Below are 67,855 nucleotides of genomic sequence, written 5' to 3' on the forward strand. Positions count from 1 at the left end.
TGAGGAGTGGGAAGCTGTACAGAACTGAACACAGTGGCTGGCACATGGCAGGCTTTGGAGGTCTTTTCTCCTTCTTTCTCTTCTACTCCCAAGAGATGAAGGAGAGTAGGGAAAGTAGGAGGAAAGAGGGAGGAAGCAAACCTACTTACTTATGTACCTACTTGACTTGTATGTCTATTTCAGCCCCACACTTCTTGTTCCCAAGTTTCCCTCTATGTAGGAATTGCCTCCTTACCTCTGTTACCTCCCAGATGCAGATCTTAGCTGTTCCACTAGAACATGATTTTTGCCTTAAGTCTTCTGATATAATCAGGTATTGGAAGCTCTAACCACCTATACTAAATCCTCACAGTTCAGTACGTCCTCCGGCGCTTTGCAGGAGATAAACGTTTTAATGGATGTGAGAGAGAAAGAGACAGAGAGTGCATGAGAGGAGATGGGAGGAGAGGGAGCAGAATTTAGGAGGGGGAGGCTGTGGGGCTGCAGAGTCAGATCATGGCTCTTGAGTCTTTGGGACTCTCCGGAGTTGTCTTCCTGTTTCCTAAATGTTTTTGTTTTTGTTTTTTCTCTTGAGGAAGTGGAAATTCAGAGAGGGGAAGTGATTTGCTCAAGAAAGCAGCAACTTAAACCTAGATATCTCAATTCTTGGTCCTATTTCTTGCTTTCTGTCATAATGGGGGCTCTGGGCTTTACAATCCTAGGAGAACCAAAGCAGTTCTTAAAAAGAAGCTCTGCTGTTCAAAACAAAACAAAAGCCAAAACACTGGGACGAAATATCTCTAAAACCCATACTCTCTCAGGTCAAGGCCCGGCTTTTTCATAGCGCAGGTGAATGGGCGCTGGAGAAAGAATCCCTGCCTGCATGAAGCTTTCACCACGTTGAGCTGGGGGAGGGAACGTGACCCAAATGTCACAGGCTCTCGTTCTTCCTACTGAGATTTAGTAGGTTTTCTTAAGTAAATGCATTTGCTGTATGGCTTTAGAATAATTTCCAGAGACTTTATATGATTTTTTAATAATTTTCACCAGTTAGATGTTTGTGTTGCTTGGGGGGAGTCCATTAAGTTCCCCACACCACCAGTCACACAGTCACTTCTCTCATGGTGACTCTTTGCTCCCCTTATTTCAAGGATTTTTCATATGTATAGGTATAAAGTACATATACATAAAATATATGTGTATATATACATATATATACACATATGTATATATGTATATATACATATATACATGTATATATACATTACATAAAACATATAATAAATATATATATATTTTTTAAGACAATACACATCTATCAGAATGACCCAGATCTAGAAAACTGACAACACCAAAGGCTGGAGAGACTGTGGAGCAATGGCAACTCTTATTTTTTGCTGATGGGAATGCAAGATGTCACAGCCACTTTGGAAGACAGTTTTGCAATTTCTTACAAAACTAAACATGCTCTTACACTGAGTAACTGAAAATTTATGTCCACACAAAAACCTGCGCACAGTGGTTTATATCAGCTTTCTTCATAATTACATCTTGGAACCAACCAAATGTCCTTCAGTAGGTAAATGGATAAACACACCGTACATGAAGAAAATGGGATATCATTGGCATTAAAAAGAAATGAGCTATTAAGTCATGAAAAGACATGGAGGAAATTTAAATGCATATCACTAATTTAATTTAATTACTAATCTAATTACTAATGCAACCTGCAAAGGCTAAACACTGTATGATTCCAACTACATGACACTCTGAAAATGACAAAACTATGGAGACAATAAAAAGATCAGTGGTTACCAGGGACTGGGGAGGGGTAGGATGAATAGGCAGAGCACAGTGGATTTTTAGGGCAGTGAAGCTATTCCGTGTGATACTATAATGATGGCTACATGTCATTATACATTTGCCCAACCCCACAGAGTATATAACACCAGGAGTGAACCCCCATGTAAACTATGGACTTTCACTAATTGTGATGTGTCAATGTAAGTTCATCAGTTGTAACAACTGTACCCTCTGCTGGGAGATATTAATAGTGGGGGAGGCTATACATGTCTGGCGGCTGAGGGTATATGAAAAATCTCTGTACCTTTCCCTCAATTTTGCTGTGAACCCAAAACTTCTCTAAAAAGACAAAGTCTTAATTTTAAAAAGACAACACATATATGACAGACACTACTAATTACAAAGCTCGTATCCTTTCTCTCCATTCTTACTAACAGAACCCCAGTTTTACATGAGGTGGCAATATGTCCCAGCCTCCCTTGCAGTCAGAAGTGACAGAGCCACACAAGTTCTGAGCAATGAAATGTAAGTAGAAGTAAGCTGAGGAGGGTTACCAGACAGCTCTTTTAAGTGGTCATAATCAGCAGGCACTGCCCTTTGCCCTTTCACCTTCTTGCCTGAAACACAGGGGTCGTGCCTAGAGGTATAGCAGCTGTCTGTGAGCTTGCCGCCTGATGCAGGCCAGAATCTCAGGAAGGGGAACAGAGAGCTGGAAGGAGCCTGCGTCCTTAATAACATGGTACCAGCTCTGGACAGCCTGCCCCAGACTTCTTATTTAGTAAGAATAATAAAATCCCTTGTTTGCTTAAGTCACCGTTTCTCAGGTCTCTTTTACATGCAGTCAGTTGGCATTCCTAACTTAATATGTATCCGGTAAATGAATTCAATGAGGAGAAAAGTCAGTCTCTTTGTTTCCTTAACCACCAGACTCTAGGTCTCTTCCCTAGAGAAAAACCACCGTTAGCACCTTCTTTTAAATCTTTTCAGTTATTGTCTAAGCACACACAAGTATATGCAGGCATCATTGTGTGTGTGTCTATTTTTTTCAGTGCTCTTTTGATAATAATTTAAATCTACAATCCTAAACCTTAAGACTTGGAGGTGTGAAACATACAAAGGTCATTTTGTTGAGATTCTCAGAGAAGGTCAGAGAATGGGCCACACTTGTTGACCATCACTGTGTCCAAAGAGGTGTTTTGGATGAGAGTGTGTAGAACGTGTGATGGTGTAGGGGCTGAAGAGAAGGTCTGACCTACTGACTGACACCAAACCCCGCATTTCCACGGTCTCCAAGTAAATTAGTGAAGAGCCAGGACTAGCACTAAGTTTCCAGTTATCTAATTAACTGCTCAAATGTCACCCAAATATAATCATTAAGGACAGAGACTCTGAGCCGGAGGAAGTCCTCCTGGCTGTTTTGCTGCGGGGCAAAGCTGAAGAGAGGCCAAGTGTGGGGGGCCTGTTGGAAGCAGATAGTGGCTCGTAAACTCTTTAATTGGTCCTGTGTCTCGATTGACTTGAAATTCCATTTCCTCTCATGTTCCCTGTGCACAAGTCCTGTGAATATTGCCACCTCTCTGAGAGTCAGCCTACTTGGACTTTCCAGGACTTCATGCTCCAGAGCGGTGAACAGAGCCGTTCCCAGAACTTCTAGTGTCCTGACTCTCTTCCAGCAGACAGGGTTCTAGCATTGTTTGCCAGTCACTCTTCCGGTTTAAAGTCAGTAACTTCCTTGCTGTGAAGGGCCATGTTATGCCAGCACAAGCTTGAGCCCTCTGTAGTTTATACCTTTCTTTATAGATGCATGAAACTAAGAGCTAAATCTGATGCGTGGGAAATCCCCACTTGTCCTTGAGAACTGAAGAACCTTTAGTATCAGATACATTCGGTGAAGACGGAAATTGCCAGTCAAACCCAGCCAAGAACCAATAATTCAAACTGTAAAATAATTCACTCATAAGTCACCTAGCGCCAAATCCATGTTTGTTTCCCTCATCCAGTATACAACAAGATCAAAACAGGATGGAAAGTGCACCCTTTGCACTCATTCAGAGCGGGCTGTTTGAAAAGGTGTGGACAAACTTGATAACTAAGCACGATGGTTGGCTGGGAAAGGCGGGCAGCTTACAGAGAAGAGTTGATCATGTGTGATCAAGGCTCTTCCCTGCCTTTTCCCTGCTAAGAATGCCCTTTCCTCCAATTTTTGTTTGTTCATATCTACCTTTTAAGGAGTGGCTCAAATGTCTTCCATGAATCTCTCCTCGGGTCCTCTTCACTGTGATTGTTCCCTTCTCATAGCAGGTAAGCCTGCAGAACGCTGCTGCACAATGTTGTCAGGTTTTCTCTTCTCATCTCCTCTGTTAGACTGTTAGAGTTAACTCTTTAGAGGCAGGGATTGTATTTTATTAATACTTTTTTTAGAAAAATAAAAAATTTCCTGTTACATAATTTTACTTTCCTGTTAATAATTTATGCATATTCATTCTAGACAGCAGACAATACAGCAAAGCAAAATCAGGGAATACAAATCATTTGCATTTTGTTGTACAACATTCTAAGCTTTTAAAATTCCTACATTTAATAACAAAACAGCAGACTCAGAGATATAGAGAGTAAACTAGTGGATATCAATGGGGAGAGAGAAGGGGAGGGACAATATAGAGACGGGATTAAGAGGTACAAACTATTAGGTATGAAATAAACTAAAAGAATATACTGTACAACACAGGGAATATAGCCAATATTTTATAATAACTATAAATGGAGTATAGCCTGTAAAACTTGTGAATCAGTATATTGTACACCTGTAACTTATATAATATTGTAAATCAGCTACACTTGAATTAAAAAAATTCCTACATGGGCTTCCCTGGTGGCACAGTGGTTGAGAGTCCGCCTGCCGATGCAGGGGACACGGGTTCATGCCCCGGTCCGGGAAGATCCCACATGCCACGGAGCCGCTAGGCCCGTGAGCCATGGCCGCTGAGCCTGTGCGTCCGGAGCCTGTGCTCTGCTACAGGAGAGGCCACAACAGTGAGAGGCCCGCATACCGCAAAAAAAGAAAAAAGAAAAAAGAAAAAATTCCTACATTTAAAATTCTTACCTTTATAGGTGTATCAAAATTGGATTACCCTATAAAGTTTTTAAATCGTTTTTAAGTTACTCTATATCATTAACATCAGTAAATATGACGTTATTTTTTTAATGAAAATATGTTTTTTTCTGATTTTTTAAAAATGAGAATATGTTGTTTTTCTGATTAGAAAAATATGTGATACGATTTATAAAAATTGAAAGAATACAGAATGGCATACAGTATCAAGATTATCTTTTTTTTTAACATCTTTACTGGAGTATAATTGCTTTACATTGTTGTGTTAGTTGCTGCTGTATAACAAAGTGAATCGGCTATACGTATACATATGTCCCCATATCCCCTCCTCTTGAGTCTCCCTCCCACCCTCCCTATCCCACCCCTCTAGGTGGTCACAAAGCACCGAGCTCATCTCCCTGTGCTATGCGGCTGCTTCCCACTAGCTATCTACTTTACACTTGATACTGTATATATGTCAATGCCACTCTCACTTTGTCCCAGCTTACCCTTACCCCTCCCCATGTCCTCAAGTTCATTCTCTACGTCTCCATCTTTATTCCTGTCCTGACCCTAGGTCCATCAGAACCATTTTTTTTTGATTCTATATATGTGTGTTAGCATATGGTATTTGTTTTTCTCTTTCTGACTTCACTCTGTATGACAGACTCTAGGTCCATCCACCTCACTACAAATAACTCAATTTCATTTCTTTTTATGGCTGACTAATATTCCATTGTATATATGTGCCACACAAGATTATCTTTTAATCATACGACATAGACCACTATTTACATTCTCATATGTAGCCTTCTATATATTTGACTAGATTTTCTTCTGAGAGCAAGTGTGTGTATACGTATCACACTCATATATATTAAAACCTATTTAAATATGTTCATTCATACATACTTTTTTTTTTCTTTTTGGGTACGCAGGTCTCTCACGTTGCCTCCGCTGTTGCGGAGCACAGATTCTGGACGTGCAGGCCCAGCGGCCATGGCTCATGGGCCCAGCCGCTCCGCGGCATGTGGGATCCCCCTGGACCGGGGCATGAACCTGTGTCCCCTGCATCGGTAGGCGGACTCTCAACCACTGCTCACCAGGGAAGCCCCTACATACTTTTTTTTAAAACATGAACATCTTTCAGTGTCAAATTCTCATGTATCTACATCATCCCTTTCAATACCTGCATAATGTATGGATCTGCCACAAGTTAATAAATTTCCTATTATTGAACATTTACATTTTTTCCAAAGTATTTCCTTTTATTAACAAATTTATGGATCATTTTGTTATATGCACTTGTATATGTATACTTTTAAAGGTTTTGGTACAAATTGCCCTTCATGAAATGTGTTTATGTTTGAATTTTCCAAAATGTCTAAAGAGAGCCTTGCATATGGTGGACATAATAAATGTGAGGTGGATGAATGCATGGAATATAGAAAAATATTTTCCCCTCCCTCTAATCTTTCTTCTTGTCTTTCGAGACCTCTGTGGAAGATCTGCTGATTCTTCAGGCACCATGGGAAGGGCCCAGGTTAGAGGCAGTGCCTGTGTAAACTAACCACCTCAATTCTCTTAGCACTTTGGAGGCTGGGGAGATGGGCCCTGAGAGGGGGCGTCTGGCTCTGAGCCCGCCTGTGGGTGAGCAGCAGGGCTGGGGCCAGACAGAGCCGCCTGAAGCTATGGACTCCCAGCCCAGCCTATGCCTTCCCCACTTCACTCCCCTGGACAGCCCTTCACCTCTTCCCAAACCTTTAGATTCTGCATAAATCACATTTATAGTCAAGTAACTTACGTTATGTCAGGTGGTAAAAATAAAGTGAAACGCTGTACATACAAGTTACTCTAAGCATCCAGCACGTGAGTGAGCTTAAACATCTTTTTTTCCATTTATTGTTGTTATTATTTTTTTAACATCTTTACTGGAGTATAATTGCTTTACATTGTTGTGTTAGTTGCTGCTGTATAACAAAGTGAATCGGCTATACGTATACATATGTCCCCATATCCCCTCCCTCTTAAGCCTCCCTCCGACCCTCCCTATCCCACCCCTCTAGGTGGTCACAAAGCACCGAGCTCATCTCCCTGTGCTATGCAGCTGCTTCCCACTAGCTATCTATTTTACATTTGATACTGTATATATGCCACTGCCACTCTCTCACTTTGTCCCAGCTTACCTTCCCCCTCCCCATGTCCTCAAGCCCATTCTTTATGTCTGCATCTTTATTCCTGTCCTGCCTCTAGGTTCTTCAGACCTTTTTTTTAGATTCCATATATATGTGTTAGCATACGGCATTTGTTTTTCTCTTTCTGACTTACTTCACTCTGTAGGACAGACTCTAGGTCCATCCACCTCACTACAAATAACTCAATTTCATTTCTTTTTATGGCTGAGTAATATTCCATTGTATATATGTGCCACATCTTCTTTGTCCATTCATCTGACGATGGACACTTAGGTTGCTTCCATGTCCTGGCTATTGTAAATAGTGCTGCAGTGAACACTGTGGTACATGACTCTTTTTGAATTACAGGTTTTTTCAGGGTATATGCCCAGTAGTGGGATTGCTGAGTCATATGGTAATTCTATTTTTAGTTTTTTAAGGAACCTCCATACTGTTCTCCATAGTGGTTGTATCAATTTACATGCCCACCAACAGTGCAAGAGGGTTCCCTTTTCTCCACACCCTCTCCAGCATTTATTGTTTCTAGATTTTTTGATGATGGCCATTCTGACTGGTGTGAGGTGATACCTCACTGTAGTTTTGATTTGCATTTCTCTAATGATTAGTGATGTTGAGCATCCTTTCATGTGTTTGTTAGCAATCTGTATGTCTTCTTTGGAGAAATGTCTATTTAGGTCTTCTGCCCATTTTTGGATTGGGTTGTTTGGATTTTTGATATTAAGTTGCATGAGCTGCTTGTAAATTTTGGAGATTACTCCTTTGTCAGTTGCTTCATTTGCAAATATTTTCTCCCATTCTGAGGGTTGTCTTCTCGTCTTGTTTATGGTTTCCTTTGCTGTGCAAAAGCTTTTAAGTTTCACTAGGTCCCATTTGTTTATTTTTGTTTTTATTTCCTTTTCTCTAGGAGGTAGGTCCAAAAGGATCTTGCTGTGATTTATGTCATAGAGTGTTCTGCCTATGTTTTCCTCTAAGAGTATTATAGTGTCTGGCCTTACATTTAGGTCTTTAAGCCATTTTGAGTTTATTTTTATGTATGGTGTTAGGGAGTATTCTAATTTCATACTTTTACATGTAGCTGTCCAGTTTTCCCAGCATCACTTATTGAAGAAGCTGTCTTTTCTCCATTGTATATTCTTGCCTCCTTTATCAAAGATAAGGTGACCATATGTGCATGGGTTTATCGCTGGGCTCTCTATGCTGTTCCATTGATCTCTATTTCCTTTTTTGTGACAGTACCATACTGTCTTGATTACTGTAGCTTTGTAGTATAGTCTGAAGTCAGGGAGTCTAGTTCCTACAGCTCTGTTCTTCTTTCCCAAGATTGCTTTGGCTATTCGGGGTCTTTTGTGTTTCCATACAAATTGTGAAATTTTTTCTTCTATTCTGTAAAAAATGCCAGTGGTAGTTTGATAGGGATTGCATTGAATCTGTAGATGGCTTTGGGTAGTAGAGTCATTTTCACAATGTTGACTCTTCCAATCCAGGAACATGGTATATCTCTCCATCTGTTGGTATCATTTTTAACTTCTTTCATCAGTGTCTTATAGTTTTCTGCATACAGGTCTTTTGTCTCCTTAGGTAGGTTTATTCCTAGGTATTATATTCTTTTTGTTGCAGTGGTAAATGGGAGTGTTTCATTAATTCCACCTTCAGAGTTTTCATCATTAGTGTATAGGAATGCAAGAGATATCTGTGCATTAATTTTGTATCCTGCTACTTTACCAAAGTCATTAATTAGCTCTAATAGTTTTCTGGTAGCATCTTTAGGATTCTTTATGTATAGCGTCATGTCATCTGCAAACAGTGACAGGTTTACTTCTTCTTTTCCAATTTGGATTATTTCTTTTTTGTCTCTGATTGGTGTGGCTAAAACTTCCAAAACTATGTTGAATAATAGTGGTGAAAGTGGGCAACCTTGTCTTGTTCATGATCTTAGTGGAAATGGTTTCAGTTTTTCAACATTGAGAACAATGTTGGCTGTGGGTTTGTCATATATGGCCTTTATTATGTTGAGGTAAGTTCCCTCTATGCCTACTTTCTGAAGCGTTTTTATCATAAATAGGTTTTGGATTTTGTCAAAAGCTTTTTCTGCATCTACTGAGATTATCGTATGGTTTTTATCCTTCAATTTGTTAATGTGGAGTATCACATTGATTGATTTGCGTATACTGAAGAATCCTTGCATTTCTGGGATAAACCTCACTTGATCATGGTGTATGATCCTTTTAATGTGCTGCTGGATTCTGTTTGCTAGTATTTTGTTGAGGATTTTTGCATCTATATTCATCAGTGATATTGGCCTGTAGTTTTCTTTTTTTATGACATCTCTGTCTGTTTTGGTATCAGGGTGATGGTGACCTTGTAGAATGAGTTTGGGAGTGTTCCTCTCTCTGCTATATTTTGGAAGAGTTTGAGAAGGATAAGTTTAGCTCTTCCCTAAATGTTGGATAGAATTCGTCTGTGAATCCATCTGGTCCTGTGCGTTTGTTTTTTGGAAGATTTTTAATCACAGTTTCAATTTCAGTGCTTGTGATTGGTCTGTTTATATTTTCTATTTCTTCCTGGTTCAGTCTCAGAAGGTCGTGCCTTTCTAAGAATTTGTCCATATTAGCACTTGACATGAGGTGGAGAAGAAGGAGGATGAAATTAGGAGTCAAAGGTATAGATTTGAGTCTGGCTTCTGCTAAGACACAGAATCTATCTGGGCCTCCATTCTCTTCCTTATAACATGGCAGTTGTACTAAAATCTGCTCCTAGGAGCCTGGTAAGGATCAGGGGAGATGGTGAATATAAAAGCAAATGTTGTGATAATTGTACAAATATTTAACAATGTTAATAATATTTGCTGCTATTGATAAGATTGAAAAATATTTCCTTAATCTTGCATACCCGACTCTTGAGGCCTTTCTAAGATGGGTTTCTTAACTGAAAAAAAGGAAGGGACCAAAATGGCAGCAGATAGAGCAGAGTGTGGCAAGCAGGGAAGCCCGCATCCTAGTTCCAGGTGTTGGAGCTCACTGTTCTCTTTGGTGGAAGGAAGAAGTGGGACAAATGACCTTCAGTGCTCTACCAGTTCTGAGCCCAGGCCAGTTTATCCTGTGACCTTAGGCAAATCATTTCTCCAAAGGCCTCAGTTCTCCCATATGTAAAAGGCAGGTTTGGGCTGAATGAACTTTCTGGGCCACTTCCTTTCTGAGGACTTATGCAACTCCCCGGGGACCTGCCCTCTGTCCTTCTTGTTTCCTGGCAGGCAAACCCCGGGACCTGCCCTCCGTGCTCTTGTTTCCTGGCAGGCAAACCCCGGGACCTGCCCTCTGTGCTCTTGTTTCCTGGCAGGCAAACCCCGGGACCTGCCCTCTGTGCTCTTGTTCCCTGGCAGGCAAACCCCGGGACCTGCCCTCTGTGCTCTTGTTCCCTGGCATGCTCTTGGTGCCTGTGTTCTTGTGCACACCGCCAGCCTTCTGGCGGTGGCTTCTTCTCTTCTTTCTTTGGTTTTCCAGCCACACACTCACAGGTGGCTGAGTGACAGCTTGGCAGAGTGAACCAACCCTTCCGTCAAGAGGCGTCACGGATGCGCTGAGCAGGGCTGCCTTCTGATGTCCCTTCCTCATGCCCCAGGATCACGTCCTCAGCCTGTTTCAGGGCAGAGCTGGCCTCCCCCACCCTCTCCCACTGTCTTCGCGCTGGTGCTTCCCATAAACTCACGTGCAGTCTTTCCCTGAGAAGGCTACCTGCTCTCCTCTGCCTGGAATGGCTCTCTCTGGTCTTTTCCTGCCTCCCCCTCAATAAATAACTCTTTTTAATCTCCGCAATTGGTGGCCATCACTTGTTCTGCAGCTCTTACCAGCTCTTACGAGTTTCTGCTTTTAAAACAAGTTCAGCTTCTCCCTAAGCTGCTCCCTCTCTTCCTGAGGGCTTGGAGTCTCCAGTCCTGAGCAGTTCCCACCCCTCCGACAGACATTGCGTGAAATGAGCACTGACATGAACTGTGAGGGACTTTTACAAGTCTACTCTCCCCCAAGGTTTTGCTTTATTTGTTTGTTTGGGTGGGAGTGGAAAATTTGGATATAAACACATTAAAGTCGAGGCTTTTATATTAGTTCCGAAGGGGCCCTTCCTTCTGTCCAGCCCTGAGTTAACATCATTGTCACCAGTATCAGTAACAACAATCTCCTGAAGGCAAGACCCAGAGACACCCTGGTGTCACTGAACTGGAGGATTCATCAGAGACAGGGTAACATAGATAGGCCTCTGCTGTCCAGCAGATCCGGGTTCAGATCCTGCTTTGCTACTTGTTAGCTGTGTACCCTTGTCAAGTTCCTTAGCTTCTCTAACTAAGCCTCTGGTTTCTTATTTATAAAATGGAATTGTACTATCTCCCTGGGAGGATTGTTGCGAGGTTTAAAAGTCAACTGATGTGAAACACTTGGCACAAGGCCTGGTGTCAGGAAACGGTGGCCAGCCATGCAGACTCACACACTCCCCTCACGAGGAAACGTCACTAACAGAGTCAGATCGTGTATCGTTAGGTGCCTGATGCATGACACTGGACAAGTTCCAGAGGCTCACACGGAGAGAAGTCAATGCACCTTGTCATTTACAAAGAGCTTTTACGTGTATCATCACACGATTCCTCAGAACGCTCTGGAGGGTGAGCAGTGCTGGCATCATCATACCCATTTTTCAGAGGAGAAACCTTAGGCTCAGAGATGTTAAGTGATCTGCCCAAGGTCCATGTGATTATAAAGATATGTGCTCATGAAATGTGTCTGGGGCTTAAACCTAGGTTTGCTTGTTTCATCACAAACCCTTTTTCCACAACATACTGGAATGACCAGGAGGAGAGGAGACACTTGCTTTGGGCCTTGGAAGCGATGAGACCTTGATACAGTAGGAATAGGGAAGGTGTTCCAGGCAGGGGCATTTTATAAACAGGTATAGAGGCAGGGACAATCATGTGGGGTTCCAGGAAAAATGATTAGACATGCTTTGCTGAATAGGAGAGTTCGTGTAAGAGTGGTAGAAAAAAACAGAATTAAGCTGGACATTCGCTGAAGTGAATGCCAGACTAAGGAACTTGAGCTGTGATAGGCCATGGGGAGCCACTGGGAGCCATCGAAGCTTTCAGAAGAGGGGAGCACATGATCTCATCAGGAGGAGAGGCCTCTAAATCATGACTCACCAAGAATGGTTGGAGAGACGGACGTCTAACCTAGAGAAGAACAGACTTATTGGGAGAGATGGGGGTGTTTGCCAGACTTGGGGGAGAACACGATGGTTGTTGGGTGAAGAGGGGGATGGGGGACTCAGGTGGGATCAGCGAGGGATGGGGAGAAGCAGCGAGGATCAATGGGCAGAAGCTCTAAGGAGACAGATTCTCAGTTCAAAGGAGAAGAACTTTCTGGTCCTTTCAACGCACTTTAAACCCCAGTTCCTGAGAGCCCACGGTGTGCTCTGGGCACAGTGATGCACTGGGGATGGCGCAGTGATGGATCTGGAAAAAAGCTCCTGCCTTCACAGAACTCCTATGAAATGGGGGAAGATATGCCTTAAACAGAATCATCCCAGAAATGGATGTTACAGCCAGAGCTGTCTGGTTCGTGTATGGGCTGCTTTGAGACTGTGAGTTCCCTGTCACCAGAGTTTTCAAGAGAAATGTGTCAGGAAAGGGGATTCTTACACTGGGAAAAAGGCTGAGTAGATGACTTCTCATAAGGTTTTGTGTAGTGAAATCTTCAGCAACTCTAAATCCCTTAGTTAGAGGGAGAAAAAAAGGCAAATGATCAAATAGCGTCTCCTTTTTTTTTAAAGCCCATATTTGCATGTTCCATCCTAAGGGAGTCTGAGGTGCAGAAAGGGTGGCCAAGCAGGAATTTCATCATGCGTGTGGTTGGGTGACTCCACCTGTGAATTGAAAATCATTAGCTGAAATTGTGACACAGCATGCCAATTACAGCATTACCCCCGCCTGCAGGCTGGGGCTGTGGCTGCATCTGTGGCCGTGGTGCAATCCTCCAGCAGCTAATGTGAAGTCAGCTCAGAGCAAGGAGGCAAGGCCCCACTGCTGGGCAGTTAGCAGGCTGCAGGGAGCTGGGCCAGAGCGGCAGGCAGGGCGGAGGGACGTCGGCACCACCCTTCTATAGGGGAGTGTCATATCTACAATTTCAGAGTTCTGAACCTCACAACAGCACTGGGAGGTGTGTGCATAGGCTGATGAGGAAACTGAGGCTCAGAGAAGGAAAAGGATTCTGCCAAAGTCACACAGTGGGCAAGCCCCAGAGCCTGGTGTTTAGTTGGGCTCCTCTGAATCCAACTTGGGCATCTTTCTACCACACCACCCTGGGGTCAAGACTGATCAGCTACAGATCTTTCCAAGGGGAAACCAAGGGGCCGGTGGGCAGGCACCACTGTCCACACTGTGGGTCCCATCGCGAAATCTATGACACTCGTTACTGCGGGGTGCTGTACGGGCCATGAGCATACCAATAGCATCAGTGCTACCGTGTTATGCTGAGTGGTGCCAGACGTGATGCCGAGCACTTGTATTCATGCTCTCCTTTGATCCTCGTGGGGCTTGTATCTCAGCTTTACTGATGAGGGAACGGAGGCTCCAAGAGTTGAGGTGGTGGCACAGCCGAGTTTGGACCCCGGTCTGCGTGACTTCAGGATTCTTCAAGGGCAGCACTGCCTCCCTGTCCCCTTGTCAGTTTTTCCTGCCAGGTCACTGAAAGGGATGCCCAGGGTCCAATTCTTGGCTGCCAGGCCAACAACAGCAGTAGTAATAATAAGCAGCCCCTCCCCCCATTTCTTTATCCCTCGCTTGAGGGCTTGTGCAGCCCTTCACATCCGCTCATCCCCTTGGAATCACGCAGCTCTCGGGGTTTCTGGCAGGACTGACTCAGCATAATGAGGGCCTTGCCCAGAGTGCCAGCCAGTGCCACGGCAGGGGCCAGGATGCATGCCACACACCCAGCTGCTGCTGGGGCCAGCTCTCCCCGCCATTACCTCTCTACACTCTGCTCTCTTCCGAGTCATCTGCCAGAGCCAACAGTGGCCACAGTCCACGGGGCCATGGGTGCAGAGCCGCCAGAGGCCTGGGAAAGCCTGAGGTCCCACGTCACTTAGGCGGCCAACCTCCAGGTTAAGCAGATGGGCTCTGGAGTCGCTCACATATGGGTGTGAATCTCCTGGTCACACAGACTTGTGTTAACCCATTTCTCCCTCCCGTAAGATAGCAAAAGTAATGGTACCCATGCCATAAGACTGATCTGAAGACAAGAAAAGGTAATACATGTGAAGCGTTTAGACAGTGCCTGCCCAGGGTGGGCTCTACATTGATGGTAATTATTTCCACCTTTACACTGATTGTTTGATCCACTCATTCAAAAATATGTGTGCTCCTGCCGTGTGACAAGCCTATGCTCTGTTCTGAGAAGATGTGGATAACACACAGCCTGGACCTTCAGAGAGTGAGTGATGAGGACAGACCTAACCAGATTGCCCCAGTGCAGGGAGATGCATTTGGTAAGAGAGGCCCTAAGATGTACCAAGTGCTGTGGGAGCCCAGAGCACAGAGACACAATGTGGATGTCTCTTTCCCCGTCCGCCTGTCTATTCACTCTCACTTCTCTCAAGATCCAGCATTCCCACCTTCTCCCTAACGCCCTAACCGTGTCCTGGTGCTTCCCTCCCCCTCCAGCCTGGGGGAAGCCTTGGGAATCTCCACTCTGTCATGGACCCTTGGAGCACTATCACGTTTTAACAGTCCCTTGTCTGTCACAGGAAACCTTGGAACTTGTAAACAGCCACAATAGGATCTTTTGAAAAATATATCCCCTTAAAACAACAAACAAGCAAATAAAATACGTAGAATGAGAGTCTCCCTCTCCTTTATGTAACCAGTATAGAAGCTAGGCTCAGAGATGGTCCGTGACTTACCCTCCAGTGTTACGGAGAGTACATGGCAGAGCCAGAATGAAAGCATGCCACAGCTACAGGTTCAGGGGCTGTCCCCACTGCCTCATTAAAAAGAACAGTCCCCCCCGCCCCTCCCCACATCTGAATCAAACCGACATTTGATTCCAGGTGACAACTGGATTTAATCCATTATGGTGCACATCCGTGCACTTCCCACTCACATCACCTATTTGATTATTCCCCCACTTATCGAGTTGAGAAGGGTGGGCATGCCTCCACTCTAGTCAGAGGAGGCTTCCAAGGTTTCAAGGTTTAGTGATAGCCCAGGGCCCAGCCAGCATCGGAACTGAGTGCTTCTAACCCCAAATCAAATGCACTCTCTGGCACACTGCAACCTGAACAGTGAACCGTGATGAGCATCTCACGCCCCTCATGCAAGTGGAGACCATCAGCGTGTGCAGATGGTGAGAAAGGACTAGGCAATTTTCTGCTTGCATTCTGGGGAGACATTTCTTTGACCTCCCCAAGGGACTTCTCAGCATCAGCTCTGGACAAACTACTTCAAGAAAAGCATGACATAGGGCTTCCCTGGTGACGCAGCGGTTGAGAGTCCGCCTGCCGATGCAGGGGACACGGGTTCGTGCCCCGGTCCGGGAGGATCCCATATGCCACGGAGCGGCTGGGTCCATGAGCCATGGCCACTGAGCCTGCACATCTGGAGCCTGTGCTCCGCAACGGGAGAGGCCACAACAGTGAGAGGCCCGCGTACTGTAAAAAAACAAGAGAAAAACATGACATCATTTCCTAAACCCTACGATCCAGGAAGTTGCTCATCTTGAAAAAAAAATCATAAACTCAAACTCTGCATGTTTTTTCTTACCTCCCCTCTTCTCCCCAAGCTGGTCTTGCACAAGCAGCATGACCTTCCATTGGGTGACAAGTATGTGGTTAGTGAAACGCTTACAGGTACTACAGGAAGGACCTGTAATGAGGTGGGTGCCTCACCCACCTCATTAGGACTCTCACTGGGGTGTGTAGGAGAAGCTTCTATAAATGGTAAGGTGATCCCAGCGGCCAGTCTCCCCACACCATCTGTGCCATTCCCAGACGAACCCAGAGAGGAGGCAAAGGAAGGTGAAACATGTCTGGTGAGTACATGGAATCTTCTCTGCCAGCCCCCGCTGGATGCCCATGCTTCTGGGCCGACTGAGAGGCAAGAGTGTCCAGCTCGGGACAGCTGCCTTGGGAACTCTGAAGGCTAGACCTTGATATTTTAGGGTTCTCTTTCTCAGTGGCTGCCTATTCCCTCTAGCATGGTCCCGGAGATAGAGCGTGTTTGGGATGGAGTCCTGAATAATGGGCAGGGTCTTCAACGCAGCTGGAGGTCATGTCCCCTTAGACAGACAGACAAGCTTTGCCTTTTCAAGCCAGCTGGTACCTGCTTTCTGTGTTTCTCAGTGCAGTTTTACCAGCTGTCAGTCACTCTGGCAAAGAAAAGTACATCTCAGGGCTACAAGGGAGGGAGGGAGTGGCAGCATGTGAGTTGATTTAAAAGAAACCATTGGTAGCGCCGGAATTCTCCTAAGTAAACTACACATCCAGAAGCACCAGCAAGCTCTTTAAAAGTGACTTGGTGAGCTGGAACCGCCAGGAGCAGAAGGGAGCAGGTGTGCCGAGGACAGTTCCTACCAGCGGCCCCTGGGAAGGGGGTGAAAAATCACTGCTGGGGAGCTCAGGTTCTCTGGCTCTGCGGTCACTTTGAGGACTGGGCTCGGCTTTGACGGCGCCCCTGCTAAGCAGCAGGCTAATTATTGCCTGTCATGGGTGTTCTGCCCAGTGGTTTGGCAGCTACACCAAATCCAAACAAGGCAAGAGTCAAACCGGTAAAATACTGTGAATGGTGGTTAGGTCTGCAGGAAGGTTTGCCCAAGAAATCGCTGAGCACGATGCAAACGGGCAATGCTGGTTACTTCAGAAGTCACAAAGACCAGGACAGGGTGGCAGCAAAAAGGACCATTCCCTTATCCCCAGCTTCCTCCCGTGAGCATGCAGCAGTGCTGGGTTGCTAAGAAGGGGAGCTTTGGATCCTGTAGACTTTAGCAAGAGGGGATGCCAGCTGTCAGCCAGGCCATCTCCCTCCCTCTGGAGGAGATGGTGGCCCAGGAAGGTACAGACACTTACCGGGGTCCCACAGAAAGCTGATAGCAGGGCCCAGACTCGGTTCTAGTAGCACCCTTTCCACCGTGTCCTACTATCAGAGCCGAGCTTATCCATGAGTGCGGGTGACGTCTGCGACACAGGAAAGCAGTACTGAACCTGGTTCCTCATTTGAGCCTGAGCCTCTGCTGCCGCTGAGCCTCAGGCTCCCGATTCAAGACAAAGGGCTTGAAATGGATAGACTTCCAGGCTCCTGCCAGTACTGACAGCTCTCTCACCATGAAAGGGCACCCGGGACAGAGAGCAATGGGCCCCAGCAGAGGCTCACCCTCTGGGGGCATGCGCACCCACAGCAGCCTGCCCACCGGGAGACCTGCATGACGTCCTGAGGGGCCCAGTGTGTCAGTGCCTGTGACTCATGGAATTGAGCTCTTAAGGCTCAACTTCTGGATCCACCAGATGTTCTAAGGTCACAGTGAAATGTGGACGATGGTCAGTTCAGAGAAAATCAAATTTTTAAAAAGAGAGACAGGGAAACACCTTCACTCCTTTGAAGCTCTCACACCTGAGTTCCTGGCCCGTCCTGGTCAGTCAGCCAAGCAGGTTTCAGAAAATGGTTCCTGAATGAACGGGTTCACTTACTGGACACCCAGGGAAAGAGCCACGAGGCGCGGTGGAGCACAGAGATCATGAGCTGCGGTCTCTGCCCTCGTGGGGCTCGAAGTGGATTGTCATTAGGCTGTGTTACAAATCCAAGCAAGAGCCAGGGGGCCAAGAGGAGGAGGGGATTAATCTTGGCCATGGTTTGGGGTAGGAAAGACCCTGGGACCCAGGTGGCACTTGGTATGGACGATGAGTTGGACTCAGTCAGAAGTAGTTTTGTGGGGGCTTCCCTGGTGGTGCAGTGCTTAAGAATCCGCCTGCCAATGCAGGGGACACGGCTTCAAGCCCTGGTCTGGGAAGATTCCACATGCCGTGGAGCAACTAAGCCCATGTGCCACAACTACTGAGCCTGTGCGGTAGCGCCCATGAGCCACAACTACTGGGCCCACGTGACACAACTACTGAAGCCCGTGTATTAGAGCCCGTGCTCCACAACAAGAGAAGCCACCTCAATGAGAAGCCCACACACCGCAAAGAAGAGTAGCTCGCGCTCGCCACAACGAGAGAAAGCCCGCACGCAGCAATGAAGACCCAATGCAGTCAAAAAAACAAATTAATTAATTTTTTTAAAAAAAGTGGTTTTGTGGAATGAGGAGTGTTCTGGGCGGAGGGAACAGGAAAAGAAACGTGGGTGGTTGGGCACGTGTGACCCAGGGGACTATCAGGGTCACAGCATGCTGGTCTGAGAGGGCTGCGTCTAGCTCCCAAGTTAAGGTTCGTGTTGGAATCCGGGGTGTGCGGTTACTCCGCCTCCCGGAGTGGGGGATGATGTAGTGGAGGAAGGTCTGGCAGCCTTCTGCACAGAGTGGTCGGGCACCATCTGCCTGCCAGGCACCGAGGCCAGAGCCCCACGCCAGACAGGAATGCAGGCTGTGGACACAGACGCTGGGCCCAGTGTGGAGGGGAAGCATTGTTCCCCATCCTTGAAGCCACTCGGAGGCCCTGGGTCAGAGGCAGGATCCCCAAGGTTCCAACCTGGATGCAGACCTCTGCCTGCAGGAGGCCAGAACCTCTGTGCTGGGGACTGACGCCCTGTCCCGCTGGGATGGTGCGCTTTCCCGCCAGCCGCTTTGCTGGGCAGAGCGCTGGCTTCAGGACTTACCCTCTCTGGCCTCAAGCCCCAGTGTGCAGAGGACCCGTGCCGTTCTGGGCTGTGGGTCTGCACAGAAGCCCTTTCCTGGGAGCTGGGATGCCAGCGGCTCTTTCCCCATTTCCAAGCCTCTGCGCTGTGTCCGTGCTGCTCTGTTCACCTCAGATAACTTCTCGGCTTAGCCTCCACCCTGCTGGGCTGCGCTCCACAGCTGGAGCAATGGTTCCTTCCCCAGGGCCCACGTGTTGGCCTGGGGTGTGAGCTGGAGTGAGGAAGTAAGGAACGGGGACTCAGGTCTCTGGATCGCTGAAGTAAGGAACGGGGACTCAGGTCTCTGGTAGGGGCTGAGGGGGATTCCGAAGGAGTCTGCACTCATCTCTCTCAGCCTGTTTTCCTCCTTTGTAAACAGGAGATGGTGACTGCCCCATCTGCCTCCCTCTCAGAGCAGCTGTGTGGCTCAGGGGAGAGAATTCACTGAAAGGAGCTTTGATTAGTGTAAACGCTATGTAGGCCTAAGGCAGTGATTCTCAGTCCTGGCTCTGGCTCCGAATTAGAATCACCAGGAGAGTTTAAGGGAAAAAAATCAACGCTGTCCCTAACGCAGAGATCGAGATCCTGATTTCGTGGGTCAGTGGTGGGGCTTAGGCTAATATGAATTCTCCAAATGATCCTTGGACTCAGTGAGGGTCTAAGAGATCCTAAACTCTCTCTGGAAGTGAAGGGGGCCCAGAATCCTTCTTCCTTCCTCTCCTCTCATGCTGACCATATAATGTCGAGGCGGGGAGGAAGCTGTGGGTGGCCCTTTCTCTCTGGCAGCTTCCTGGAACTGTGCCCAGGTCATGCCACCACCACGACCTCAGCTGGCTGCAGGGTGGCAGCGTGGAAATTGCGTGCGGTCAGGCTGCACCAGCTCCCAGTCTGGGCTCAGGCCAGGCTCTGCCTGAGCAAGTGATATTTGGCAAGTGACATCACCTGACTGGACTTTCAAATCACTCATCTGTGAAATGAGAATGACAACATAGAAGGGTTTGTAACTATAAAAGAACACATGCTCACACATGCTCACACATGCTTAGCAGTGTCTGCACATCTGAGGCCCTCAATGGCAGCCCATGAGAAAGCTCAAACCCTCCTCTATCCTGTGTTGCTGGTGCCATTATGTGTGGGATCCTAAGGCATTTGTATCCCCCTGCCAGAGGGCCAGGCCCTAGTGATGGGCACACGTGGAATCCCAACAAAAGCCCTACAAGGGAGGATGTTTGGTTTCACTGTCCCCTTCTACAGAGATGCTGAGACCTTGCTCAAGGCTGCTCAGACCATCCGTTCAGGGCTCATTCATCCCGGGATCCTCAGCAGCCCCTCATTCAGCCACCCAGGGAATCCCCATTTCCCCACGACCTGGGTGCCAAGAAATTGTACCACCCATGCTGCACAGGGATTGAAAATGTCTGAATGTGGGGGAAAGATGAAGGGAAGCAGCACAGGCTAGAGAGAGAGAAAGAAGAGAGTGGCAAGGGCTGGAGCGAGTGGGGGTCCTGCCAGGAGCTGGAAACATCCCGGTGCCTGGAGCTGAGGGGGGCATTGGAAATGACTCACAGCCCACCAGTGACCAAGATCTAAGACCTGGTTTCTGAGCCAAGCTCTGCCTCTAAACTACCCTGTGACCTCAGCAGATGGCTTCCCCTTCCGATGCCTCAGCTTTCTTACCTGTCATATGGGAATATTGGATCACATCACTGTTTTTCAAGCTGCCAGTTGTCACCCATGAGCAAGTTGTGAAATCAGTTTAGTGGATTGTGATCAGCAAATTAAAAAAAAAAAACAGAAAATATCAGTGCATTGTACATAATAAGGGTTAGTATTTTTTTGTGAAACTTTACGTCAATCATAGACCCATGTGTGTAAGCAATGTACAAAATGTATTTCTGTATTAATGAAGTCTCTAACAAAAAGCTTGAAGACACTTGGCTAGATGACTTTTAATATATCTCTCAGCCCTAATTAACTCTAGAAATCTGTAAGATTAAAAAAAATCTTAGTCTAGAGAAGAGACCTAGGGAATAGGGTCTGGGCAGGTGGGGAAGATGCAGCCCCCAGAGTATCATTATGTGATGGGCACCTGCCAGCAGCTCTCTGTGGTCCTCCCGGAAACAGGAAGTGAAAACCCCAGTCCCACACCTGCAACCAAGTCATCCTCCCTACCTGCTGCAGGTGACTCGATTACAGAGCCCAGCTGATAAGGATGGAGACGGTTGCCCTAGTGAGCCCGCTTTCACAATCTGGAATCTGTTCTGTGCTTCTCATGTTGCCCCTGCCAAAGGTGGACCACAGAAGAAGGGGAGGTTACATTATCAGGTATATGTAATTAGGTTTAGCTGTGAATGACAGTGAACCCCAAATAACAATGGCTTAGAGAAATAAACAAGACAGAAGTTTACTTCTTCCTTACACAATAGGCCTGGATGTAGGCCATTCTGGTGGAGAGGACAGCTGCACAATCCCCAGGGGCCTGGACTCTGTGCAGTTCTCCACTCTGATGTCCTGAGGGCATGCGTGGTCCAGAGTTGAGTCTACATCACACCCACACCCCGGGCAGCCGGTGGAAGAAGATGGAAGTGAGCAGGCTAAGGGCATTTGCCAACTTTTGAAAAAGAGGTTTCCTCAGAAGGATTGAAAACAGGTATTCAAACAAATACTTGCAAATGATTGTTCATAGCAGCACTATTTACAAGAGCCCAAAGGTAGAAACAACCCAAATGTCTCTCAACTGATGAATGGATGAACAAAATACAGTTTATAAACATAGTGGAATATTATTCAGCCATAAAGAAGGAAGGAGCTACTGATAAATGCTACCACATGGATGAACCTTGAAAACATTATGCTAAGTGAAAAACCAGACTCAAAGACTACGTACATGTGAGACTCGATTGATATGAAATGACCAAAATGGGCAAATCCAGGGGAACAGAAAGTAGATTAATGGTTGCCAGGGGCTGCAGTTAGCGGGGAATGGGGAGTGACTGCAGATGAGTGGGGGATATATTTGGGGTTGATGCAAAAGTTCTGAAAGTAGATAGTGGTGATGGTTGTACAACATTGTGAATATACTAAATGCCACCGAATTGTATGCTTTAAATGGTTAAAACAGTGAATTTCACCTCAATTTAAGAAAAAGAGGTTTCCTAGAAGTTAATATACATCACTATACCTACAAGTCATTGCCCAGAACTCATTCACATGACCCCCAGCTGCAGGGGAGCCTGGCCATTAACATGGGGGATTTTATTACCAAGAAAGAAGGAGCAAGTGAATACTGGGATAGACTCTTTTTTTTTTTTGCAGTACACGGGCCTCTCACTGTTGTGGTCTCTCCCATTGTGGAGCACAGGCTCCGGACGCACAGGCTCAGCGGCCATGGCTCACGGGCCCAGCCACTCCGCGGCACGTGGGATCTTCCTAGACCGGGGCATGAACCCGTGTCCCCTGCATCAGCAGGTGGACTCTCAACCACTGCGCCACCAGGGAAGCCCTGGGATAGACATTTGTCAGTTGCTACCACATTAGTGTTGCTGGTGACACTGATATTCTCAGGAAAAAAATATTGGGGAAATTGCCCCCGGCCTGATGGTAGAGTTAAGCAGAGACTCAAGGAGGTGGTGTGGGATTGTGAGACGGGACCTGGATGAGAGTTCAGAAACAATCCACTGTGGGCAAACCATCTCCTGGGCCTCCACGTCCTCACAGCCAGAATAAGGGTGTGGGGAGATGCTCGGTCTCCAAGGCTTCTCCCTCTGATGTTTTTGAGAGTCTGTGTTGATGAGTCAATTGTAAGGGCGAAGCCACTCTCCTTTCATCCCTGCCCTTCATCCAGGCAGGTGTAAAAAACAGCTCTGAGGCTCATAAACATCCATGAAGTTGTAAACTCAAGAAGAAACTTGGATGGCTGTGCACCTCCCCTACCCCCTGCCCTACCCTTTCTAGAACACTCTGGCTGTGATTAGTGCTATGCCAAGGGGTGGTGGGTGGGAGAACAAAGGCCCTGGATAATCCACAGACAGGATCATCAGATCCTTGATTTGGGGCTGGCAGAAACGATCCTAGGGCTCACACGTGGGGCGGTGACCGAGGGAGGCAGGAACCACCTGGGGACTTTGGGAGCGTGCACTCAGCATGCCGTCCCCCTCAGGATTCAGGGATGCTCCTCTTCTACTCACCTCCCAGTAGAATGCCCTTTGGAACACATTTCCCCTTCCAGGTGCTCACTCTCTCCTCCGTGTCAGGATGCAAATGCCAGAAGGGAGGACAATGCACAGTGAGGGCTTCTCACCACCTGGGTCCCCCTCCCAGGTGGAGAACAGGGGACCATGGCAACAGGGAGGTCAGTAAGACCTGGGTTCAGAATCCTGGCTCTGCCAATCATTAGGTATATGACCTCGAATAAGGTATCAGTTTCTTTCTTTTTTTTTTTAGTTGAAGTATACTTGATCTACGATGTTCTGTTAGTTTCAGGCATACAGTAAAGTGATTCGGTTATCCTTATATATATATTCTTTTCCATTATAGGTTATTACAAGATATTGAATATAGTTCCCTGTGCTATACAGTAGGACCTTGTTGTTTATCTATTTTATATATAGTAGTGTGTATCTGCTAATCCCCCCCTCAGTTTGCAGTTTCTGTAAGATTTCATCGATGACAGGTGTAAGGTGCTCTGTGTACTGTTTTGGGGTTTTTTTTTAGCAATACAAAAGGTAAATATTTTTTCAGAACAAAACTTTAAACAATCGATTTTACATTCTAAGCCACGAGGAAATCGCAAAACATAAAGGAAAGACAAAAACTAAAAGAAAAGCAGTGTACTGTCTTTTCTACTTGGACTTGATAACACTTAGTAGACCCAATGCCCTCTAGCTTGGCCTATTTCCCAAGTACATTTCAGAGTTAACAGCTCCCTTGGAATTCCATCTTTCTCCTGAGAGTCTGGAGGTTGCAGATGAGCTCCAGTCGGCTGCTTCTCTGGGGACACTAGCTATTGAGGCTAAGATGCAAATGCAAACCTTTACTCAGGAGCACCTCTATTTCTCACTGATGGCAATGAACGGGGAAGGGGAAGGCCACAAAGAAGTGGGGCCACTTTAATCCAGATATGGTACCCCAGGGGGCAATGAGTACACCCTGGATTATGGTCCTTTGTCCCTTCCGTATCTCCCAAGTATTCTGGAGCTCCTGCCAAATCTTCTGCTTCCTTCCCCAGATGATTTCTTAGCATTCCCCTGGGCTCATTATTCTGGAAAGAGCAGACTTTCTGGGCCCTCAAGTGTTGAGGAAAATGTTGTGAGGTGTGAGAGGTAGTGGAATGAGCACCGGGCTTGGGGTCAGGGAACTCTACTCTAGGCTAGCTCTGGCACCAGACAGCTATGTGATTTTGATCCAGTCATTTAACCTCTCTGGTTCTGTTTCATCTGTTGGAAAACCAGTGGATTGGTCTAGACCAATTTTTAGGTCCTTTCCAGCAGGAAAATTCCAGATTCGATTCCATGATTCTGTGAAGAACGGTTTCTGAGCCACTGAAAGCGCTGTCACAAGGTCCATGCATTTTAATGCCATAAGAGAGGCCCTTGGCCACCATTCAGAGCCTATTGACTCAGGTTACATACACTTCTAACAACACTGGTTTCACAAATTCTCAGACCACGGAGATTAGAAGCAGCAAATTAAAAGGGGACGGGATGAGCTTCAAAAGATAGACACCCTGACAGAAGCCAGGGTCAACAATATTCTCAATTCAACAAACATTGATCTTCAAAAACGATAAAAAATAGTTTAAAAAAAAAGGTTTGGCACTTAAGAGGGGTAAGCTGGCTGTGTGTTCACCCTGGCAGGCAGGCGGGTGTTCAGTGCCCGGCCACGCCGGTTAGCTGAGCTGCCACGGAATTGTGAACCGCTTTGGGACACTGGGCAAAGGCGTATCCTCGTTTGCCACAAAGGTTACACACGATGCCCTCCGGCAGTAAGGGCTCAAGTGCCCCTCCTCCCCGCACCCGAAGGGGTGCTCTGTGTACTGTTAAGAGCAGTTGACACATAGGAGACTGATGACAAATGTGTCATTCTCTTCCTCACCCTCCAACTCAGAGAGACTCTGCATGTCCCACGAGCACCCCATGAAGGAGCAAGACTCCTTCATGCCGGGGCTTATGCTGGGAGAGGCAGAGATGACCATCTCAGTCACCCCAGGACTTCACCTAGTCCACGCAAAGTGCCCTTCGTCTCCTTTCGGTGTCTCTGCAGCCAAGGCACCCTGGAGCTCAGTCTTCTTCATCATTTTCCCTGCAGACAAGCCACTGCGTTCTGGCATGAAAGGGAGACATCGCTACTATTTTTCTGATAGTTAGAATTGTTTTATTTTTCAGGACTTAAGCAAACCTATGTACACTGGCTGTGTGTACTTTTGCATGTTGATTCATCTTTTTTTCATATAGCAAACAGTGCATAACCCTCGGCACAGCAAAGAAGGAGGTGGGCCTGTTGGAGGGAAGGCAGAAGCTGGCTATAGATGGGAGTCGCTGCCACCCCTCTTTCCTCACCCCTGTGCTTGACTGAGGGCTGTCTGGGGACATAATTGCTGCTCTCCAAGAGTCCATAGTCAAGAATAATAAGCTTCTCCTGGGGAGAAGGCGCATATCTTTTAGGGTTTGGGAGCGGGGAAGAATCTCCAGGGGGGCTTGTGTGACCTCAGACCACACATTTCTAAGAGCTCTTCTTTTTTTCTAAAACGAGACAGTGAGTGAAGCTCTACCGGATCCCATGCACAGAAGGCAGTGAGCACAGTTCGTAAGAGGCAGGGGTTTAAAAGGTGGGGACGTTGCCCTAAAGAGTCCTAGCTTTTAGCAAACCAGCTCTCTGCAAGTCACGTAGAGCTTGATGTTTGCCAGAGGGTGCCTGAGATCTGAGCTGTCGCCATTCAATGTCTGCATTCAGGAGCGTTCATCCTCTTCTGTCCCACCTTCTCTCCGTTTGCCTTGCCCTTCATTCAATAGATATTTTTGATTGCATGAATGTTTTAGTTTCCCTGAGTAAAAAAAAACTTAATTTATTCTTTCAATAACCATTTGTTCAATGAATGAATGAACAAGTGGGCATTTGAATGAATGAATCTTTAGTACTCCAAGTGGAGGTGAGATCACCTCCTGAGCCCTGCTTCAGCAGCAGCCTTTGGCTCATCACCCGAGTCTGCGTCCCACTCAAGAGAGTGTCTCTTACGAGCCTCTGCCCATCTCCGGAGTTGCTTGGATGGGAGCCCCCAGCCCCAGGCCCGCCCTGGAGCCACGCCCTCCCTGCCTCCCCTTTCTCCTCTGTGCAAAGCCTCTGCTCTAGCCGAATGAGACACCTGCTCTCCTGGGTCTTGGGCGTCTCTGCCTGTTGCCTGGAACGCACCTGACAAAATTCTCTCTTCCTTCAAGGCCCAGCATTTTCAATGAATTTTTTCTGATCCCTGTAACTGAAAGTGATTCTTACCTACATCTCCTAGACACCTTTTCTGGGGGAGATTGGATTTACCTCATTCCACCATTCATTCTGACATGTTGTCTTATGCACTCCTGAAGCTCTTTGAGGATTCAAACTACTTTTCATACATTTTCACACCCCCAACATTGTGCTTTACGTAGTGTTCTATAAATAATATGTATTCTCTATATGTTTATTGAACAAATACCCCATATACACCTTTCCTTATAGACTAAATTTAGAGCTCTAGTCATGATAGTCATTGCATGACATTAGTTTTATGTTTGTTTGCTCATTTATTCCCTCGGTTGTTTGTCTAACTGTCCTAATACAGTCAAGCAATGTGCTAGGCATCAGAAGATAAAGTTCAAGAAGGCACATTCTGATGAACACAGACAGACACGTATAAACAAGAGCTGTGCCTGGTGCTGGGATGGGCTACTCCACTCCCATCGTAGCCATGGCCACATCATAAAGACAGAGACCACTTTCATTTGCAGAAGAATGGGTGGTGAACATCTCAAATGTAGCTCAAAGGAATTAAATATCTCAAAAGGTTTAAATTGGCTAAACTCCTCATATCTCCTGGAATCTTTCTTCTCTGAAACCCTTCTCAGCTTAGCTCCCTCACCTCCACAATCACCTGAGAAGTTTGGGGGTGGATTTTGAGGTGTTAGTCCTCAGGGTCTTATCCAGGGATCTCACGGCCTTAGGCCACTCTTGCCAGTGAGCATTTGAAAGACCTTCCAGGCCAGTGATTGCCCAATCTCCAGCCTCGAAATGCTTGTCAGGGTTACACAATCCTCCTCAGCATCAGATGCTCAGGCCAACACCGAGGTGTTGCACATATAAAGTACAGATGACACAGCTAAATGTTTGCTGGGTGTCGGAGTGATAGAAGACACCTGGTATCTGGGAGGACACAAAGGAAAAAGCAAGGAAGCCAAACCAAGGTGGTGGATTCGAGAGAAGTAGCCTCCTCCCAGTCCTACGTGAGCCCCCATCCACAAAGGAAGGAGGATAAAGTGGACAGAATTGGTTACTCAGTTCTCCTGGCCAGTTGGGTGAAGCTACTTCTTTGAGAGCTGAGTGACAGTTGGCCAGGGGGAGGGGGAAGTGGGACTAGTGTGTGCAGAGCTTCAGCAGCCTGAAAAGGCAGATGGGAATAGGTTGTAAAGTGCTTGCTATGCTTGCATTTTCATGTGATTCTTCCTAGAATATTCTTCCCCAGCGAGCCCTGTCCAAAAGCAGTCTCTTTGGTAACTTACACTTTTTCCCCCACACCACCATCCCTTGCCTCTGAGGATCTCAAGTCTTCTTTTCTGTCTCATGGCTTTAGGACTCCAGAGTGTCGACTGGCAGATAAGCCTCAATGAGCAGGCACATCACACAGACAAGTTCTCCAGCCAGGAGCTTGTCGTGCGGAGAGGCCAACTCTTCTACATGTCATTGACCGTATACCGATGTCTCGGCTGTAACAGAAGTGCGACATTCACAGCTTCCACAGGTACCTGCTCCCTGCTTTCCCAGCCAACACGCATCTGAGTAGACCTTGGGGCTGTGCATCCGAGGGATGGTGGTGGTGGTGGCCCCGGGCTTTAGCCCAGCTCTACCATTGACTTGGTGTGACCTTGAGCAAGTTTCGGCCTGTCTCTGAGTCTGAGGGTCACAGTCTTCACATCAAGAGGGATTTGGCCCACGTGGTCTCTCCAGCTGCTTCCAGCGCCATAACACAATGCTTCATTGTATGATGTCTCCCAAAGGGCCCCGGCAGTTATATTGGAATCTGGTTTCTCCCCACAGTCTGGCCAACACTACTTGGTTTCCATTGTCCTATGCCTTCTTTTACAGGGCCTTACCCCTCAGAGTCGGCCAAGACAAAGGCTGTGTTTCCACTCTCCAACAGGATAAGTGGCACTGGCTGGGGTGCACAACTTCTGAACAACAAGAACAATGTTCTGAGCATCTCCATCCTCAGTCCTGCCGATGCACCCATAGGAAGATACACGCTGAGCATTGAGATCTCCTATGAGGGCAATGACTCCACTACGGAAGTTGGAACATTCATACTGCTCTTTAACCCCTGGTTGCAAGGTAGGCACCTAGCCACCCACACTCCCAGCCATCAGCCAAGCGATGCCCATGGAAAGGAGACGGGGGGAATGATTTTCATGGACTCAGGTTTGATTAGGGAAAGTTTCTGGAATATGGAAACCGCACAGAAGCTAGAAGTCAGAAGCCAGGGGTTTGAGTCCAGCTCTGCCACTTAACCAGCTTTGTGTGTCTGACAGTCACTCTACCCTTCCAAGCATCAAATTCCTCACCATTAAATGGGCATCCTGCTATTTCTGGAGCTATTGCAGGGATCTCATGGGCTTTTGAAAACTGTATAGTACGGTGTAATGACCACAGCACAATTCTGCAGTGTGGAGATAGCTTGTGCCTGAAGAAGCAAGTGTTTCATTCCCAAGGGTCTCATTTTCAGATTCTCAGGTCATCCCAGCTTCTTTTTCAAGCTCATAGTTCCCATAAGATGAGGTGGAAGCATTATAGCCCAAGGCTTCACTCCTCAGTGGAGGTTGGGTGAAGGGTTGCAGGTGGGGCTTGCTCCAGCCCCCAGGAGGATACTCAGGACTGAGAGGACGACTGGTCTCTATAGTCCTCTCTATAACCCCTAATATCTGCTTTTTGTGTCAAACAGCCGATAGTGTCTTTATGAGTAACCATGATGAGAGAGAGGAGTATGTTCAGGAAGATGCTGGCGTCATCTTCATGGGAAGAACAAGTTACATTAGCGTGATTGGCTGGAACTATGGACAGGTAAAAAGATCATAAAGCCTGGTGGTAATGTCCCTATTATACCCAAGAAGCTCAGCCGCTGGCCCCACAGATAGGTGGAAGTTCCCAAATCTGTCCATTCGCCTGCCTTCTCTTCATTCATCCATTCAGAAGGCATTTACTGATGACCTACTATGTGCCAGGCCCCAAGCTGCACAATATGGATACAGGAGATGGATAAGACAGATTTCCTGTCTTTGAGGAGGTCACAATCTAGTGGGCAAAACAGACACATAACTAAATTGATGCAATGAAGTGTTATTGGTACCATGATGCACAAATGAGGATAAGGCCCAGTAGAGACACTTGGGACAATACTGTAGTTTCTGTTATTCATTCTAGGTAAGAATGTGAGGAAGCTTCCTTGGCGTGTGCATTCGACCTTTCAAAGGTCCTTCATTAGTATGACATCTGAGTCCACAGAGTTCCCAGGTTTGCTCAGCCTGAAAAACATCCAGGGATTCCCTCCACCTTTTCTTTTCTCCAGTAGACAAATGAAGACATTACAAGGAAGTGCCTTGGGTGGGGTACCTTGCATGTCCAGCAGGGGGTGGACAGGTGCATTCTCTGCCATGTCCGGACCCCATTCTGTAGTCAACCAGAGCACATCTGCCGTATATTTTATATGTTGAGTTTTATATGTTGGGTTCTGTGTTAAATTTCATTCAAAAAGAAAGCGGGATGGGGTGGGTAAGGGCATAAGGTGCACCCGGGGATGGAAGGGAAGATATTTTTGAAGGGCGAGATCTGGGTAAGCCTCTCTTAGAAAAGGACTTTTGATCAGAAACCTGAAGGAGGCAAAGGAGCCAGATAGATCTCTTGGGGAAGAGCACTGGAGGTCGAAGGAACTGCACATGCAAAGACCCTAAGGCAAGAAAGAGCTTGGCCTTCTCCATTTGAGAAGCAATGACAAAAATAAGTCTTATTTTGTGAAAATGGCTTCAAATTCCAATTTAATGAGACATTTTATCTTTTTAATCAGTTTCCCCAAAGTCTGAGTAATATGCTCAAGATCAATGTCAGATCTAGATGGAAACTTTGAGATGAGCTCAGTCTGATCCCCTGTTATAAAGATGGACAAATTGAGGCCCAGACAGGCCAAGTGATTGTTCTCAAGTTCATAACAGTGAGGAAGTGCCATTAACTTTAGGGGCCTCAGTTCAAGGCCCTGTGTATAGCGAGAGCTCTGGATGAGTTTGCAGCGTTAAAGCCCAAGTTGGGTGGTTGTTCCTCAGATTCTCTCAGCTCTGGAGGCTGTGGAGTAGAAGGATCTGGGCAGAGCCCATGGTTCTTACCAGGGTAGCCCCCGTGCCTTCAATAAGCTGATACTATTTGTCATTTCTTTCATCGTAACATATGGTCCCATTTTGAACAGTTTGAAGAAGGCATTCTGAACATTTGCCTCTCTCTGCTGGATAATAGTCTGAATTTTCGCCGTGACCCTGCTACTGATGTGGCCCGCAGAGACGATCCCCAGTATATTGGCCGGGTGCTGAGTGCAATGGTGAGTGATGAGAAAACCATAATAACTAGTTATTCCTGTATATCAAACCCAGCTATGGGTTAGGCACAACCACTTATAGCGTTGGTTGACATCTCACAAAATGTAGTTGTGGCTGTTACCATCCCCATTTCGCACGCGTGGAGCCTCTACATTAAAGAACATTCCTGAGACACACAGCGAGTGGGTGGCAAAGGCAGAACTGGACCCTGGCTGCCTGGCTCCAAAGCCCTTTCCACTGTATTGCGAGGCCTTCCTCCAGTGACGAAGGATTTGGTCTTTGGGTGTCTGCCAGGACCAGAAGGAGGCAAAGCTGAGAATTTGCTCCATCCCTGGGGCTCCTGGGAAAGGGGGTAAGCTCCTGAGTGAGCCTGAAGCGTTAACCTCCTTTGCTCTGACTCATCCCATCCTCAGCACAGAGGGCTCCAGTGCCAGTGGGGAGGGCAGAGGCCAACACAGTCATTGTCTAGATGCGGAAACTGATGCCAGGGGGCTGAAGTGACTCACTCACAGCCTCAGCCTGTGAGTCTGGCCAGAACAAGGCCTCCAGCTGCCCGCCCAGGGCCTCCTTCACTTGTCCAGTCCCTCCACGTGAGAAACCTGTCCCCACTTCCCCAGACACATGTGCACGTGCACTCAGAGGCACACATAAGCTGGATGCTGGAGGAATGCACTGCTCTGTAGTCAGTGTGCAGAGAGCACCTCCATCAGAAATTATCCAAACAAGGGATAGCCTGCTCAAAAGTTACAAAGTAAAAAGCTAAAAGTCAGAGAGTTCTTGAACTTTAACCCTCTGAAACTAAATGATTACTCAGGAGTGTCTTTACCTTTTTTTTTTTTTTTTTTGATTAATGGACTAGGCATTTCAAGTCTCTTCTGAGTTGGGAGAATATCCAAGCTAACAAGCTAGTTACATGGTTAGAAATTTGAATGACCTTCTGACTGCATGATAGATATTGGGGGTCATCAGACAGCACTTCTTAACCCAAACTTCACAGGACAGCTGTGGGGAGGCCCAGGCAATGTGGAGGTGCTGAGGAAATGGTGGGGACCAAGGCAGCCGGGAAGAGTGCAGAGAGGGAGTGGGGCCTGGGCCCAACCTGGAAAACCAAGTGGCCCAGGAGGGGGTGGATTAAAGCCAACGCCAAGGTCGAGGGAAGCTGGATTCAGGCACTTTAGGAAGTTGAGCCTCCTCAGCTCAGGAGAGGGGAGGGGAGGCAGCTGGCTCCAGTAGCTGCTGACTCACCCCTGCCCTCCAGACAAACCACTTGATCTCAGAGCTGGGTGCCTCAGCGGAACCTCCCCACTCTCTCTCCAGCCCTCCTGGTTGGGCTGGGCCACGAGCGAATTATGGCCTGTGTGGGGCTTTGAAACCTCAGCTTTCAGTCAGAGATGACCCTGCTGATTACCACTTTGGAGGCTGATGCACCTGTGACTCAGGAGATGGGGATGGGCCGTGCAATCTTCCATCTTGAAGGAGCCCCATCTGGCCCCATCCTGCTATTCCAGCCCAGACCATCCTGGAGGGGCTGTGGAGCTCACCCACCACACGGAGGGACCGCGGAAGGCTGGGTCAGCCTGTCCTGGGCAAGGATCCTTCCATTTCCAGACTGTTCGTCCTCATAGGCCTTGCCCTTGTGGCCCCCACTGAGAGAGGGAGCCGTTCTCACTGTAAGGTTGGGATAAATGCTAGTCAAAGTTTCATAAACTCTGAAAACGTGGCTGCTGGAAGACAGCTGAGGAAGTACTTGTTTCTAAAGTTCCCTGTGTTGGAAGGTGAAGAATGAAGGCCCAGAGAGGGGAATCGACTCCCGCGCAAGCAGTCACCCAGCTGACAAGCAGCCAGGCTGGGCTTGCAACTCGGGTTTCTTCTTCTTCTTTTTTTTTATTTTTTATTGGAGTAGGGTTGCTTTACAATGTTATGTTAGTTTCTGCTGTAAGCAAAGTGAATCAGTTAGACGTATACATCTATCCTCTCTTTTTTAGATTTCCTTCCCATTTAGGTCACCACAGAGCATTGAGTAGATCTCCCTGTGCTATACAGTAGGTTCTCATTAGTTATCTATTATTTTACTTTATTTAAAAAAATTTTTTAAATTGGGGTATAGTTGTTTTACAGTGTTGTGTTAGTTTCTACTGTACAGCAAAGTGGAGTTCCCTGTGCGATACAGCGGGTTCTTATTAGTTATCTGTTTTATACATAGTAGTGTGTGTATGTCAATCCCAATCTCCCAATTCATCCCACCACCCCCTTTCCCCCCTTGGTAACCATATATTCGTTCTGTACATCTGTGTGTCTAGTTCTGCTTTGCAAATACGTTCATCTGTACCATTTTTCTAGATTGCACATATAAGCGATAATATACGATATTTGTTTTTCTCTCAGGTTTCTCCTTTTTTCATTCTCTTTTAACTTTTTGTCATGGAACAGTTCAGACTTTCACTAAAGTAGAGGAAAAAGTAAAATGAACTCTTACGTACCCATCACCGGCTTCAGCCATTACCCACTCAAGGCCATTCTTGTTTCATCTCTGTCCCTTCCTCCACAGATTGTTTGATAAATCGCAGACATTATATCATTTCATCCCTAAATATTTCAATATGAGTCTATAAAAGACTAAGACTAAGAAACTCAGATCTTTTGATCGCTAGTCCAGTGCTCTTTTCATACTGCATCGTGGTTGTGTTACTTATACAAGAATCATGCCTTAAGTTGAGGGAATGAATAAATGAATGAATGAATGAAAAGCAACAGTCCATCTTTATTCTTTCCAAGAAGAAGTTAGTTGCTGAAGTTCTAAGGGGATCTGTTTAGAAGACCAGGACACCAAAAGAGAGCTTCAAACCGTGGACTCTCGAGTCAGGCAGCAGCAGCTGCCCATGAGTTCTGGCCAGAAATTGCCTGCAGGCTGATTTTTTGCCCGTCCCTCACCACTGACAAGCCCCGGAGCCTCAGTTTTCCCTGTGAGCTGGGGATGATATGTGAATTAGGGGCAAACATGGCCTGTTAAGGAAAGCACTGTTAAATTCATATACCGCTTGATACCCCTAGGGGGATCATTGTCACAATTATCATCCAAATCACCCAGAAAGACAGAAAATCCTCTTGAAGGAGGCTCCCTGGCTTCCTTCCGTGTCTCCTTATCTTGTCCCCTGAACTCTGCAGGTCACTCTCTGTGCTGATTTCTTTGGGGTTTTTTTCCTGCCCAGATCAATGCCAATGATGACTATGGTGTGGTTTCTGGGAACTGGAGTGGTAACTACGTAGGTGGCCAGGACCCGAGGAACTGGAATGGCAGCGTGGAGATCCTCAAGCGGTGGCAAAGTTCTGGCTTCAGGCCAGTCCGATACGGCCAGTGCTGGGTCTTCGCTGGGACCCTCAACACAGGTACTCTGGGTGTGATGTGCCTTTCCTGGGTGGGCAGCAGTGGGGTACCCCAAGATACCATCTCCACTGCACCCCAAGTCCTCAGACTGCCCTTGACTTGCAGCGCTGCGGTGTTTGGGGATTCCCTCCCGAGTTATCACCAACTTCAACTCAGCTCATGACACAGACAAAAACCTCAGCGTGGATGTGTACTATGACCCCAGAGGATGGCCCATGGACAAAGGCAGTGACAGCATATGGTGAGTGTCTGACCCTTTCTGAGCACCACATCTGAGCAGCTTCTCCCCAGCTCTCCCCACCTCCTGGGACCCAGCTCCAAACAGGAGTTAGGAGGCAAGTACCATGTCAACATATGGTTTAGAGTGGAAATGCTATCACTTCTTGACCTTTTGGCTAAGATCAAGTGTAAAATGAAAATGCTGAATCTAGCAAGAATCTAGCAAGACCCGAAACAGCTCTTCTCAGAGTTCTGCAAAATCTGATGGTCTACTTTATCTCGCCGCCAGATGAAGGCTGTTATACCAGTGCAAGATATGATTCCTGGGCTCTTCCCTGAATTTGTAGCTCCCACTAGACCCTATGCTACTTTAGAAGATAAACACTGAAACTATTGATTTTCTAGTAATAAATATAGACTTATGTCACTTCAGGCAACCCATATGACTTTTGGGTTTTCTTAGAGAAAAGCGACACATTTTCTCTTATGCATATATACTTGCTGTGTATCATGGTTGATAGAATAACATGTTAGCTTATTCTGGATTCCAACTGAACAAAAAGAAGCTTTCTATGTAACTGGGCATATATATTTCTAACCATAAATATGCTATGTGCACACGAATCTATCCACACACATATGTATGTAATATATAATAAATGCCAACTGGAAGTAAGTTATCTAAAACTTATAGACATATATTCATAACTTTGTATAGCTGCATATATACATAAAATAGATATTGTTACAGCTATTTAAGATTAAACCATATGCCAAGTTATTACCAGATGGCAACTGAAAATAATTATGTCTATATCTGTATATACACATAGATATCTAGGTGTCTATGTATATAAAGTACTACATGCATATGTCAATAATCCATTGTTTGAATCCATTTCAAAGGCTATACACACACATAATCCCTCACATGCATATACTTGTCTAGATAACCTGATAACAGATGCCATCTTATTTCCAGATGTTCAACTTTGAAATGGTCTATAAAAAAATTCTTTATTACTTATTATTCCCAGAATAAGTAGATCCAACTTTACTGAAATGTACTCAGGGTAACTAATAAAGTCAAAGCAATAGTAAAATGAACAGAAAAAGCTTTTAAAACAAATAAACAACACCCCACACCAATAATGGCACTGGGTAGTGTAAGCAGCCCCTCCCCTCTGAAGGGAGGGAGGAGTATGAATTCACTCAAGGTCACATGGATTCTAGGGTTTAATGGGGCAGAGAAAGCTTATTTCAGAGGTTCTTTCTTAACCTGCCCGTACACAACGTTTCTCTCTAGTGGCACGGCTACTTACAGAGAGGTTTTTTTCCCAGCTTCTCATAAATGAAGGTCTTTTCTTCTGCCTGTTTTTTTCTTTTGTTACTGTGTCCAAAATCCCATTGTAACCTGTTCTGATCCTTGGGGCAATGACAGTCCTGACTTTGGCTTCCTTCACAAAAGGAGATGCTTGGTTCAACAAATGACTGATTTGGGGAAGGGGAGGTCCCCTTTGGCGTAACCCTTCTGTGATCATCCTGCACACTAGCAACTGCAGAGAGACCAGAATGCTTAAGGCTCAGTCCCTCCACTGAGAGCATATCTGGTGCTGCTAGGAGATAAGGAGTGGGGAGGCCATTAGTAGAAGCTATTTAGCAATGTGGGATGGTGTGGGGTATGCCAGGTGCGTGATTCAGACTGTAAGCACTGTGGGAACTCAGGAAGGGAGCCATCAAGGAAGACTTCCTGGGAACAGGAAGGTGGGGCCTTTAAGCTGAATTTGTAATTAGTCCTGAGATCTCTTGGTTCCTGGTTCATGCTACCACTCCACATTAGCTTCATAATTCATTCCAAATATAATCACCTTGAGGCAAGTCTGGGCCTGTGGAGACATTCCAGGGTGTCTCCACTGTCATTTCTCTTGGCCTCATTGCAGGGTATTGGGCCCTAAAGCTGTGATTTTTCCTGGGAGTCTCATCCCCCCCATCAGAACCGTCCTCAGAAAGCAGTGAGAGCTGTGAGTCCCTCCCCACCCTCCTCCCTACCAGCTGTGGGTGGGGAACCTGCACTGGGTGGTGTGCAGACAGGGAATCCTGAGCCCTAGTTCCAGCCCCACTACCATCTGGCTCTAGAACTTGTGAAAGCCACTTCATGTTTCTGGTCCCCAGTTTCCCCAGCAGTGAAATATAAAGGTTGGCCTGAAACTAGATGTTCACTTAAGTCTTTTTAATTATTTTATTCTCTGCAGCTTCAGTTTGCCCCACTTTTTATGTAAGAGCTACCCCTCCCAAGGGAGCTATTGCATCCCTTCAACATGGTTCCCACCAGGGGGTAGTGGGGGAGCTATCCCACGAGTCATTTTCTGCATAGAGTGGGATTCCTAACCTATTATTAAAAGGACAGTTTGGGTTTGAACAGAAATCCTTCCAACTGAATCTTTGTATGTTGTAAATGTTAAAAATTTTTAGAACCTTGTCCAGATTTGTTTAAAGTAATAGAATGTAAGGATCAAGTGAGGTTAAGCATCTGAAAGTGCTTAATAATAATACCAGCAGCAACTAATAATTTGCTGAGCGATTGTTGTGTTCCAGGTAATGTTCTGAGTGCTTGCATGTACTCTTCAGAAACAATGAAGTAGGCACTATTATGAACACCCCATTTTACAGTTGAGGAACCTGAGACACAGAGTCATTCACCCAAGGGCAGGTAACTAGAAAATGGTGGAGCTGGGATTTGAACCCAGGCGGCTTTGTAAACTATGAAGCACCAGAGAGATGCCAAAGAATGTTATCACTACTCCTGACTGAAGTTTGAGAATTCAGACCGCTTACTTTGAGATTTTCCAGAAAAGGAGTGGCTGGACACCAACCAGGTGGAAAAGCTGGGTTCTTAGGTTCACGCTTAGGCAGCAAACGCAACTTTTCTATGATACTAGATGCTGTCTCAGCAGCTCAGTGGGGAGAAACAATTTGCCCAAAGTCAAACTGAAATAGCATCCAAGTTGGAGGTGGACCTAGGTGTCTGTCAACATGACTCTCCCCAGTCAAAGAACATTAGAGCTGGAAGGGATCTTAGAGAGAGACCTACTCATTTCATAAAGGAGAAAACAGAGGCCCAGGGGGAAGCACCGGTAAACAGCTGGAGACATTCGGACGCTCTAAGTAAATGCCTAACTTTACATAAATTCCTTAACTTTTCTGTACCTTTGTTTCCCATCTGTAAAATGAAGGGCTAGGTCGGGGACCTCAAAAATTTCTTCTAGATCCTTCTTTGAATCACATTACAGGATCCAGTGGGGTCCATTTTCTTCTAAGCCATTCTGCTCATGACAGTGGTTGGGCTTAAAAGGCACAAGGCTCTGGAGTTTTCACTTCTTCGGAGTCAGGACACTCTGGGGGAAGCTTCTTTAATATGGTTCCCTTCTACACCACTATAAAGGAGGTTTCTGAGACCTGCAACCAAATGATTTGGAACAGTTCGGCCAAGGTTATCTTTACCTTGGCATTTCTGGCTCATTTTCTTATTTCATTCAACTTGATTCCCCAGTTTCTCGAGTCACAGACTTGACTCTATTTGTAGCCTTTTATAGAGCTCCGAGGTGGAAGGCAGATGGAGATTTCCCGGCCCTGTGGTCAGGGAGGTGGCGTCGGTCAGTTCTGGAGAAGAGCTGTCAGAACCCATACCCCCACTCGAGCCCTGGCTCCTAATGCGTCTCTCCATGGCCACCAGCCTCCACTAATACTTAGCTAGTCCCCAACGTACCTGGAGTAGCTTGCTCAGACCCACAGCAAGGAAACCAAGGCTGCAAGAGTGTCCAGGTTCCACAACAATTCAATTCAGTGAGCATGGTGTAAGTACTGCATGCCAGACCCTGCACTGGGCACAGGGCACCAAGAGGAGTGAGATACAGGAATCTCGCTAGAGGAGTTCCTAGCTGCATGAGAAGCTGGGTGATTACTGAGCAGAAGTCAAATAACTGAATCATGCAAGATGCAGAGATAGCACAGAGGTAAGGTTGGCACCCTCTGAGTATGTTAGGAAAAGATTTTCTGAAGGAGGTGGTATCTGAACTGCATTTGGAAGGACAAATAGGCAGAATGGGTAGGGATTTGGGTCACTTTCTAGAGAGGGTCTCCTGACCCCGTGAATTCAAAGGTTAGCATAACTCAGTTGCTGTCTCTAGGGGCGGTGGTTTATAAACTTCAAAGGTCGCATTAGAACTGATTTGAGTGGAGGGAGCTGGGAGGGCAGGAAATCTGCATCTTTTTAAATAAATGCCTCAGTCTCTCCTTTTCCTAAACTCCTACTCCTGAAACACTCAAGACAGGAGCAGAGCCCAAGGTTGGGAGGTGGGAAAGTATGTGGCACACAACCAGAAACAAACCCGATGGTGCATTTGAAAGGCACATACATCCCAAGTAGCTGTGAGCAAAATGCTGGCTTTCAAATGATGGAGGGACCAGGATGAACTTGTTATCTGCTTTGTCTTAAATTCCTGCCTTGCAAATAAGTATTCAAACATAGCTACTTACCAATCTATCTTAACCAACCCGCCCTTCTCTGGGGCTCTCTGCCAGGAATGAGATGAATGTGAAACGTGGTGTTCTCCCTGTTTCCTCATCCTCTCTTTCTCCTTTCACCCTTCTAGGGTCATCTTCCCACACTCCTCCTACTTTCCTGGGTGAATTCTAACTGATCTTAAGGACCCAATCAAAAAGGCATTTTGTGGGGCTGCCTGGAGATAATTTTTATGATGACTTTTTTTTCACAGTCATAGGAAATCTCAGAAGTATGTAAAGTAGTTTTCTATCCAATCTTTTCTTTATTAGTTGTTGTTTTTATAGAATTGGGATCATACATTTTACAAAGGCATGGGTAAAAGACGGAGCATATGATAGACACATCCTAATTTTCTCCACACCTGGAAACCAACCACTTCATAGTTTTAAATCGTGTGCTTTGGACTAAACATGATATTATGAACATTTTCACAATGTCATTAAATAATCTTCAAAAAATAAGATTTTAAAAGTATTATATTCCATTGAATGGTTAAACCATTATCTCTTTTCCTGCTATAAACTATCTCCTATTCCCTATGTTACCTATCTCCATTTTTTCCTACTGTAAATAACACAGTAACGAGCATTGTTATATGTAAATCTTGAGCATGTCTGTGATTAGTCCCATAAGAAAGATTCCTAGTAATGGTATATGCTGGGTTAAAGGGAATGGACATTTTAAAATCATCTAGTGCTGTAGCCTTCCAGAAATTTTGTAATGACCTATGTTTCTTTGGGTTTTTTTTTTGAATTTTATTTTATTTAATTTTTTATACAGCAGGTTCTTATTAGTTATCTATTTTATACATGTTAGTGTATATATGTCAATCCCAATCTCCCAATTCATCCCCCCCACCCCCCGCCCTGCTAAAGACGCACTAAACATTCTTTTTTTTTCACACACACACACTGTATTTTATTTTTATAAGCGTTAAATAAACTGACACCAAGCATTGTAAATGGATGACCACAACAAAAGCAACAATGATTGCAATTACCAAACACGAAACACACTCATACTATGTCATAATATTGACATTCAGTCCAGTATTCCTCCACTGTAACAACTCCTTTACTTTGCAGTGATAATTGATTTGTACATTTTTTGCCTCTGAGTCCTTGTGAGATTTTTTTTTATTCAAACAGAAAGTCACAAAAATTATAATCATCCTCATCAGTTCACTCAGTCCCATGTAATTCATTTTTTTTATCTTGATCTCTTGTTTTTGTATCCATTCAGCAAGCCTGTGTCTTTTGGTTGGAGCATTTAATCCATTCACATTTAAGGGAATTATTGATATGTATGTTCCTATGACCAATTTCTTAATGTTTTGGGTTTGTTTTTGTACATCCTTTTCTTCTCTTGTGTTTCCCACTTAGAGAAGTTCCTTTAGCATTTGTTGTAGAGCTGGTTTGGTGGTGCTGAATTCTCTTAGCTTTTGCTTGTCTGTAAAGCTTTTGATTTCTCCATGGAATCTGAATGAGATCCTTGCCTAGTGGAGTAATCTTGGTTGTAGGTTCTTCCCTTTCATCACTTGAAGTATATCATGCCACTCCATTCTGGCTTGTAGAGTTCCTGCTGAGAAATCAGTTGTTAACCTTATGGGAGTTCCCTTGTATGTTTTATGTCATTTTTCCCTTGTTGCTTTCAATAATTTTTCTTTGTCTTTAATTTTTGCCAATTTGATTACTATGTGTCTCAGTGTGTTTCTCCTTGGGTTTATCCTGTATGGGACTCGCTGAGCTTCCTTGACTTGGGTGGCTATTTCCTTTCCCATGTTAGGGAAGTTTTCGACTATAATCTCTTCAAATATTTTCTCTGGTCCTTTCTCTCTCTCTTCTCCTTCTGGGACCCCTATAATGCGAATGTTGCTGCATTTAATATTGTCTCAGAGGTCTCTTAGGCTGTCTTCATTTCTTTTCATTCTTTTTTCTTTAGTCTGTTCCACAGCAGTGAATTCCACCATTCTGTCTTCCAGGTCACCTATCCGTTCTTCTGCCTCAGTTATTCTGCTATTGATTCCTTCTAGTGTAGTTTTCATTTCAGTTATTGTATTGTTCATCTCTGTTTGTTTGTTGTTTAATTCTTCTAGATCTTTGTTGTGCGTTTCTTGCATCTTCTCGATCTTTGCTTCCATTCTTTTACCAAGGTCCTGGATCATCTTCACTATCATTATTCTGAATTCTTTTTCTTGAAGGTTGCCTATCTCCACTTCATTTAGTTGTTTTTCTGGGGTTTTATCTTGTTACTTCACCTGGTATATAGCCCTCTGCTTTTTCATCTTGTCTATCTCTCTGTGAATGGGGTTTTTGTTCCACAGGCTGCAGGACTCTGGTTCTTCTTGCTTCTGCTGTCTGCCCTCTGGTGGATGAGGCTATCAAGAGGCTTGATGGGAGGGACTGGTGGTGGGTAGAGCTGACTGTTGCTCTGGTGGGCAGAGCTCAGTAAAACTTTAATGCACTTGACTGTTGATGGGTGGGGCTGGGTTCCCTCCCTGTTGGTTGTTTGGCCTGAGGCCACCCAACACTGGAGCCTACCTGGGCTCTTTGATGGGGCTAATGACAGACTCTGAGAGGGCTCACGCCGAGGAGTACTTCCCAGAATTTCTGCTGCCAGTGTTCTTGTCCCCATGGTGAAACAGAGCCACCCCCTGCCTCTGCAGGGGACTCTCCAACACTAGCAGGTAGGTCTGGGTCAGTCTCCGCCGGGGTCACTGCTCCTTCCCCTGGGTCCCGATATGCATACTACTTTGTGTGTGCCCTCCAAGAGTGGAGTCTCTGTTTACCCCAGTCCTGTTGAAGTCCTGCAATCAATTCCCACTCGGCTTCAAAGTCTGATTCTCTAGGAATTCCTCCTCCCGTTGCCGGACCCCCAGGTTGGGAAGCCTGACGTGGGGCTCAGAACCTTCACTTCAGTGGGTGGACTTCTGTGCTATAAGTGTTCACCAGTCTATGAGTCACCCACCCACCAGTTATGGGATTTGATTTTACTGTGATTGATTGTGACCCTCCTACCATTTCATTGTGGCTTCTCCTTTGTCTTTGGATGTGGGGTGTCTTTTTTGGTGAGTTCCAGTTCCTGTCAATGATTGTCCAGCAGCTAGTTGTCATTCTGGTGTTCTGGCAAGAGGGAGTTTGACCTGTGTTTCTTTACAGTACTGACAGTATGTGCTCTTCCTACTCATATCATTGGTTGGTATTATTTATCATTGTCTGTTTGTTTACCTCTTATGGTCTTGTTCCTTCTTTCTTGTTTTGGAGCTGACTTTGTAACTCTCCCCTTGTTCTCTGAAGGATGTAGCAGGGTCACAGTGCACCTGATCAGTACTTAGGGAGCACTTCTAACTCCTGACAACTGTATAGTGTAGAACTCCCAATCTGGTCCCCGTAGGAAGCCTTGCAGGTTTCATTTTACAGCATGCAAAACAAAAACAATCTTTTCCTGATTATAAAACACTAAAAAAATAAATTAGTGAGAGTAATAGTAATATAGCTACCCAAAGAAAAACACTAACAACATTTTGAGGTAGATCCTTCCAGACATTTCATTCTGTTTTTGTGCATTGAGTGTTAATTACCCAAATGAGACCAAGTTAAATAGTCTATTTCATAATTTTTAATATCTTTCTTGTCAATAAATTAAAATTTAGAGGGACAGTATAGTTTAGTAGTTAAAAGCATGGACCCTGCAGCCCTCTGCCTGGGTTAAAATCCCACTCTGCCTATTTACTCACTTTGAGACCTTGAACAAGTCACTTAACTTCTTCTCTGTGCCTCAGTTTCTAGAACTGTCAAAAGGAGATAATAATTATTCCTATCTTATATGAGCATTGTGAAGATTAAATGAGCTACTATATAAGACAGAAAACTTAATAATATTCTGTGTTGACACAACTGTATTAGCTATTAGTGTTTATATAATATACATATTTTTAAATATCTATTTATTTTGTAAATATAGAATTACAGAAGTAATAAGTAATTTTCATTATAGAATATGAAAACATTACAGAAATAAATAATGTGCAACTTAGTTCATATGCTCCAAAATCTGTCCATGTGCACAATATATACACCAAACAATTATTTAAACTGTGGTTATCTAAGGTAATAGAATTATGGGGGACTAACTTTCACTGCTTTTTTTAATGTATAATTTTCTAAATCGAAATAGTTTCATCATATTAATATGTTTTTTATAAACTTATACATATACACACTATTTTGTAATTTTTTTTCTTACTTGGTCATATAAGTTAGACATCTTCCATGTCAGTTCTAGATTAATTTTCCTCATTCTTTTGGACAACTGCACGATATTCTCCTGCATGGCTGTGCCACAATTTATCTGACCAATTCCTTATTGATAAATTTTTCCTCCATTATTTTTGCTATTACAAACAATGCTTCAGTGAACATCTTTCCATGTACATCTATGTGCACTAATGTGAGGGTTTTTATAGGAGAAATTCCTAGAAGTGGAACTACTGGCTCAGTGAGTATATAGGTTTTTAAGGGTATTTCAAACTCATTGCCAAATTGCCCTTGACAAATGTCATACCAATTTAAACTCCCACCAGCAGTGTATAACACTGCTTGTTTTCCCACACAATGATGAGTATCACACAACAATGTGTATCATCCTATGCTTTCATCTTTGTCAGTCTAATAAGTGTAATGGTATTTCTTTGTCGTTTTAATTTTCTTTTAATGATGGTGAAGTTAAAACTATTTCCATATGTTCAGTGACCATTTGTGTTGCTTATGAAAATTGCCTGCTCATTGTCGATTATTGACATGTTTGACTTCCTCTTTTTTGTCTTTTTCTTTAACCTCTTTATTGGAGTATAACTGCTTTACAATGGTGTCTTAGTTTCTGCTTTATAACAAAGTGAATCAACTATACATGGACATATATCCCCATATCTCCTCCCTCTTGCGTCTGCCTCCCACCCTCCCTATCCCACCCCTCTAGGTGATCTTTTGTGTCTTATTGATTTGTAAGTACTTTATAATATTCATTATAGTAAATCTCTGTCTAGTATACATGTTGCATATATTTTCCCTGCTTAATGGATTTTTTTCAACGCTTTTTTCTCTCTTCTTCAAATTGGATAATTTCTACTGATCTGTCTTCAAGTTTGCTGACTCTTCCCTCTGTTTTCTCTATTCTGCTAGTAAGCCATCCATTGAATTATTTAATTCCAGATATTGGTCTTTTTCCCAGTTAAAATTTTCCATTTGGTTCATTTTTTCATATTTTCTATTTTGCTGCTAAGAGGCCCCCTCTTTTCATTTGTTATGATCATATTTTCCTTTATTACACTGAGAATAGTTATCATAACAGCTTTAAAGTCTTTATCCAATAATGCCAACACCTGGATTATCTAAGGGTTAGTCCCTGTTGATTGTCTTTTACCTTGAGGACAAGCTACACTTTTCTGGTTCTTTGTATGTTGAGTAAATTTGGATTCTCTCCTAGACATTGGCTTCTTCTTGATTCTACATTTTGTCTTAGCAGTCTACCTGAGGTAGACTCAAACTGCAAATTCTATCTCACCTATGGTGGGCAGCAGCCCAAATTTCAGTTCATTTTTTGAATTTTTAGCTGGACTACTTGTAGTTTGCCTCATATACGCCTAGCTCAGAGGTCACCCAGAAGCTTAGGCAGAGTTTATATACAAATCTGGGTCCCCCTTTCTGATTCTTTCCTTTCTAAGACTTCCCCTTCACTCTCTAGCAACCCTGGTTAACCCAGGCTCAGTTTCTTATCTCCCCAGGTCAGAAAGATGTAGGCTGTCTGTTGGAGTTTTTACTGCCCTGCACTTTACCTCAACTGCAACCTGTCCTTAGGGGCAAGGGCGCCAAAGTACAACTTGCTCCATGCTGGCCCCTTCCTAAAAGTTTTGGCACCCTCCCAAAATCCTCCTGCTTTCTTTACTCTCAGCTGTCTTTTGTATTTTTTCCCCCAGTTTATTGTTTTCTACAGAAAGGACTGTCTATTATGAGCTTATTCCCATGCTGGAAACAGAACTATAGTTTGTTTCTTTGTTTTTTTGGTATATGCGAGTTTAATATTTTTACCTAGTCACATTTATCATTCAGAAGTTGGTTCTCTGCTTAAAACTATCTTCTCCAACTCATGAGTATAACAAAATTTTTTTTCAAGTTGGATAGAACTTGAATTTATGTCAGACTTACTTACATTTTCTTCTAAGTTGGACTCAAAACTGCCAAGCCAATGTTTATGTAGTTGCTGTGGGATTGGAGAAGGGGAGAGTAGAGGGCAGAATCAAGAATGCATAAAGCTTTGGCTAACTGATTATACCTGCTGAGGGAGGGGACAAATGACTGAGACATATAGATTGGGAGACAAGGGGCTGCCATGGATGAAGAACATTTTAAGACTGGTATATGTCATTCTTCAATCCGGACCTCAGCCCAAGGGCTTTGTGGCTCTTAGCCAGACCTGGCACTCTTGCTGCAGCCCCATTCATTTTCATTCCACACGAAATACAGTAGTGTCCCCCAACAGGATGCATAGGAGAAAGCTGTGTGGGTTTGCTTGCTGGATTCTGGCTCTAACCTAGATCTGTTCTGCTCCTCAGAAAGGCAGTAGAACATGGTGGTCAAGGACCTAGGTTTTGGAGTTAGGCATACCTGAGTCCAAACTTTGACTCTGGCATTGTTAGCTGCTTAACTTCTCTGAGCCTCAGTTTCCTCTTTTAAGAGATGTGCATAAAAATAGTCCCATTTAACAGTGCTGTGAGAATTTAAGTGCGACAATGCTTGCCAAGGTCTAGCACAATATCTGGCACAGGGTAAACTCGCTTGATGAGTATCAGGGTGCTGCACTGTCAGATCAGAGATGTGGTGTTTTGCCACTCCTCTGCTGTGTGGCCTTGGCCAAACTCTGTAGTCTGTGGTTCTGTCTGCAGGAATTTCCACGTCTGGAATGAAGGCTGGTTTGCACGGACTGACCTAAGCCCATCATACAGTGGATGGCAGGTTCTGGACGCCACCCCCCAGGAAAGGAGCCAAGGTAACCAACCCTCTGACGGCCCCCTTCTCTGGGTTTGGCTCTAAGTCATGACCTCTCGATTCTTTATAGTGGTGGACAGCAGCACAGCAAGGTCACCCAAATCCTCTCTACCTCCAGAGGGAAAGGAGGGATTAAAACAAAACTATTTGGAAAGTAGATTTCCCTCCTAACTTTCTTGGTTCAGGCTGCTATTAAAATGACTGCCATACCTGCACTCACATGGCTGCTGCAGAGGCCCTGGCACATGCCCTGCAGCAAGGGAAAGGAGCCGTCCCCTGCCAGCCATGATTCTCCTGCACCACCTCTGGTAGCCCATCCCTCCCAGCACAGAAAGCTTCCAGGTCCCCATTGCCTTGGTACTTAACCCAAATTCCCTGGCTCAGCTCCAGACCTCTGTGATCACGGCCCCCATCACCTCTCTCACCTTCACACGTGTCCCCTGCCAGACCGAGCTCTCCACGCAGGCTGGCCCGGCCCCATCCCTGTGCTCCCACCTCTGGCCACTCTCCCATCAGAGCTTGGGTCTCAGGCTCTCCAGGAACCTTTCCCCTTCCCTCCCCTGACCTCCAGAGCATTCCTGTCCGTTACCCTCATTTTCAGTTGTTTCTTTCAAACTTAAAAAAAATCATAAAGGTCATATAGGCACATGGCTTAAAAAAAATTCAAATCATTCTAAAAGGACTTACAATGAAAATGAAGTCTTACTCCCTTCCCCAACTGCAGCGTCTCTACCAGAAGCAAAGAACGTTAGATTTGGGGAACTTGGGTGTGAGGAGGGTGACCTTCCAGATATTTTCTAGGCCACTATTCAACCTTTTCACTGCAACCCATTAGCAGCTATAAAATCAAGTTAATGTGTTGTGACCATCATTTTAAGAAATGAAATAGAATATCATGGAAAGGGGTGGGGAAAAGGAAAGGAAAAGAAAATATCAGGGTGCATTGGACATTAAGACTAAGAATTGTCCTGTGGAATTTTTGTTTCAGGGTCATATATGTGCCATGATGAATGATTTGCAGAGTAGAAAAGAGGCAGCCCTGAGCACAAGACAGCAAGACTTTCCCCTTTAGTAAACAGACTGAGGGCAGTGGGTCAGCACAAATTATGCACCCACAGAATACAGGATTGGGCCGTCTTCTGTGGAGGTGGAGTCTCACCAGAGCGCTATTGCAGAAGATAACAATAGCCCCGGAGTGTCCTGCTGAGTGCCCCAAGAAGGGGGCAGACTGTTGGGGTTGAAGGAGTTTGGCGGGGTAGAGGCAGGGGAGTTGGGTGGTCATGGGTGGCCCCCAGAGGAGCAGGCCATGGGGTGTACTGTTGCAGATGGGCCTGGGTTTGGCATGTATCCAACCTCTGCACCCTGGCCCTCAGGGGTGTTCCAGTGCGGCCCTGCTTCAGTCGTCGCTCTCCGAGAGGGTAATGTGGACTGGGACTACGACATGCCCTTCATCTTTGCTGAGGTTAATGCCGACCGCATCACATGGATCTACGATGCCTGGACCGGCGCCCTGAAGAAGAATTTCTCAAACACTCACACCATCGGCAAAAATATCAGTACCAAGGCGGTGGGCAGCAACTCTCGCATGGATGTCACTGAAAAGTACAAGTACCCAGAAGGTAGGAGGGGGTGTGGATGGGCTGTGCCACCCAGGGCTTAACGGTGGGAAGACAGCTCTGAGGTGGAGAAGGAAAAATTGCTCATACTCCTTCCGCATTGTCAGCCAATTCTGCCTGAATGGTAGGACTGCTCCCTGGCATCTAATGCCCAGCTCCCCAGACTGTTTCCCGTGGGAACAGAACCGTCATGAAAAGACACTGTACCACTGGGAATTGGCCATAGGACTCAGGCAGCTGCCAGTCCAGCTCATCTCCAGCTGTGTCCCTTTGCCAATTACACAACTGGGATGACAGCCCCACGACTGAACATCACAGGGAGAAACATGGCCCCCACGAGAGACCCCCCGAGGGCCTCTCAGTCAGCCCACTCCCCTAGCCTCTAAGAAACACAGGCAGGAAACATTCTCTGAAAAAAGAAATGGACAGTCCCCCAAGATGTGGGCACTGCTTCGTCTGCTTCAGAGGCCTCCCCAAAAGCCAGGTGAGGTGGGCTTACACCATGAGGACAATGCCCGAGTCCCTGAAATCTTCAGCATCCACATGAGTGCTGGTCTCCCTAAAGTCACCTAGAAACCTAGTTGCTACGAGGCCACCTTTAACACAAATTACATTTGTTGCTCTATTTAGGAAGTTGCTTTCAGAGTCAGAGACTTATCTCTTTGAGGAGTCTCAATAGTGACCAAAGTTGTACATTTGAAGGTGATGTTCATTTTTAGAAAGAGGCAAAAGTGAATTAATGCTTGCTCTAGCAGGCCAATCACTCCTTAATGGGGTCAACATGTCACTCTTTCTAAAATACTTTGAAATAGTTCTTTCAGCTGATCCTCACTGTTGGTTCTGAGGTGTCAAGAAAAGTGCTCTCATGAAGGTGCCCACGTGCCCCCAACGTGAACCCCACAGCTCCATACCCTGCTGACTGCTGTTGTTGGGTGCCATTTACAGAAGAGGAAAGCTGAGCAGGGGAGTGGGCTCCAAGCCCAGGTGGCTGAACCTCTGGGTGTGGTATTTGTGGCCTTTTTGAGGCACGACTCTAGGGTGATGAGATTGGTGCCCTCAGTTGGACCCCAGTCCACCTATGTAGGCCATTCCCCCCAGCTGGGGTCAGATGGCCTTTCTCTCAGTCAGTAAACATGTACTGAGACCTCCCCAAGTGCCCACCCACGCTTGGCTCTGGGAGGCCAGGAAGCATCCCGCAGATGAGCCCCTGCCCCTGCAGAGCTCACAGGCCAGGGGGACAGGCCGGTGTGTGACAAGAATTCTCAACAGTGTCATGATGTAGAAACAAGAGTAGGGGCCAAGGAAAAGATAACCCCGGGCAGGAGGTGAACTCCATCCTACCCCTCATAACCGTGCAACCTCAAGCAGGATGCTTAGCCTCTCTGATCCCTCGTTTTCTCACCTGTAAAATGAGAAGAGCGAGGCCTATCTTCAGTGGGATTTAAATGAGCTAGTGTACAGAAAGTGCCAAGGGCAGTGCCCGGCACATAGTGAGGGCTTAATAAATAGTGATGATTTTTGTCAACTTGAACATCTGCAACCTCATTGGAATGACCTCCCAGAGGGACTTCTGAAGTGCACTGTTTACACGGTTGTGTGATTCTGTGGGGTTCCTTACCTGACTGTCACACCTTGATTCTGCTTCTTGGGGGCTCCGGCTGTCCCAGCCAAACCTCCTGAGAAATGGGAAGGGGCCATGGCCAGGTTGTGGGATCCCTGCAGGAGCCCTGGTGATGACCTAGCCCCTGTGTGACAGCAGGGCTGATCACACCGCCTGCTGTTGATCAGTCCTCCTTACCTAATGATTCCAGCTTGTGTCTGATGGCCCCAGGGAGGAAAAGCTCATAAAATGGGCTGCTAAGCATTGGCGCAACAGCAACACCAAGGGAGAAAACAGTAGCAGGAAGCTTGGTCTTGGGTAAGCCTGGCAGGTGACCTATGTAGCTATGTAGGCTCTGAGCCTCATTGTGCATAACACACTTGCTTCGAGGTTCTGGGCACAGAGGCTCAGCTCCCTGCACAGCCATCAGACCTGGGTGTGGACTTACAGCTCAGCTAGAGAATGGGAATGCACCAAAAGGAACCCAGCCCACCAGGAGCCATCAGCCTGGGTAACTGGGCTGCCTGTCTTCTTTTCAGTAAGCTGTGCGGGAGGAACTACTAGACTCAGGTCTCGATTTCTGGGGACTGGCCTTCTTTCTGCCCCTAATTCCCAGATTACCAGTCCCTTGGACCAGTCGCTCCTCCTCTTAGGGCCTTAACTCTAACAGTTGGCCTCTGGGGTCTCTGCCAGTTGTTACATGTAACTTATGGGAAAGACCTCACTAAATTGTAAAGTGCTTCTAATAAGTCATCTGATGCCTTAAAATTTCACAGGTTGGTTGGGGAAGTTAGGGGGCGGGGGCAAAAGTATGGTCATTCTTTGTGTATCTTTGTCTGTGTTCCTGGAAGGACAATACCTTCTCCTTGATAGTGGGTCTATCTTCAGCTCAGGCAGGGAGCCTTATGTGCACTGTGTGGTCTACCCGGGCTCAGAGACTTGGAGTTGGCTCTTAGCATCCCAAGAGCCGTGATTTTTAGGCCATGATCTTGGCCATTCTCCAGGGACTGTTTATAGCATCACATTCAGCAGCACCCATGACCCAAGTCAGAATCAGAAACCCAACCTGTGGTTCAGCCTTTGTGTTTATGAAACCTGAACTCTCTCGACAATTTAAACTAGTCATAACCTGGAACCACAACAACTGTGGGAAGTTCTCGTCAACTGACATGGACAAAAGTTCCACTCTTCAATTCTCAAAGCATCTTTAGAAACAAAGCAGAATAACATGGTAAACTGGTTTGAAATTTTTTTCAATGAAGTTAACTCTAAATCATAACCATTTTTTCACTTATGAACTTATTGTAATCTTTTTTAGCTCAGTTTTTGTTATTTTTAAATTATCTGTTTTTTCTTTGTCTCACAAAGGACCATTTATCAAAAGAAAGAAAGAAGGAAGGAAGAGAGGAAGGAAGGAAGGGGGCGATCTAGCCTAATTAGCCTAAGCAAAATATCAAGCCATAGAGTAATTTTATGCACCTTTCCCTACATCTCCATGGAAATTTAGAGCTGATTGGAACAGCTGGGATGTGAGCCTCGTATTAAGGAGGATGAAATGGAGACCTGCAGAGGTCAGACACTTGCTTGAATCAGAATCGTTGGGCAAGCAGCAGAACCAGTGTTAGTTCCAGGCCACCCTTCCAAGCAGGACGCTGTCCTTTGTCCAGGTTGCCACCGCATCCCTGAGGTGCTTCTCTCTTTTCCCACCACACAGGTTCCAGCCAGGAAAGGCAAGTGTTTGAAAAGGCTTTGGGGAAACTTCAACCCTCCATGTCACTTCGCGCAACATCTGCAAGAGTCTTTAGTAGAGAGGAACGGGAGCCCAGCATCTCCGGGAAGTTCAAGATCACTGACATACTGACAGTGGGCAAAGAAGTCAACATGGCCCTGATGCTCAGAAACCTAACGGGTGATTCGAAGACAGTGACGGTGAACATGACAGCCTGGACCATCGTCTACAATGGCACACTTGTACACGAGGTGTGGAAGGAGTCCGTCACCCTGTCTCTGGGTCCCAATGAAGGTAACTCATCCTGTAGGTTGCTGGGGTACCATGCACCCAAGGTAGCTGGTATTCTCTTGGGATTGGAGAGTTCCTGTTGGAACCGAGTCAATTGATTAAGGAAGGAACAGCACGTGACCTCTGTGGTCAAGCCTGGGGTTTTGAAGTTTTGGAGGCTGCTATTATGGTGAATAGTGCAAGTCAGTGTGGTGCTAACCCGAATCCTTTTATGCCCTGGGGGAAGAAGGCGGGAGGCTTTGGCAGTTAATAGACACACTGCAAATACCCCTTACAGGTACATACCACATTGCCCAGTGGGCAGAGTACTTCCTTATATATTCGTAGGTACTATCACATTTGACCTTCTAAAAGGACAGATTTCAGTAATCCCTTTTACAGAGGTGGAAACTGAGGCTTGGAGAGATTGTGACTCGCTTAAGAGATTGTGTCATAGCTAGCAGGTGGCAATGCCAAGTCTTGGTCCTAGATTTCCTAATGCTAAATCCAGTGCCACCACCCATTTCCTAGGTTTTATTGCTGCCACCCCTCTCCCATACCAGCTGCCACCCTACCCCACCCCTCCCCACCACGCAATGAATCACTTTCTGAGTTTGACCCTAGAAGGGTTGCAATATACCACAAGGTCTTGAACCCTCTCCAATGTTCCCCCACAGTTGCCAATGGGTGCGTGGAATTTCTTGATTCCCAGCGACAGTGATAGGTTTTCTCGGAGGTCTGAGCCTCTGGGAGGAACCATGACTTTGTACTCCTGGGTAGCATAGACAGGAGGGGACCAAAGTAGAGGAGAGAGAGTCTGGGGCTGTGGAAGGATTAGAATGCAGGTGTGCCCACAGTGGCAAAATCCTTCAAGCTGTTATGAAAAGTCTGGACTTATACAAAGCAGATTGACAAGGGTGGGGTGGCTATTTGCTTCACATAAGGAACTAATAAAAACTGATTAATTACACAGCCCATCTTGAAGGAATTCTGTCTGCAGAGAAACTGCAATACCTCTGTATTACACCTGTCAGAAGGCAGCATCCCTAGCAACCTCTCTTCTGGCAGAATGTAGCAGAAATCTTCCCCATACCAAGAGCAACTGCCTGGCTCTTATTTACCTTCGAAGCTCAAGGGAAGAGCTATTTCTGTAGAGCAAAAATAATTTACGTGAGGTAATGCTTTCTAAAAATCCATACTTCTGCCAGAGGCAGCAGAGTGAAATGGGAAGGAGAGGAAGGAGGCAAGTGAAGTGGTTCTGGAGGCCTGACATCATCACCTACTTTCTGGGCGACACTGTTAAGTCCCCCTCTTTTGCTGAGCCTCAGCGTTCACTGTCCAAGAGGGCAGGACCAGCTGATGCAAGGGCCTGCGTCTCCACATTTGGGGCAGGCTAGGTAAGTCCCTCCAGTGCTAAAAGCAGAGACAGCTCCTTCCTCACAGACTTTCCTCAAGGGGTGTATGACCCTGTGGATGCGGGGGCCCCCCCAGACCACCCAACATGACTGCATAAGGGAGGGGGGAGTGCCCTGCACCCGCTGGAAGGGGAGGACCCTCGCTGCCTGCCCTGTGAGTCAGAGAGGGGCCTTGAAGTTTAGGGAGGAGCCAGATAAAGGGAGGAAAGCTGGGGAAGGCCTTTCCATCTGAGGGGATCTTGTGAGTCAAAGCTTGGAGGTGATAAGATACCTATTTTGTCAAAAGGACAATGAGAAGCATGGGAGGGAACGTTCTTTTGAGGGGGAGAGTCACGAAGGGCCGTACTGAGGGGTCTGAACTTTATTCCTGAGGCAGCGAGGGGCCGTGGAAGATTTTTGAAGTGACGTGGAAGAAGAGTGACATGATTTGGGGGTGGGGGGGGAAGTGCTTCTAAAGCCTATCTTCCGGTGTGTGTGAGTGTCTTGGAAGCAGGGCGACCAGAAGCGGGGAGGTGGTCCAGATGCTGTTGCCACAGAATCCCAGGCTACTGGATGACCGGGGAGGACCCAAGCGCTTATTTAGCCCTGGCTTCCCTTGCTAGTTATTACTGTGTTGTCATCATTACTGTTTTCGTCATTGGGCAATGAGTTAGTACTCGTATTCTTCCCCTGCCCCTTAGAAGGAGACTTGCCCTTCGATATTTTCCAGGACAGGGAGGAGGCTTCAGCCCCTATGAGCCCATCCAGCCAGAGTCCTGGGCTACCCCTGGCCCCTGCTCTGCAGCCTGCACGGAGCAGACAGATGTTTCCAACAGGGCCTGGCAGGGAGGGCTCACGCAAGCCTGGGCTGCAGATGATCCCAGCCAGCTCGCATCGACTTGGCTTGGCATCAGCTTTTAAGGTTTCGACCCCACTCCCTCTCACTGGCTTCTCCTTCCAGAAATACAGCATCCTGTAAAGATCGCATATGCACTGTACGAGAAGTACCTGAAGGCAGACAACATGATCCGGGCCACAGCCGTGTGCGAGATCAGCGACGAGACCGAGGTGGTGGTGGAGAGGGACATCATCCTGGAAAACCCCACCATGACCCTGGAGGTAAAGGGGTGCTGAAGGGGTGCCTCTCCAGCCAGCCCAGCCCTCCCAGACTACAGAGAAGGCCCTCCCCTGCTGACGGGCCCAGCTCAGCTCCAGCCTCTGCCAAATGGATCAGTCAAGAGTTCCAATCAGAGTAGCGCCCTTGGGACTTCCCTAGTGGTCCAGTGGTTAGGACTCAGAGCTTTTACTGCAGGGGGCACGGGTTCAATCCCTGGTCAGGGAACTAAGATCCTGCAAGCTGTGGGATGAGGCAAAAAAAAAAGTAGCCTCCTTGCTCCCTGTCTGACAATCTCCACAGGCACGTTGCCCTGTGGCTTCTTTGGTTGCAGCTCTAGACCCGCTGGGGATGCCAGCTGAGGATGGCCAGAGGGGCTCTTCAGCTCACTTGCTCTGGACATCTGCTGTGTCCTGGGCTGTGCCAGGCTTGGGAATCACAGGGGGACACAAGGGGTGGGTCCTGACTGCAAGAAACCCACAGCCCAGCCCCTGGACACACTTGTAGAGCAAATCCGCAATGGTCAAAACTCATGTGCATCTCCCAACTCTAGACCCCAGAGTTACAGAATTGTGGACTCTTGGAGAACTAGTCTCAAGCTCCCATGTCCTGCCATTTCACATATCAGTAAACTGAGGCCCAGAGAGGAGAAGGGAATTTCCAATTACTGCCAGAGCCAGGGCTAGACCTCAGGCCCTTTCCAGGGCACCCAGCACACCCACAGCCAGCAACAGCATCTTCCCAGTGGTTGAGAATGAGGATGCCTCAGTTTTTGGCTGCAGGCTCTGCTCCCAGGCTCCCTCTCAGGAGCCCAGGCATCTGGGGGCTTGCAGGTTGGCGTGAGGCACTTGGGGCCATTCTGTTCCTTCCTCAGCACTGGGGCTGGAAGTATTTGGCTGACTCCAAGCCTGTCCCTGACCACGCCAACCCCAGCCCAGTGTGGAGGCTGCCAGAGCCAGACAGCACAAATCTGAGGGGTGAGAGCCTGGCAGGGAAGGACAGGCAGACGAATGGGTCAGGAAGATGGGGCCTTCCCGTGGGATCCCACAGAGAGCTTCATGGGTCCTCCCGAGGCTCCTCCCGAGTCTGCTGTACCATCTGCACCAGCGGTCTAGACAGAGATTGCCTTTTATTTTCCATCGCAGTGCCACTAGCCTCCCTAGCCCCAGATTTCTAGAGTACTTGTGGCTGCCCTAGCCCCACCCTCCCTAAGCTACACCCCAGCTTCAGAGGTTCCTAATGTCAGACAGAGGGCAGGGGGACCCAGGGCACCTGCTCCATGCAGCTAGCCTGCAATAGAGCTCTTTCATTGTCCTGGTTAGTCTAGACTGTTCTTCAGAATGGGGGGAGGGGGGTTGTCCATCACCTCCAGGGCCAGGGAGGGAGGGCCACCCCGTTGTGGGCCCATCACACTGGTTGTGAAACAGAAACAGCCCCCCACATTGGGCAGGACTAGAACAGAGCTTTTGGGCTTCAGGCTCACCTTCTTTCCTGCCCGCCGAGTTTTCATCCTCAATCCATGATTGTCCCCTGAGTGTAGAAGCTTCTCCTGCTTCCCAGGACATTTCCAAGAAATGCACCCCGTCCCTGTAGAATGACAGGCAGCAAGTGTTGTTTCCCACTCCTCAGGCTGCGAAATGAAACATTCTGCATAAAAATTATCAGTGTTTAAATGAAGTTAGTTTTTCCCCCATTATATTCCCTTATCCAATATCCTCAAACCTGCTTATAGCTTTCTCTTGTATGCAGTACTTTTACTCTACATCTTTTAGACTTCCATATCAAATCAGCTTTGTCTTTCAAGAGAGTGTAACATCTTTTCAAAGGAAATCAGAATACACACAGCCTGGAAATATTCCATCAAAAACTTTCTTATTTAATCTTTTTAAAGGGCATCTGCTCTTTCTTCTTTGGGGCATCTTGGTGTGAATTTGCTCTTATCGCAACCTCTCCTTACTTCAGCCTTCAGAGAATCAAGACAATCTCATCTTGATTGAATGAATCAATGCATAGCTCACTCGGAGCAGGGCACGTGGGTGATCTGTATGAAAAGAGAATAATTTGGGTAAAATCCTATTATCTTACTTGACGCTGATTGGGAGTAGGTATTGAAGACTTTAGAACCAGACCATACAATCTGAACTTTGTTCCAAAGGGTGATGTCCTTCACGTTGGCCCATGACCTACTGACAATCAGACACAGTCTTCTGGTGGCTCTTATCCTCTTCTTTGGGTGCATGCACAGATTTAGGTCAATAGGATGGGGTGGTAAGCAGCAATAAAGAAAAGAAAACAAATACACGAAAATCTCAAATTGAATATCAGCGTGAAGGATATGGCATCGTTTATGTACCCTCGTGTCCCAATGGCATAAAATTATGCTTCACTCTTCAAATCGTGTCATACACTTAAATGAGTTCCATGGGAGAAATTACGGTATAGATCATGGTCTCTAAAATGTTTCAATTATGCACAAATTATTAGCAGGCATTGCAGGGTCTAGCAAGAAGAGCAAATGGCTCTGGAACCAGGAAGGCCTCGGTTATTGAATCAACCTGAACTGCAGATTTATTACTGTAAAATGATTGCAGTGAGAATTGGTGGCAAGAAAAAAAAAAAACCAAATGAACAAAAAGTAGCGGCCTCTAACAGAGAAAAGAAATCCACCAGTCACCCAGTTTCTGTTTCTGTTTCCAAAACGCCTTCTTCTGCATCCATGATCTCATTTGGTCCCTTGTAGCCCAGGGAGGGAGGAGGGGAGGGATCAGCCCTCTTTATCAGCGTGAGAGTCAAGGCCCAGGGAGACGACGTATCTGCCCAGGCTCGGCGGCTTATCAGCAGGAGCACAAGGTTTCATCTTTGGGAGCAAATAGTCCAGGGTGCTCCTCTGACCAGAAACCTAGGTTTCTCCAGCCCCTGATCAAGGACCCTGTGCAGACCACATGTGGCACGTCCTCGGAAGTGGCGGCTGCCCTTCCTGAGATGAACTAAGAAAGGGCCCGTGAACCTGGCTGGGAATTCAAGCCCTCTCAGCTGCTGCGATGTGCTGCTTCTCCTCCACGCCTGGGTGTCCTGTCTGTATCCTGGGGATGACAGCAATTTCCTAGGAACCCCCTGCATGGATGTCACTGGAACTTAGGAGGAATAAACCTCCTAAGGATCGTTATCCTCCCTACCTTTGTCCTCAGCAACATCCTCCCCATCACCAAGCCTCCGGCGCAGCCCCGTCGGCTCTCATCAAGGGCAGATGAAATGAACAGCCCAGCCCTGACTCTGTCAACCCCTCTCCCCACAGGTGCTGGACCAGGCCCGCGTGCAAAAGCCTGTGACTGTGCAGATTCTCTTCTCCAACCCGCTGGATGAGCTGGTGAAGGACTGCAAGCTGACAGCGGAGGGGAGCGGCCTGCTGCAGGGCACCCTCGAGATCGAGTGAGTCCCAGGCTGAGGGTCCAGTGTGGGATGGTGGGAGCGGGGGCAGAGGGGCCCTCTCCAGAGCCCGGGGCAGGGCAGACAGAACTCCTCTAGCCTCTGAACCTGGGAATCTGCACATAGGGATACACGTTTGCATTTGGTTTGGGGGTTCACCAAACTTGAACTCAAGGGGAGTCCACGTCACCAGAGCTTGGAGCTGGTCCTCATATTTGGGAGATCATGGGATCCACCCACTGCCCCTTCCCCTGCTGAGGGGTCCCAGAGCTGAAGGGGTTTGATGACCCAGGGTGGCAGCTAGAGGGAGTTGAAGGAGCAGTGACCTTGACCAGAGCAGAACTTGAGGCCTCACGCTGACTCCTGCCTTTCCCCATCAGCATGCCAAACCTGAGCCCCAGGGAGCAGTCCCAAGTGGATTTTGAGATCCTGCCCACCCGGAGTGGCACCAAGCAGCTCCTCGTCAACCTCTCCTGCAACAAGTTCTCCGCGATCAAGGGCATGCTGCCCATCAAAGTGGTCGAGTGAAGGGCCCAGGTGGCCCCATAAAAACTGGGGAACAGGGAGCAGGCAGGGCTCACCTGTGGAGTGAGCCTCCTGCCCACCCACACTGTCCAGCCTGGGAAACTCACTCCGTCCCCCAAGGTGGCCTGGACTCGGACCTCCAGGCTCCAGAACACACCCCTCCGTTGCTCCCAGGCTGGGCTGGTTTCACCCTGGCCCGCAGCTTGATCACTTTTGCACGTTCCCCAAGCTTCTCCTCAACACCGCCCACTCTGTGAGCTCCATGACCCTGCTCAGCCCTTATACCCTCAGTGCTGTGGGCATGGAGCGACACCTGACCCAGCGGCTCTCCAAATGGATACAGGGGGAGAAGATGGTCTGGACTGTTTGCTGATCCCCAGCCTGCAGTTGGCACATTCCTGCTCCTCTCTTAGGCCACTGTGGAGGTGGGGGGATGATGGTTAGCCATCTGTTGTAACACTCACAACCGCACCCTCAAAATAAATGTTAAAAAGAGCGCGATCACACAGCACTGACTTTACAGGACTGCTGCTTCAACTCAGGTGGTGGAGAAGGAGAGAGGGGGGCTGGGGCCATGTCCTTCTGGAGAACAGATGGCCTTGGGGAGGCCGTGCTCTCTATGTTCCAGTGTCCAAGAAGAGTGGGCTTGTTCTGTGTGGCTCCAAGTGCAAAACTAGGGAGACGTTTCAAATCAGTTTAGGAAACCTCTCTAAGATGATGTCCAAAAAGTGATTGGCTGCCTTGGAGCAGGCAGGGAGCACCTTGGAGGGAGCGCCTTGTCCAGGCAGGCTTCGGGCACTCTCTGTGTAGCCAGGCAAACTCTTCCAGGGTCTCTACAGGCGTCAGGGTGAGAAGGGACTTCAAAATCTTCACTGGAACCCTTTCACAGAGCAGGTGTGGGTGGTGGCCCAACCTCTGCTCACACTGCACTCGCCCCAACTTGTGCCACACTCCTCCTCTTGCAGCCAGAGCCCTGCTAACTCCACCAGAACCTTCTCTGCCTTCACACATGCTCTCAGGGTTCCTCAGTCTTTGCCCCTTGAAATACCCGAAGCAGATCCCAGAGCTTTCCGTCACTGGTGCTGACTAACCCCATTTTGGCAATCATGCCTCCCTGTTTGGATATAAGGGACCAGTCCAACCTACACAGAAGCTTCAGCCTCACAACCAGTTCAAAGCTTCTGCCCTATGCTCAGCTCAGGCCTAACCTGGGCTTGCAGAAGGAGGCACTGTGCATGCCCCCTCTTCCTTCCTCCTTCCCCTCTTGTTGCCTGATCCATCAGACTTGGAGAATGGAGAGAGGAAATTAGGAGAAAAATGACAAAGTTCTATTTCACTGGTGTTGATGCAGCCTGGCCACAGGAGCCCGCCGCGTGGCTGGCATGTAAGTGCAGGCTTTCTGCGTTGCATGTCTCCAGTGTGGCCAACATGCCCCTCAGACTCAGCCTCTGGAGGTTCTCCCCTACCGCTAACTGCTCTGGAAGTAGTGGTCCTATTGTGATGGTTTGAGCCCAGTTCCCTTTCATGGGCTCCACTGCCCTGCCGCAGCCACCTCCTCTCCCGCTTCTGCATCTCAAGCTGGTCCAGCGTCAGCTTCCCACCTCCAAGTGCCCCAGGTGGGCAGTCAGCACCAGAACGTGTGTCCATACTTGCTCCTGGTGTCAAGGAGCTCTCACCAGGGCCCAGTTCTGGTGTCTGAACGCAGCTGGGCCTCCCAGTCTCTGCAGGACACCAGGCCCCCAGCTGCGGAGGGGGAAGCTCGTCTCTCCTCTTGGAGCCTTGCCACTCTCTCAAATGCCCCTTGATTTGGCCTGGAGAGAGACACCAGACCCCAGTGAGCAGGGGCAGGGTGAAATAGTCAGACTTCTGCCCTGGTTTCTATTAGAAAAAAGGAAATCCAGAGGTTTCCATTTCCTCCCATCCACATGAGGCCTGCCCCAGACTTTAAATCCCTCAAGCATCAGCCCTGTCAGCAAGCGTCTCCCGAGTGCCTGCTTTCTGCCAGGCTCTGTCCAGAGAGATTAAAAACCAACAAGAGCATGATCCCTGCCTTTGGGTTTCCATCCTCAAGGGAGTCTCCTAAGGTGTGTCATTAAAAATCCATGGGGAGTTTGTAACCAACCCCAAGTACATGTGTCTTAGAGCTATGTCTATACACCCCTCCCCCCCACTTGGGTTCTGAAGGATTTTAGCAATAAAACAAAGAAATAGCAGGCAGAAGCCACAGCGCCATATTTATTTCTGGTAGAAGAGAAGTTAGAGGTTGTAGCAAAGTGTGAGATGCAGTCGGCCTGCTGGCTGAACCCCAGAATTAGGTGACCTTACTCTATTGGTTAGGATATATGCTCAGTAGCCATAGCAGGGAAACCCAAACTGCCAGGGTCCTAAACAGAATGGGCATTAATTTCTTTCATATAAGAGCCAAGGGAAGCATCTCAGGGACACAGGCTTCCTTGTCTTACAGTGCTGTCATCCTCCACACATAGCTTCCACCTATCGATTCCAGGTGGTTCTTCCAGCTCAAGGCAAAAGCCCACAGGCCATCCAGCAGGAAGAAAGAAAAGGGGAATAGATGGGCACCCTCCTTCCCAATCTGAAAGTCAAAAGTTGAAATTATGCATTTCACTTCTGCAAACATCCCATTGGCCAATGACTCTAAAAGTGGGTTGTTTGAAATGAATAACACTGATATATCTCTAGCCAAACTGATTGGGAAAAAATAAAAAATACACAAATTACAAATATCAGGAATGAATGCACCTGCAGCTATTTAAAGGGAGTAAAGGAATATTATGAACAATGTTATGCCAATAAATCAGACAACTTAGATAAAATGAATTCCTTGAAAGACACAGACTATCAAAATTCATTCAAGAAAAGTAGATATTCCCCATATCTGTTAAAGAAATTGAGTTTGGAGTGAAAACCAGCAGAAACTGTCCAGAAGCCAAACAAGCCACAGAACGGCTGGTTGTTTTGTCACTATGTTTTCCTGTGGTTTGTTATACAGCAAAGGAACCATTTTCCTCCATGTCCATGCATACATCCTTGCCCTTTCCAGTGAAATGTCCCCTCTTCTGAGAAAACTTCTCCGTATCCCTCCTCCCCTTGCTGCACCCATACACAGTTGGCCCTTCCTTCATCTAAAATTCCCTTCACTGTGCACATGTCTTTTTAGACCACTTTGGCTTAAAGTCATCTGGGCCTTTGTACATGCCTCTCCCCATCTTAGACTATGTACTTGTCATGGGCAAGAACCAGGTTTCCCTTAGCCCTCCACACTTAGCAGTGTCTGGTGTAGATTAAGTACCCATAGATATTCATTAAAGACCAAAGAGGTGAATGAGATTGTAGTTGAACAAACAAATGAATGAATGAAGTGACTAATTGGAAGTACTAAAAAATTATAATATCTAACATTCGTTGAGAGTGTAAAATCTGTAAGTCACTGTTCTAAGGATTTTTAAAAATTTATTGAGTGCCTACTATGTGCCAGATATCGTGCTCAATGTTTCATGTCCATTATCTTACTGAATCCTATATAGCATTCTTGAGTGGCAATCATTGTTATTCTTATTTTTGTCCTTTTAACTTTCTTTATAAATGGACTTTATTTTTTAGAGTAGTTTTAGATTCGCGGCAAAATTGAACAGAAGGCACAGATATTTCTCATATATCCCCTGCCCCCAAGTACGCATAGCCTCCCCCATTATCAATATCCCTACTAGAATAGTATACTTGTTACAATTGATGAGCCTATAGTACATTTGTTACAATTGATGAGCCTATATTGACACATCATTATCACCCAAAGTTCATAGTTTTACATTAGGGTTCACTCTTGGTGTTGTACATTCTATGGGTTTGGATAACTTTATAATAACATGTATCCACCATTATAGTACCTTCCTTCTCCTCTAACACCTGGCAACCACTGATCCTCTTCCTGTCTCCATAGTTTTGCCTCTTCCAGAATGCCACATAGTTGAAATCATACAGTAAGTAGTTTTGTCAGCCAGACTTCTTTCACTTAGTAATATGCATTTAAGTTTCCTCTAAGTCTTTTCATGACTTGATAGTTTATTTCTGAGTAATGTTCCTTTGTCTAGATGTGCCACAGTTTGTTTATCCATTCATCCACTGAAGGACACCTTGGATGCTTCCAAATTATGGCAATTATCAGTAGAGTTTCTATAAACATCCATGGGCAGAGTTTTGTGTGGACATAAGTTTTCAACTCCTTTGAGCAAATATCAAGGAGCCCAATTGCTGGATCATGCAATAACAGTATACTTAGTTTTATAAGAGACTGCCAAATTCTCTTCCAAAGTAGCATTATGCATTTCCACCAGCAATGAACGAGAGTTCCTATTGCTCCACACCCACATCAGCATTTGGTATTGGTAGTGTTCTGGATTTTGGCCGTTCTGATAGATATGTAATGGTATCTCATTGTTTTAATTTGCATTTCCCTGATGACATATGAAGTCCAGTATCTTTTCATATGCATATTTGTCATCTATATATCTTCTCTAGTGAGGTGTCTGCTAAATGTATTTAGCCTTTATTTTAATCAGGTTATTTGTTTTCTTATTGTTGAGCTTCAAGAGTTCTTTGTATATTTTGGATAACAGTCCTTTATTAGATATGTCATTTGCAAATATTTTCTACTAGTCTGTGGCTGTCTTCTCATTCTCTTGACAGTGTCTTTTGTAGGTGAGAAATTATTAATTTTGATGAAGTCCAGCTTATTAATTCTTTCATGAATCATGCCTTTGGTGTTGTATTTAAAAAGTCATTGCCACGGACTTCCCTGGTGGTCCAGTGGTTAGGACTCCGTGCTTCCACTGCTGCACTGCAGGGGGCCTGGGTTCAATCCCTGGTGGGGAAACTAAGATCCTGCATCTTGCTCAGTGCAGCCAAAAAAAATTTTTTTTAAGTAAAAATAAATAAAGTCATTGCCAAACCCAGGGTCATCTAGATTTTCCCTTATGTTATCTTCTAGGAGTTTTAGAGTTTTGCATCTTACATTTAGGTCTGTGATTCATTTTGAGTTAATTTTTGTGAATGGTATAAAGTCTGTGTCTAGATTCATTTTTTTTGCATGTAGATGTCCAGTTGTTTCAGAATCCTTTGTTGAAAAGATTATCTTTTCTCCATTGTATTGTCTTTGCTCCTTCATCAAAGATCAGTTGACTATATTTATGTGGCTCTATTTCTGGGCTCTCTATTCCATTCCACTGATCTATTTGTCTATTCTTTCACCAATACCGCATTGTGTTGATAACTGTAGCTTTATAGCAAATCTTGAAGTTGAGTAGTGTCAGTCCTTTGATGTTGTTCTTCTCCTTCAATGCTGTGCTGGCTATTCTGGGTCTTTTGCCTCTCCATATAAACTTTAGAATCATTTTGTTGATATCCATAAAATGACTCAATGAGATTTTAATTGGGATTGCTTTGAATCTACAGATCAAATTAGGAAGAACTGACATCTTGTCAATATTAAGTCTTCTTATCCATAAACATGGAATATCTGTCCTATATTAAGTACTTTGATTTCTTCATTAGAGTTTTGTAGTTTTCCTTGTATAGATCTTGTATGTATTTTCTTAGCATTTTATCTGTTTTATTTTAGAGGGTGTTAAATTAAATAATATTATGGTTTTTTAAATTTCAAATTCCACTTTTCATTGTTGGTATATAGGAAAATGATTGATTTTTTTTATATTAGCCTTAAATCCTGCAATCTTGCTATAATAGCTTCTTAGTCCCAGGAGTTTGCTGCTGTTGTGGCTGATTCTTTCAGATTTTCTGCAAAAATAATAATGTCATTTATGAACAAAGATAGCTTTATTTCTTCCTTCACAGTCTGTACACCTTTCATTTCCTTTTCTTATTGAATTAGCTAGAACATCCAATATTGAAAAAAAGTGGTGAGAGGAGACATCCTTGCCTTGTTCCTGCTCTTAGTGAGAAACTTTCTAGTATGATGCTAGCTATTTTGTAGATGTTCTTTATCAAATTGAAAAATCCCCCCTATTCCTGGTTTACTGAAGGTTTGAAATGAGTGTTGCATTTTGGCAAATGTCTTTTCTGCATCTATTGATGTGACATGTGATTTTCTTCTTTAGCCTATTGATGTAATGGGTTACAGTAATTGATTTCTTTTTTTTTTTTTTTGAGTTGCACAGATTTTTTTTTAACATCTTTTTTAGAGTACAATTGCTCCATAATGGTGTGACGGTTTCTGCTCTACAACAAAGTGATTCAACCATACACACACATAAATACCCACATCTCCCCACTCTGCATCTCTCCCCGCCACCCCGCCCTCCGCATCCCATCCCTCTAGGTGGTCACAAAGCAGCGAGCTAATCTCCCTGTGCTATGCGGCTGCTTCCCACTAGCTATCTATTTTACATTTGGTAGTATTTATAAGTCCATGGCACTTTCTCACTTCGTCCCAGCTTACCCTTACCCTTCCCTTTGTCCTTGAGGACATTCTCTACGTCTGCGTCTTTATTCCTGTCCTGCCTCTAGGTTCTTCAGAAATTTTGTTGTTGTTGTTTTCAGATTCCATATATATGTGTTAGCATACGGTATTTGTTTTTCTCTTTCTGACTTACTTCACTCTGTATGACAGACTCTAGTTGCATCCATCTCACTACAAATAACTCAATTTCATTTCTTTTTATGGCTGAGTAATATTCCATTGTATATATGTATCACATCTTCTTTATCCACTCATCTGTCAATGGACACTTAAGTGCTTCCATGTCCTGGCTATTGTAAATAGAGCTGCAATGAACATTTTGGTACATGACTCTTCTTGAATTATGGTTTCCTCAGGGTATATGCTCAGTAGTGGGATTGCTGGGTCATATAGTAGTTCTATTTTTAGTTTTTAAAGGAACCTCCATACTGTTCTCCATAGTGGCTCTGTCAATTTACATTTCCACCAACAGCGCAAGAGGCTTCCCTTTTCTCCACACCCTCTCCAGCATTTATTGTTTTGTAGATTTTTTGATGATGGCCATTCTTACTCATGTGAGGTGATACCTCATTGTAGTTTTGATTTGCATTTCTCTAATGATTAGTGATGTTGAGCATTCTTTCATGTGTTTGTTGGCAATCTGTATATCTTCTTTGGAGAAATGTCTATTTAGGTCTTCTGCCCATTTCTGGATTGGATTATTTGTTTTTTTGATACTGAGTTGCATGAACTGCTTGTAAATTTTGGAGGTTAGTCCTTTGTCAGCTACCTCATTTGCAAGTATTTTCTCCCACTGTGAGGGTTGTCTTTTGGTCTTGTTTATGGTTTCCTTAGGTGTGCAAAAGCTTTTAAGTTTCATTATGTCCCTTTTGCTTATTTTTTTAATTTCCTTTTCTCTAGGAGGTGGTTCAAAAAGGATCTTGCTGTGATTTATGTCATAGAGTGTCCTGCCTGTTTTCCTCTAAGAGTTTTATAGTGTCTGGCCTTACCTTTAGGTTTTTAATCCATTTTGAGTTTATTTCTGTGTATGGTGTTAGGGAGTGTTCTAACTTCATTCTTTTACATGTAGCTGTCCAGTTTTCCCAGCACCACTTATTAAAGAGGCTGTCTTTTCTCCATTGTATATTCTTGCCTCCTTTATCAAAAATAAGGTGACCATATGTGCATGGGTTTAACTCTGGCCATTCTATCCTGTTCCGTTGATCTATAATTCAGTTTTTGTGCCAGTACCATACTGTCTAGATTATTATAGCTTTGTAGTATAGTCTGAGGTCTGGGAGCCTGATTCCTCCAGCTCCTTTTTTCTTTCTCAAGATTGCTTTGGCTATTTGGGGTCTTTTGTGTTTCCATACAAATTGTAAAATTTTTTCTTCTATTTTGTGAAAAATGCCATTGGTAGTTTGATAGGGATTGCATTGAATCTGTAGATTGCTTTGGGTAGCAGAGTCATTTTCACAATGTTGATTCTTCCAATCCAAAAACATTGTATATCTCTCCATCTGTTGGTATCATCTTTAATTTCTTTCATCAGTGTCTTATAGTTTTCTGCATATAGGTCTTTTGTCTCCCTTGGTAGGTTTATTCCTAGGTATTTTATTCTTTTTGTTGCAATGGTAAATGGGAGTGTTTCCTTAATTTCTCTTTCAGAGTTTTCATCATTAGTGTATAGGAATGCAAGAGATTTCTGTGCATTAATTTTGTAACCTGCTACTTTACCAAATTCATTGATTAGCTCTAGTAGCTTTCTGGTGGCATCTTTAGGATTCTCTATGTATAGTGTCATGTCATCTGCAAACAGTGACAGTTTTACTTCTTTTCCGATTTGCATTCCTTTTATTTCTTTTTCATCTCTGATTGCTGCGACTAAAACTTCCAAAACAATGTTGAATAACAGTCGTGAGAGTGGACAACCTTGTCTTGTTCCTGATCTTAGTGGAAAAGGTTTCAGTTTTCCACCTTTGAGAACGATGGCTGTAGGTTTGTCATATATGGCCTTTATCATGTTGAGGTAAGTTCCCTCTATGCCTACTTTCTGGAGGATTTTTATCATAAATGGGTGTTGAATTTTGTCAAAAGCTTTTTCTGCCTCTATTGAGAAGATCATATGGTTTTTCTTCTTCAATCTGTTAATATGGTTTATCACATTGATTGATTTGCATATATTGAAGAATCCTTGCATTCTTGGATAAACCCCACTTGATCATGGTGTATGATCCTTTCAGTGTACTGTTGGATTCCGTTTGCAATATTTTGTTTAGGATTTTTGCATCTATGTTCATCAGTGATATTGGCCTGTAGTTTTCTTTCTTTGTGACATCTTTGTCTGGTTTTGGTATCAGGGTGATGGTGGTCTCGTAGAATGAGTTTGGGAGTGTTCCTCCCTCTGCTATATTTTGGAAGAGTTTGAGAAGGATAGGTGTTAGCTCTTCTCTAAATGTTTGATAGAATTCACCTGTGAAGCCATCTGGTCCTGGACTTTTGTTTGTTGGAAGATTTTAAATCACAGTTTCAATTTCATTACTTCTGATTGGTCTGTTTATATTTTCTATTTCTTCCTGGTTCAATCTTGGAGTGTTGTGCTTTTCTAAGAATTTGTCCATTTCTTTCAGGTTGCCCATTTTATTGGCATACAGTTGCTTGTAGCAATCTCTCATGTTCCTTTGTATTTCTGCAGTGTCAGTTGTTACTTCTCCTTTTTCATTTCTAGTTCTATTGATTTGAGTCTTCTCCCTTTTTTTCTTGATGAGTCTGGCTAATGGTTTATCAATTTTGTTTATCTTCTCAAAGAACAAGCTTTTAGTTTTATTTATCTTTGCTATTGTTTCCTTATTTCTTTTTCATTTATTTCTGATCTAATCTTTATGATTTCTTTCCTCCTGCTTACTTTGGGTTTTTTTTGTTTGTCTGTTCTTCTTTCTGTAATTGCTTTAGGTGTAAGTTTAGGTTGTTTACTTGAGATGTTTCTTGTTTCTTGAGGTAGGATTGTATTGCTATAAACTTCCCCCTTAGAACTGCTTTTGCTGCATCCCATAGGTTTTGGGTTGTTTTGTTTTCATTGTCATTTGTTTCTAGGTATTGTTTTATTTCCTCTTTGATTTCTTTAGTGATCTCTTGGTTATTAAGTAGTGTATTGTTTAGCCTCCATGTGTTTGTGGTTTTTACAGATGTTTTCCTGTAATTGATATCTAGTCTCATAGCATTGTGGTTAGAAAAGATACTTGATACAATTTCAATTTTCTTAAATTTACCAAGACTTGATTTGTGACCCAAGATATGATCTATCCTGGAGAATGTTCCATGAGCACTTGAGAAGAAAGTGTATTTTGTTGTTTTTGGATGGAATGTCCTATCAATATCAATTAAGTCCATCTTGTTTAGTGTATCATTTATCATTATCATTTGTGTTTCCTTATTTATTTTCATTTTGGATGATCTGTCCATGGGTGGAAGTAGGGTGTTTAAGTCCCCTACTATGAATGTGTTACTGTCGATTTCCCCTTTTATGGCTGTTAGTATTTGCCTTATGTATTGAGGTGCTCCTATTTTGGGTGCATAAATATTTACAATTGTTATATCTTCTTCTTGGATCGGTCCCTTGATCATTATGTAGTGTCCTTCTTTGTCTCTTCTAATAGTCTTTATTTTAAAGTCTATTTTGTCTGATATGAGAATTGCTACTCCAGCTTTCTTTTGATTTCCCTTTGCATAGAATATCTTTTTCCATTCCCTTACT

General features: G+C 45.5%; 1 protein-coding gene across 1 annotated transcript; it reads left to right on the top strand.

Annotated features, from left to right (window-relative positions):
* The first annotated feature begins 16,034 nt into the window (after positions 1-16,034).
* Positions 16,035-58,137, top strand: TGM3 (transglutaminase 3). Its single transcript, XM_060122988.1, has 13 exons — positions 16,035-16,133; positions 27,744-27,911; positions 28,256-28,498; positions 29,106-29,224; positions 30,618-30,746; positions 33,954-34,131; positions 34,235-34,370; positions 45,853-45,956; positions 47,329-47,574; positions 50,886-51,194; positions 53,526-53,683; positions 56,974-57,107; positions 57,485-58,137. The coding sequence occupies exons 1-13, from the start codon at positions 16,127-16,129 to the stop codon at positions 57,630-57,632; spliced, it is 2,079 nt and encodes a 692-aa protein (XP_059978971.1). The 5' UTR covers positions 16,035-16,126; the 3' UTR covers positions 57,633-58,137.
* The last annotated feature ends 9,718 nt before the right edge of the window (positions 58,138-67,855 follow it).

The sequence above is a fragment of the Lagenorhynchus albirostris genome, chromosome 15, assembly GCF_949774975.1.
Source record: "Lagenorhynchus albirostris chromosome 15, mLagAlb1.1, whole genome shotgun sequence".
Classification (NCBI taxonomy): domain Eukaryota; kingdom Metazoa; phylum Chordata; class Mammalia; order Artiodactyla; family Delphinidae; genus Lagenorhynchus; species Lagenorhynchus albirostris.

Excerpts from the sequence above, each read along its gene's own strand:
- TGM3 (XM_060122988.1), top strand. Across the intron at positions 29,225-30,617 it reads TTGGCTGGAACTATGGACAG|TTTGAAGAAGGCATTCTGAA; the intron begins GTAAAAAGATCA and ends CATTTTGAACAG. Across the intron at positions 57,108-57,484 it reads CAGGGCACCCTCGAGATCGA|CATGCCAAACCTGAGCCCCA; the intron begins GTGAGTCCCAGG and ends TTTCCCCATCAG.